At 37.8% G+C, this 72,089-nt stretch overlaps 1 protein-coding gene and 1 long non-coding RNA gene across 3 annotated transcripts in view; one reads left to right on the forward strand and one right to left on the reverse strand.

Moving 5' to 3' along the window:
- The window catches only part of LOC139766841 (uncharacterized), a 19,082-nt gene extending 15,180 nt beyond the window's left edge, over positions 1-3,902 (forward strand). The window contains exon 3 of the long non-coding RNA XR_011716956.1: positions 8-3,902. This is a non-coding gene — a long non-coding RNA (uncharacterized lncRNA). The remainder of the gene's footprint in view (positions 1-7) is intronic.
- Positions 3,903-23,978: 20,076 nt separating this feature from the next.
- On the reverse strand, positions 23,979-57,163 carry LOC139766842 (uncharacterized). 2 transcript variants are annotated; one of them, XM_071695790.1, is made up of 9 exons: positions 57,008-57,163; positions 52,412-52,560; positions 51,336-51,495; positions 43,055-43,203; positions 38,830-39,015; positions 36,968-37,087; positions 29,539-29,625; positions 27,815-27,950; positions 23,979-24,465 (listed from the first exon to the last, which is right to left on the reverse strand). In XM_071695790.1, exons 2-9 carry the CDS (start codon positions 52,553-52,555, stop codon positions 24,413-24,415), a joined length of 1,035 nt encoding a protein of 344 aa, XP_071551891.1. In that variant the 5' UTR covers positions 52,556-52,560; positions 57,008-57,163; the 3' UTR covers positions 23,979-24,412. The 2 variants fall into 2 exon arrangements, with proteins under 2 accessions (XP_071551891.1, XP_071551893.1); XM_071695792.1 differs by lacking the exon at positions 38,830-39,015 and having other exon boundaries at positions 24,266-24,465; positions 57,008-57,143.
- Between the last annotated feature and the right edge of the window lie 14,926 nt (positions 57,164-72,089).

Consider the following 72,089-nt stretch of genomic DNA (forward strand, 5'->3'; position numbering starts at 1 on the left):
TTTGCAGCTTCTGTTAGTGGCTGGAGGACTCCTATCTGCTGGTACTAGCCTCAGCATGTGGGAGTTGCCAGGGGACTTCTCTTGGCTTCTAGTAGTTGCTGCGGCCCTCTCTCAGTATGGAAAACATCAGAAATTGTACTTTTTCCAAAGAATCAGTGTTATAATCATTAAGTGACTTGAGGCTTTATGTGATTTTTAATGGAATGTGTAAAAAAGTTTTTATGATCATGTTAAATACCAGATGGATGTCTAATGATTTGCATATAGAGAAAAATGTGTTGAAGATGCTACACTGTCCATTATTGATTTTGAACTTAAGCTTCAGGAAAAGATCAACTCTAGATTTGTTGACACTGCATAGATTTTATTTGTCAACCTTTCAATTGCTTTTAACACAATCCATCCTCATATACTGATGCAAAAACTTATTTCTGTGAACGTCAACTCATTTAGTGGATTCATGATTTTTTGTTGTGGGGACCTCAGTTTGTGAAATTTATAGGTATATATTTGGATTTGTTAATAACAGACACAGGTGCCTCCGTAGGTTGTGTTTTTATACCACTATTGTTCACTCTTTATACAAGTGATTACAGATGTGTACATGATTCATGTAGGCTTATTGAATATGCAGGTAATACTGCCTTAGTCTCACTTTGTAAAAGTGTTGATTTTGTGTACAGACAAGAAGTAGTCAGTTTCACTAAAAGCTTTAATGATAACTGTAGATCTCAGTGTCAGCATAGGTATAGAGATGATTATTGGTATCAGTACAACAGTTGTAGTAGAGCACCCCTTGGGTATAAACTCAGTATTTGTTGAAAATGTTAGAAAATATAAATACTTGGGTACCATTATTGATAAAAACTACTTTTTCTGCTCATATTGAATCTGTTTATAATGAAGCAAACTGAACTGTTTTTTGTCAGGAAACTTATTAAATTGAAAGTAGATAGTAAAATCATTAAATTGTTTCATATGAGCATTTTTCAGTCATTATTGTCACCTTATGCTGTTGGTATGGAAACAGTATTATGGAATCTAATAGTAAACTGAAGAATAAGAATGTGAAATCATTACTAGGTGTGAACAAAAAAAATTTACTAAAAGATGCATTATACAGATGATTCTGACCACCAATTATATCCATGATATGAAATGATGCCATCTTGTAAAAGATTATGACCAGTAACAAGTTGAACAGCACCTTACAGTAGATCTTTTGTTCCATCCAGTGTCAGAATAATTAATAGTACATGAATGAAGCTTGTACCATTGGGAACCCTCATCTGTTATTATGATATTTTTGGTTGATTTTACCTGTGTTTGCTTGTATTTGTATTATGAATGTTTGGTATCAGACATGACACTTTTTGTATATAATTGTGAATACTCTTATATGTATTGTGTATTCTTGTGTAATTTTTTATCTTATACATACCTATACATGATTGGGAATACCTGGTTTAAAAAGAGAGATATACATAAGTATATGTATGTAAGTAGGAGAGATGGCCAGAGAGCCTTATTGGACTACAAATTAATTGATAGGCACGTGAAAGAGAGACTTGAATGTTAATGTGCTGAGAGGGGCAACTGGAGGGATGTCTGATTATTATCTTTTGGAGACGAAGGTGAAGATTTGTAGAGGTTTTCAAAGAAGAGAGAATGTTGGGGTGAAGAAAATGGCGAGAGTAAGTGAGCTTGGAAAGGAGACTTGTGTGAGGAAGTACCAGGAGAGATTGAGTGCAGAATGGAAAAAGGTGAGAGCAAATGACGTAAGGGGAGTGGGGGAGGAATGGGAAGCAGTGATGGCTTGCCCAAAAGCTACTTGTGGCATGAGAAAGGTGAGAGGTGGGCAGATTAGGAAGGGTAGAGAGTGGTGGGATGAAGATGTAAGATTGTTAGTGAAAGAGAAGAGAGAGGTGTTTGGGTGATTTTTGCAGGGAAATAGTGCAAATCACTGGGAGATGTATAAAAGAAAGAGGCAAGAGGTCAAGAGAAAGATAAAGAGGTGAAAAAGAGGGCAAATGAGAGTTGGGGTGACAGAGTATCATTAAATTTTAGGGAGGATAAAAAGATGTTTTGGAAGGAGGTAAATAAAGTGCGTATGACGAGAACAAATGGGAACATCCGTGAAGGGGGCAAATGGGGAGGTAACAATAACAAGTAATGGTGAAGTGAGAAGGAGATTGAGTGAGTATTTTGAAGGTTTGTTGAATGCCTTTGATGATAGAGTGGCAGATATACTAACTCTTTCGTGTGAGTTTTGAATGCAGGGACCATATATGTGTCGGCCAAAGAGAACCCAATTTTCCAGAGACCACATACATACCAGCCAAAGTGAGTGGCTCAAAGCACCATCTTGTCTTTCATGTGTAGTATCATATGATGGAGTATTTTCACTGGTATCACATAAAAGATATATTGTGGGAAAATAAAAAGCAATCAAGTTGGGAATGGTTGTAAATGAAGTATTCAATATATACAGTTAATATCTTGAAGAAATGTCTTATTGGAAAGTGAATGTATTTCTTACACAGCACCAAGAGATACAACCAGTCAAAGTAATTTACTCACCCATTGGATACTATGAAAACATTATAACACTAATTTGTATATCACAAAAGAGAGCTTTATTACATATTTATAACCAGTCAGAGTTCCACTGCTGTATCGCATGATGTACCTTCACTAAGCTAATTGGCATCTAAAACTAGAAAATATAATTTAGAATTCTGAGATTACCCATAAAACATGTACACTCAAGCTCTAGAATGTATACTGTAACTTTTTAATAAAATCCTGCTCGCAGGTATAGTCGAAGAAACTAAACAGATCTCATGTCATCATTTAAATCATACGAAAATTAAGTAAACTAATTGAAAAGTTTAATTCAATTTAAATAAAAAAAATGTGTTTCTACCTGCCTAAAGTTCCTTTTAATTTCAGTTAAGCTTTTGTTGAATTAATGCCAAAGCAATGCCAGCATTTTGAAAATACTTTCCAATTTGGTTTGGTGAAGAGAAGAGGTGATAAAAGCCTTAATTTGGATGAAACATGGCACAGCAGCTGGAGTGGATGGTCTTGCTATTGAATTTATTAAGAAAGGGGGGTGACTGTGTTGTTGATTAGTTAGTTAGGATTTCCACTATATATATATATATATATGGATCATGGTGAGGTGCCCGAGGATTAGCTGAATGCATATATAGTGCCATTGTATAAAGGGGGGGGAGGAGAATAAAGGTGAGTGTTCAAACTACAGAGGTATAAGTTTGGTGAGTATACCTGCTAAGTTGTATAGGAGGGTATGGATTGTGAGGGTGAAGGCATGCTCAGAGCATCAGACTGTGAAAGAGCAGTGTGGTTTCAGAAATAGTAGAGGATGTTTGGATCAAGTGTTTGTTATGAAGAATGTTTGAGAAATATAGAAATGGATAGATTTGTATGTGGCATTTATGGTTCTGCAGAAGGCATATGATTGGGTTGATAGCTGGGCTTTGTGGAAAGCATTAAGAATATACCGTGTTGGAGGAAAGCTGGTAGATGCATATAAGTTTTTATCAAGGGTGCAAGATATGTGTACAAGTTGGAAGAGAGTGAATAGTTCCAAGTGAAGGTTGGTCTATGGTAGGGGTTTGTGATTTCACTATGGTTGTTTATGTTTTTTAAGTGCATGACCAGTCTTACTGTTTCCTTAACATGCAAATTTCAAAATTCATTATTTTTTAGATATACAGAATATGCTAAACATACATGCTTAATGTATTTATAAACTGAATTATTCATGTTTTCCTTTATACTACATGGAAATACATCATTGTTCTTTTAATATTTAGTCTTAGATATAGTTGTTAAGCTAATAAAATGAATAAGCAGACTGCTGCACTTGCAATTATCGTCTACACTTTTTTTTTTCTTCCCTACAAGATTAAGAGTTCAAATAATGAGAGAAAATCTGAATATTCCTAATCACAGGACTCTGTTCTGGAATATAAGAAGCTCTGCAAAACATAAAATCATAAAATATATATTTTTTTTTTTCATACTATTCGCCATTTCCCGCGATAGCGAGGTAGCGTTAAGAACAGAGGACTGGGCCTTTGAGGGAATATCCTCACCTGGCCCCCTTCTCTGTTTCTTCTTTTGGAAAAAGTAATATTAGAGAACAAATTATTTTATAAGCACCAGAGAGGACAACACAGATCAGTGATGGATAAAGCAAACTTCACACAGCCCATTTACATGAACAACAAGAAGCAATGGTATAACATTAATTCATCTATGGCCTAAATACAGAAAAGCCCTTCTTATACAAGTCGGGAGCAACTCAATACTATAGTTTTTAAAACCAATTCAACAACAAAAAAATTCGATATCTTCCCGAGAGAAAAGTGGTCATATCTGATACTCACCCACAAAGTTATTATAGTAGTTTTATAGGCCTACATAGTAAAGGAAAAGACATTGTGCTGTCAGTAATGCTGTGCGTTTGTTTGAGACTTGCATGCGGTTCTTGACATCAGACAATATCATTATAGTGTCTATGAAGCTGGTATGCTGTGGTAAATGAACTATACTCAATAAAAATCTAGATCTTGGTGTCAGTTAGCCCTCATATGTATGGAAATTACTCCCTTGTATCTAAGTGATTCCATGAAGGCCAGCTCTGTTCTGTGGATTGACAGTAACAGTAACAGGAAGAAGCATTTTAACATTACAAAATTCTAAGTTCAAATCCTATGAGCAGATTCTAGGAACTAATATTCTGGTACGTCTAATTTTACAATAATGACCATGTAATCTTCATTTTCAGTAATTACACACAACTGCCACATTACATCCTCATTAAGTACACAATTTCTTCATTTTTCTAGATTAAAAAGTAACATGAATACAAGCAATTTTCTATAACAAAGACTTTACAGAGAGATGCAGCTGTGATATACATGAATGTAATAGCTGATCTCATGTATGTTACCATTCGTTAAAAAATCCTTAATTTTTCACAACTTGTGTATGTCAATTCCAGTTTTTTGAAGATAGTACAAAATTTGAGTACAACATTTGAGAACTAATCTCCTGGCCATAAATTTTTTTATGAGAAATTTACATACAGTAAATCTTCAATGTAACAGATTAATAGGGGGGAAGGGGTGTCCCTTAATGCTGAAAGTCCATTATGTCGAATGTAACCAAGTCATAATGTTGTTGAAAAGTTTTTAGTGAAAAAGAAAGAAGGGGCATTTGGGTGGTACTTTTATGGAAGGAGTACAAATGATTGGGAGATTTATAGGAGAAAGCAGCAGGAAATCAAGAGAAAGGTGCAGGAGTTCAAAAGGAGGGCAAATGAGAGTTAAATCCAGTCCATAAAATCCAAAATCTCTTATATCGGGGTCTGTTACTTTGAGGGTTTACTTTATTTAGGAGGAGGACTTGTATACTGGCACCCGTAAACAGTGCTAACATAAGTTATTTATTTACAGTGCAAGTTTGGCTGTTTAAAGCTGTTAGATTACATACAATCTCATTTTAATATCCTCTGGAGCCATGCTTCAAAATACATCTTAAAAAGTTGTCAGAAATGAGAAAAACTGTCAGTTAAGAATCCATTCAGTGGTGGGATGCCATCACTACAAAAGAATGTTACCTATATTGTGCAAGGTAAAAAACTGCTTTTGCATTTTCATATTCTATGCTGTATCCTCTAAGGCTGTGATTCACATTAGATATTATTACACTGTATGAAAAGAGAAATAAAATATTACCATTTGACTGCTTTCAGCCAGTTAAGGGACAGGTTTAGATGGAAATGCTTTCTGGTAGGTATGGTGTGACATATATATGGCATGGGAGGTAAGCTGCTAGAAGCAATGAAAAGTTTTTGTGATGAAAGTGAGACATTTTTGTGGACAAGAAGGGAGAGTGAGTGGTTCCAGGTGGAGGTGGGTGTACAGCAGTATTGTGTGATGCCACTGTGGCTGTTTAATTTGTTCGTGGAAGTAGTGGTGAGGGAGGTGAATGCATGGGTCTTTTGAGGAGAGGGCCAGGTCTGTGGTCTTTCATGGGTGGAGAGGCCTAGAAGATTCAAGTGAGAAACTGAATTAGTTGGTGTCTGAGTTTTGGGAGGTGTGTGAAGGGAGAAAGTTGAGGGTAAATGTGATTAAAAGCAAGAATGTTAAGTTTAGCAGTGGAGAGAGATAGGTTATTGGAGTGCAAGTCTGAATGGAAAACCTAGATGAAGTGGGATGTTTTAGGAAGATACCTGGTAGTTGACATAGCAAAGAATGGAAAAGTTGAACCTGAAATAAGACATAGGGTGTGTGAGGGGATTACTTTGTGCATTGAAAGAGAGGTCAGTGTCTGTTAGGGTAAAGATGTGTTTACTTGACGGTATAGTAACTCATGTTATATGGATGCAAGGCTGGGCCTTGGATAAACAAGCAAGAATGAGGGTGTGTTGAAAATGAAGTGTCTGAGGACAAAATTTGGTGTGAGGAGGGTTGACTGAATAAGAAATGATAAGGTAAGTGAGCGGAGTGGTAGTAGAGGGAACAGAAAATGTGCTGAAATGGTGTGAACATATGGTGAGGATAAGTGAGGGAAGGGATGACTAAAAGGGTATACACGTTGGAAGTGGAGGGAACAAGGAAAAGAAGGTGGAAGATTGGAGTGAAAGAAGCTTTGAGTGTTTGGGGACTGAACATACATGAAGGTGCCAAGGTATGCACGGGACACAGCAAATTGGAGTGATATGGTATACAAGGGTCAACATGCTGCCAATGGGCTGAACCAGGGTATATGAAGTGGAAAGGTGAGTGGGCATAGTTCTGGACAGGGGGCTCTAGTTTTAGTGAATTATACATGGCAACTAGAATGAGAAAGTAAGAAAATGAGGCCTTTTCTTCCTCTGTTCCTGGTGTTACTTTGCTATCACTGGAAATGGCAAACAAGTATGAAAAAAGATTAGTGTCACTGTTTTTCTTCAATCTATTTCACTGAGTTTTGTTTCAAAACTATATTGTATAACTATGAAATTTTAGTAATTTCAAAGTGTGAAAAGTCTATTTTAAAAGCATTTGGGCATGTCACATCTACTGTGGGAATAAAACTGCAACCAGCCAAAATTAAAGCCAATGATTGAGCTATCATACCTTTCATTAATATGAAAGTAAAAGTAACAGTGGTAATAATTATAAAAAATCAATGATAAGTACATGGTAATAAACAAAAAAGATGCTGAAGGTAATACTGCAAACAAGAGGTAAGAAGAAAATGTTTTACCAAAAGAAATTTGACTCGCTGATGCTACTGACTAGGCATTGGTTATTGTAGATGAATCAGAGAGACAGTGGATTGAGGTTTTACCCTTAAGAAAGAATCTAGACTACAGAAGACTAAACAAATCTATGGAGCTTAAGCTACCTCTCCTTAACCTTCTGAAGGCACAGTATAGCTTTCAAGTAATGTAACTGGTATTCTGGTATGCAGAGTGTTAGCCTAAGATGAGGAGCTTCGTCCACCAAAGGCATGGGATAGCAATACCATTTTTGATTGGTGAATATTTTTCACGCTTTAACATAAGTTATTACTCTGTCATGAAGTACAAGTTGACCCCCTAATTTTTGCCCTAATATTTGGTTTTAAGAACTGACTTACACAAGTACATATGATATTAAGACATATGCTGGGTAAGATTGTCTCACTAAATGCTGAGTAAGGACATACATGAAAAAAATCTGAAATCATATCTTTCACCCACCTAAGATCTACTAACAGGAACTATAGTATTCTAACAAGAGTTGTGCTAATTACTCCAAGAGTAACAGATTGAACTGATTGCTTAGAGACTGCTTAAAAGTCAATATCCAAAACACATTTTACAACACAAAAATCTAGGTCTGCATGCAGTTGTTTTGAAAAGTAAGCACAATCTTTTCTGAGTTTCTAAACTATACTGTATGCTTAGGTGTTCTCTATGGGATTAACCTAATGATTAAAATGGGAGGTTTGTTTCACTACAAAACACTGGTTAAAGGTGTGCTTCAAAATATACCCACAAAAATTACTATTGCAGTCTTATGAAATTAACTTCACATGTTGCTTCAAAAACAAATATGTTTAGCAATCTGTGATAAAATATACAAAATGTAGAGGTAGTTTTTCTTACAACTCTGACTCCTAAAATAATAATAATAATAATAAAAACTTAGCAGCATGAAAAATTTAAGACATTACAAAAGAATATTTCAGAGTACTGTATTTGGTTTCAGAGTATGAAATGAAAAGTCATTTCTCAATTAATACTGAAGAGAGAGAACTTGTCCAAACATGACTGCAAAGCAAATGCAATTAATTCACAATACAACTGTCACACTTACAGTTCAGTGATCATCATTACAATTTTTCTGCTACAAGATTACAAAACGAGTTCAACTCATGGGTGATTGGGAGCAATATCAGAATATTTCCTAATAAGAGTAATCTATACATTTCCACAACCTCCATAAAACTTATGAACAAATTCATTGCAAGATGAAGAGTTTATAAGCACTAACAAGGACGAGACCAAATATCATTGTTGGAAAATGCAACCTTTTGAAAGTCATTGTAAACTAATACAACATCCCTCCAATTATATAAACTGTACAATGTAATCTTACAATACAGCGTTAACTTATCCATATCCTAATTCCATTATGCCTCTTCTTATACAAATCAGGACATCCCATTATCATAGTAAAAAAAAAAATTATAAAGGCACAGTTTCAAACTTTTTACTGAGATAGAAAAGTAGTTATGTATGAAATATTTACAAAAGAATTCATTATAATATTCTTACAAAGCCTTACCAAAAGAATATATATTATGCTTTCAGCAATGCAGTGTATTTGTTTGTCAAAAACCCAAATTCAGTCTGGAATCAGCCAATATCATTCTTTACTGTATCTTTGGACCTGTTATGCTGTGGTTTGTGATAATATTATATTTACAATAAATAAAATCTAAGTGTCACATGCCCTTATATGTAAGGAAATGACTTCCATGTATCAACCTATATCCATGAGTACTTTATGGAAACATTTTTAATGAGACCCAACTACTTGTAAAAGAAGTGTCTACCATTAGAGTATTCCAAAACAGTAAATTGCTATCTCACGTTATATCTGTTGAGCCTAAAACCGACAAGCAGAATCTGGCAACTTATACTTATTCACATGACATGACCAATATTATAAAATGCTCTAAGTTTGCAATGATGAAAATATAATCTAGGAATAAATGCCTTGCTTTGTGGTATGATTTATGAAGTATACAAACCAAATTTTTTATTTTCAATTATCGTAAACTGGTTAGTTGATTATTTGGACCTACTGACTGCCACAGACAGTAAGGGGTTCAAGATAATTCTATGGCCATATACGCTCTCATAGTATGTATAGCCTTCACACACAATCAACACATTACATGCTTAAGATACAAAAAGGCTATCTATTTGATATTATGTAAAACTATTTCTTCATACTTGTTCTAAAGTACAAACCTGGATAAAATAGTGATCTGAATGCAAGCAATTTCCTGTTTCAAAGGACCGCATTAAGAGAAGGTGTTGTTGTATATGATAACATATGCTGAACAAGAATATATCACTAAAGCTGAGTAAGTGATGCATTATAAAATCTAAAATCACGTCTTTTACCCATCTAGGATAGACAAACAGGAAGTAATTTAACATGAATTGGATCAATTTCACTCCATGAGTAACACAGTGATTAGAAAGTCTGTATGCTAAACACTTTGCATCACAGTAGTGTTGGTGTGTAGGCACATAATTTTGGAATGTTTGCACAATATAGGGCTTAACTCTAAACACGACATGCTTTGGTATGCTCCATCTAACAACTTTAATGGTTAGTGTAGGAGCATCTTAACTTTGTATAACTCCTTAAGGACACTGGAAACAAGACAGACCATGGTTTTGTCACCAATAACAAATGATTTGCAACACAATGTAAATAGTTTCAAAATTTAAGGTTACATCAGTACTGCTATCCTTTCAAAAATTAACTTCATACTTTATCTCAAAAATCATACTGGTATATGTTTCGTAATCAATGAAAATATATACAAAATGCAGAGGCAGCTTTTTCATAAAATTATGACTCCTGAAATAAAATCAATATTACTAAACTTAGGGGTAGGGGGAAATTACTGAAATACTGGTTTTAAAGTACATAAAATAATTTCTCTATTTGAGGAATAGCAGTTTGAGCACAGAAATTACTTGCTCATATCAAAAGGTGAAAGTATCTTATAGAACAGGATATACTAGAATTTCACCTCTTCTGATCATGGAAATATTCATGTTGGCAAATTCTTGTTCATGTAGGCCCAAAAATCATTCTGCAACCAATCAGGTCTAAGGCATCATTGGCATGGTGGTACAGTTCCATCCCCCTGGCCACAAACCCGCCTCACTACCTGGCAAAATCTCTGCATTGCACCTCCTACAGTCAGGGATCAAGAAATTCTACTTCAAAAGGGAAGGGATGGGAAAATAACTGTTACTCACATTGTTATGCCTGATGTAGAACTATAGAACTATGGTTTTCACACTTCAAAACCAACATGTCTAACCAAAGAACAAAGTCCCAAGAGCATTAATGACAGCACACTGAAAGAAACACACAGAGAAAACCTAAAGGACAAATTTCATCCTTAGTGACAATTTGGCTTTCAATCTGGATCATAACAGAGACAGAATGGAGGCCAACTGGATCCAAGGAGTTTAATTTAACATTGGTGTTTGTCTAATATTATATCTTCCAACTCATACTATAAAAGTACTTCCTCAAATCATCTTTTTTAACAATTTTCTTGTTTGGGCTCTGGTTGTTCCATCCTTACATCTCATCTCTCAAAGAACTGTTCACAGTTACATCATTCATTTCAAAAACTTCAGGTCGAGGCCAAGTCACCCCTCAAAAGTTTCTCTTCTATGGTAGGCAAATTTAAATAGTTTACCCTTTCCCTGTCACTCAGTTCTCTTAATACTGGTACCATCTTTGATGCTCTTCTCTGGACTTTCTCTATGAGCACATTGTGCTTCTTTAGATGCAGTGACCACACTTGAGAAGCATGTGTTTTGGCCTTATGTTTGATGTGAATAGCTTGCTACAGCATTCTTTATCCATGAACTTAAATGTTAGGGACAAAGTCAACTCCAAAGCTTTTCTCACACAGATTCCTGTGGTATGTTTCCAGTTGGATGTCATGGGCTCTAGCTGTCTGATTTAGCTGTGAAAGGAGCATGGACTCCTTTATTGAACATAAAATCTTAATAAATTGCAAAGGCTTAAAAGAGCCAAGATGGGCAAAAATTCTCTAAGCTTTCCAAAAGAATACTAAAATTTTTAAATGTCTCAACCTCTCTCCCCCCCCCCCCCAAAAAAAAAAAAAAAAATTCCAAAGATCATATTTTTCAAGATTGTTTAAAAATAAGCTTGATGCTAAATCTAACCAATTCGAATGAAGTACCCTGGGTACTGCATACTACATGCAACTAAAAACCCATTAAAATTCTATTCTAGAGCAACTTATTCTAAGATCTGTTACACTTGGTCAGCTAGGTATGGGAGTTAAGGTTCTGCATATTACAATGAACTTCTGTTTCTTCATGACTCATTCAACTGGGAAACCAAAAACAATTTTTCCCTATAAGGATAAAATCCCCAAACAAAGTCATCTTCCAATTCTTGAACAGAAGAAATGAAACCAGCACTGTTCATTCCCTTAATTATGCGTACAGAGGATGCACAACTTTATGTGATTCATAAAACTGATAAAAAACTAATGAAGCTATTCTTCCTACAAAATCCTGTTACAGGATAGCACTAGAATGATGTTCCTTTTCTCTCCCTCCAGAGATGTTTTAACATAACTAATTGAGGATACATACTCTAACCTTACCCATTTTTCTCACTAATGAATGCATTACAAATACATTATTATCACATAAACCACTTAACTGCTGGAATTATGGTAACACAAAAAGTATGTTTTCATTCATTATATCTACAATGCCCTATCACTGGTGATAGGGGAGAAAGAATACTTCCCACACATTCCCCGCATGTCGTAGAAGGCGACTAAAGGGGAAGGGAGCGGGAGGCTAGAAACGCTCCCCTCCTTGTATTTTAACTTTCTAAAAGGGGAAACAGAAGGAATTATGAGGGGAGTGCTCATCCTCCTCGAAGGCTCTGATTAGGGTGTCTAAATGTGTGTGGATGTAACCAGGATGAGAAAAAAGGAAAGATAGGTAGTATGTTTGAGGAAAGGAACCTGGACGTTTTGGCTCTGAGTGAAATGAAGCTCAAGGGTAAAGGGGAGGAGTGGTTTTGGAATGCCTTGGGAGTAAAGTCAGGGGTTGGTGAGAGGACAAGAGCAAAGGAAGGATTAGCACTACTTCTGAAGCAGGAGTTGTGGGAGTATGTGATAGAGTGTAAGAAAGTAAACTCTAGATTGATATGGGTAAAACTGAAAGTGGATGGATGGGTTACTATTGGTGCCTATGCACCTGGTCATGAGAAGAAAGATCATGAGAGGATCATCATGATACATATATATATATATATATATATATATATATATATATATATATATATATATATATATATATATATATATATACATATATATATATATATATATATACATATATATATATATATATATATATACATATATATGTCCTTGAGGAAGACTTTTGAAAGCTTGTGTGAAGTTCGTATCCAGTCCACGCTTCTCAGGAGGAAAGAGATATGATCTTCCTACCCATTCTTTGTATGGAGCAAGGACATGGTCACACCCATCGACAACGGTAACCTCCAGAAGACCGATTTCGACGATGAAGGCCTGCACTGTGGCTGAGAGATTGACTTGGGGAGGCAGAAGTGATATTGTGACAGTGATTGTGTCAGTGTCGCGTCGCCTCGCCGCAGTGTATCGAGGCAGACTTCCCCAGAACTTTTAAAGGGGAAGTAAATGTTTATAGTTGTGTTAATGGAGTGATAGTTTTCATGCATGGTGTTTTTGACAAGAAAATAGTGAAGTTGGAGAAAAATGTAGCTTAGACATTGAAGCTTATTGATACAGTGGTGAAATTGATGAGAACTGCTATTGACGTTTGTGTGAATAAATTGTACATTTCCTTTTCCATAGCCAGAGGTTGAACCATTATGTGACATTCCTTTTTTTCATTCATTTCAATCTAAAAGTTTGTTTTCTAAATTGTTTCTTACATTTTTCATATGTATATATATGTATGTGTGTGTGTGTGTGTGTGTGTGTGTGTGTGTGTATATGTATATATATATGTATATTATCCCTGGGGATAGGGGTGAAAGAATACTTCCCACGTATTCCTCGCGTGTCGTAGAAAGCGACTAGAGGGGACGGGAGCGGGGGGCCGGAAATCCTCCCCTCCTTGTATTAACTTTCTAAAATGGGAAACAGAAGAAGGAGTCGCGCGGGGAGTGATCATCCTCCTCGAAGGCTCAGAGTGGGGTGCCTAAATGTGTGTGGATGTAACCAAGATGTGAAAAAAGGAGAGATAGGTAGTATGTTTGAGGAAAGGAACCTGGATGTTTTTGCTCTGAGTGAAACGAAGCTCAAGGGTAAAGGGGAAGAGTGGTTTGGAAATGTCTGGGGAGTGAAGTCAGGGGTTAGTGAGAGGACAAGAGCAAGGGAAGGAGTAGCAATACTCCTGAAACAGGAGTTGTGGGAGTATGTGATAGAATGTAAGAAAGTAAATTCTCGATTAATATGGGTAAAATTGAAAGTTGATGGAGAGAGGTGGGTGATTATTGGTGCATATGCACCTGGGCATGAGAAGAAAGATCATGAGAGGCAAGTGTTTTGGGAGCAGCTGAATGAGTGTGTTAGCGGTTTTGATGCACGAGACCGGGTTATAGTGATGGGTGATTTGAATGCAAAGGTGAGTAATGTGGCAGTTGAGGGAATAATTGGTATGCATGGGGTGTTCAGTGTTGTAAATGGAAATGGTGAAGAGCTTGTAGATTTATGTGCTGAAAAAGGACTGATGATTGGGAATACCTGGTTTAAAAAGCGAGATATACATAAGTATACTTATGTAAGTAGGAGAGATGGCCAGAGAGCGTTATTGGATTACGTGTTAATTGACAGGCGTGCGAAAGAGAGACTTTTGGATGTTAATGTGCTGAGAGGTGCAACTGGAGGGATGTCTGATCACTATCTTGTGGAGGCTAAGGTGAAAATTAGTATGGGTTTTCAGAAAAGAGGAGTGAATGTTGGGGTGAAGAAGGTGGTGAGAGTGAGTGAGCTTGGGAAGGAGACCTGTGTGGGGAAGTACCAGGAGAGACTGTGTACAGAATGGAAAAAGGTGAGAACAATGGAAGTAAGGGGAGTGGGGGAGGAATGGGATGTATTTAGGGAATCAGTGATGGATTGCGCAAAAGATGCTTGTGGCATGAGAAGAGTGGGAGGTGGGCTGTTTAGAAAGGGTAGTGAGTGGTGGGATGAAGAAGTAAGAGTATTAGTGAAAGAGAAGAGAGAGGCATTTGGACGATTTTTGCAGGGAAAAAATGCAATTGAGTGGGAGAAGTATAAAAGAAAGAGACAGGAGGTCAAGAGAAAGGTGCAAGAGGTGAAAAAAAGGGCAAATGAGAGTTGGGGTGAGAGACTATCAGTAAATTTTAGGGAGAATAAAAAGATGTTCTGGAAGGAGGTAAATAGGGTGCGTAAGACAAGGGAGCAAATGGGAACTTCAGTGAGGGCGTAAATGGGGAGGTGATAACAAGTAGCGGTGATGTGAGAAGGAGATGGAATGAGTATTTTGAAGGTTTGTTGAATGTGTCTGATGACAGAGTGGCAGATATAGGGTGTTTTGGTCGAGGTGGTGTGCAAAGTGAGAGGGTTAGGGAAAATGATTTGGTAAACAGAGAAGAGGTAGTAAAAGCTTTGCGGAAGATGAAAGCCGGCAAGGCAGCAGGTTTGGATGGTATTGCAGTGGAATTTATTAAAAAGGGGGGTGACTGTATTGTTGACTGGTTGGTAAGGTTATTTAATGTATGTATGACTCATGGTGAGGTGCCTGAGGATTGGCGGAATGCGTGCATAGTGCCATTGTACAAAGGCAAAGGGGATAAGAGTGAGTGCTCAAATTACAGAGGTATAAGTTTGTTGAGTATTCCTGGTAAGTTATATGGGAGGGTATTGATTGAGAGGGTGAAGGCATGTACAGAGCATCAGATTGGGGAAGAGCAGTGCGGTTTCAGAAGTGGTAGAGGATGTGTGGATCAGGTGTTTGCTTTGAAGAATGTATGTGAGAAATACTTAGAAAAGCAAATGGATTTGTATGTAGCATTTATGGATCTGGAGAAGGCATATGATAGAGTTGATAGAGATGCTCTGTGGAAGGTATTAAGAATATATGGTGTGGGAGGCAAGTTGTTAGAAGCAGTGAAAAGTTTTTATCGAGGATGTAAGGCATGTGTACGTGTAGGAAGAGAGGAAAGTGATTGGTTCTCAGTGAATGTAGGTTTGCGGCAGGGGTGTGTGGTGTCTCCATGGTTGTTTAATTTGTTTATGGATGGGGTTGTTAGGGAGGTAAATGCAAGAGTCCTGGAAAGAGGGGCAAGTATGAAGTCTGTTGGGGATGAGAGAGCTTGGGAAGTGAGTCAGTTGTTGTTCGCTGATGATACAGCGCTGTTGGCTGATTCATGTGAGAAACTGCAGAAGCTGGTGACTGAGTTTGGTAAAGTGTGTGGAAGAAGAAAGTTAAGAGTAAATGTGAATAAGAGCAAGGTTATTAGGTACAGTAGGGGTGAGGGTCAAGTCAATTGGGAGGTGAGTTTGAATGGAGAAAAACTGGAGGAAGTGAAGTGTTTTAGATATCTGGGAGTGGATCTGTCAGCGGATGGAACCATGGAAGCGGAAGTGGATCATAGGGTGGGGGAGGGGGCGAAAATTTTGGGAGCCTTGAAAAATGTGTGGAAGTCGAGAACATTATCTCGGAAAGCAAAAATGGGTATGTTTGAAGGAATAGTGGTTCCAACAATGTTGTATGGTTGCGAGGCGTGGGCTATGGATAGAGATGTGCGCAGGAGGATGGATGTGCTGGAAATGAGATGTTTGAGGACAATGTGTGGTGTGAGGTGGTTTGATCGAGTAAGTAACTTAAGGGTAAGAGAGATGTGTGGAAATAAAAAGAGCGTGGTTGAGAGAGCAGAAGAGGGTGTTTTGAAATGGTTTGGGCACATGGAGAGAATGAGTGAGGAAAGATTGACCAAGAGGATATATGTGTCGGAGGTGGAGGGAACGAGGAGAAGAGGGAGACCAAATTGGAGGTGGAAAGATGGAGTGAAAAAGATTTTGTGTGATCGGGGCCTGAACATGCAGGAGGGTGAAAGGAGGGCAAGGAATAGAGTGAATTGGAGCGATGTGGTATACAGGGGTTGACGTGCTGTCAGTGGATTGAATCAAGGCATGTGAAGCGTCTGGGGTAAACCATGGAAGGCTGTGTAGGTATGTATATTTGCGTGTGTGGACGTATGTACATGTGTATGGGGGGGGGGGGTCGGGCCATTTCTTTCGTCTGTTTCCTTGCGCTACCTCGCAAACGCGGGAGACAGCGACAGAGTATGAAAAAAAAAAAAATATACATATTTATTATTATCATTATATTTTGCTTTGTCGCTGTCTCCCGCGTTAGCGAGGTAGCGCAAGGAAACAGACGAAAGAAATGGCCCAACCCACCCACATACACATGTATATACATACACGTCCACCAATGCAAATATACATACCTAAACATCTCAATGTACACATATATATACACACACAGACATATACATATATACACAGGTACATAATTCATACTGTCTGCCTTTATTTATTCCCATCGCCACCTCGCCACACATGGAATAACAACCCCCCCCCCCTCATGTGTGCGAGGTAGCGCTAGGGAAAGACAACAAAGGCCCCATTCGTTCACACTCAGTCTCTAGCTGTCATGTAATAATGCACCGAAACCACAGCTCCCTTTCCACATCCAGGCCCCACACAACTTTCCATGGTTTACCCCAGACGCTTCACATGCCCTGGTTCAATCCACTGACAGCACGTCGACCCCGGTATACCACATCGTTCCAATTCACTCTATTCCTTGCACGCCTTTCACCCTCCTGCATGTTCAGGCCCTGATCACTCAAAATCTTTTTCACTCCATCTTTCCACCTCCAATTTGGTCTCCCACTTCTCCTCGTTCCCTCCACCTCTGACACATATATCCTCTTGGTCAATCTTTCCTCACTCATTCTCTCCATGTGACCAAACCATTTCAAAACACCCTCTTCTGCTCTCTCAACCATACTCTTTTTATTTCCACACATCTCTCTTACCCTTACATTACTTACTAGATCAAACCACCTCACACCACATATTGTCCTCAAACATCTCATTTCCAGCACATCCACCCTCCTGCACACAACTCTATCCATAGCCCATGCCTCGTAACCATACAACATTGTTGGAACCACTATTCCTTCAAACATACCCATTTTTGCTTTCGACTTCTCGACTTCCAAACATTCTTCAAGGCTCCCAAAATTTTCGCCCCCTCCCCCACCCTATGAGTTACTTCCATTTCCATGGTTCCATCCGCTGCCAGATCCACTCCCAGATATCTAAAACACTTTACTTCCTCCAGTTTTTCTTCATTCAAACTTACCTCCCAATTGACTTGACCCTCAACCCTACTGTACCTAATAACCTTGCTCTTATTCACATTTACACTTAACTTTCTTCTTTCACACACTTTACCAAACTCAGTCACCAGCTTCTGCAGTTTCTCACATGAATCAGCCACCAGCGCTGTATCATCAGCGAACAACAACTGACTCACTTTTTCATTATACTTTGTCACTGTCTCCCGCGTTAGCGAGGAAGCGCAAGAAAACAGACGAAAGAATGGCCCAACCCACTCACATACACATGTATATACATACACGTCCACACACGCACATATACATACCTTTACATCTCAATGTATACATGTATACACACACACGGTCTCTAGCTGTCATGTGTAAAGCACATTATATTTTGTCATATAATATTCAATGTAGTCGAGTAACACAAACAACAGCATAATGTCCTGTCCTTAAATACTGAGTCTAATGAAAAAGTGTTTTCTACTGTAAACACACCAAAATGCTCATCTTCAAATTACATACAAGAGCAAATACTGTAGTTTTCACATACACTTTGACTGTCCATGCATCTGGATTCAACATATACAAAGAACATATTGCATCAATGCTCCCATGTAATGCTCCTCCTGTTTTAAAAGTAATGAATATGGGAAGTGGAAAAAGGGAGATCCAAACTCTTTTGCATGAAATATATATAAAAAACTCACCTTGTAGTTATGAACATGGGGCAGCTTATACTCAAGTAAATAGGGTAAATTTGTGTTATGGCGTGACACCAATTCACAAATCAGAATCAAGAGAAAGTATTCTTGGGACGTGAAATAGTAATTCTTCACTTGCATCTAATGCATGAGATGCTGTTATTCTACACAACAAGCAGGCAGATGCAGAAACCCAATCACCTGATAGAGTTCACCCTTCTACTTGATTAAGTGCATATCTATTCAATGAGCTCTAACGTTACTGGATTGCAAAGCATGAATTCAAGATGTCAACCAAAGGAACTTGACCAAGTGAATTACTAGCAGTCTGTGTGTTGACCTGTAATGCCCTTACATGAAAAACTATAATTTCTTTTAATGCAAACTGATGTTTTACTGGCATTAGACAGCAAGAAAACCATGGGTTTCTCTGTAGACACATCCTTTGACATTAGAAAAATATTTCCAGATCTGTCTGCTCTGGAACATATCTAGATAAGGCATACATGTATTAAGTCTTGGCACCTTAGGCTGAGAGAAGCCACAAAGGACTTGCTATGTAAGAAATTCTCTATCGACAACAATCACAGGTGAGCACTTAGTTTCAAGATATTACTTAAAAATAAGGAAAGGGTCTAGTGTGCACAGGCTTACTACATAAACCCTATATTGAAAAAATTCTAAATGAATAACAAAAAACAGCTATAATATAATTCAGTTTAAAATAAATAAATAAACACTTCCTTGTGTTCTGACAATATAAGGTGCTTTTAACTGAATACCCACATGTAGGGTAGGGAAACTAGGTAAAGTGCCAACAAAATCTGAATTCTAAAATCCTAAAAATATATTTGAATAATCAATATTCTTTTGTACAATCCCTTATACCCTCTCTAGAAAGCAAACTTGACAGCTTACAACTGTTTTACATAATCTTTCAGAGAAAAATCTAAACTTCAGTATAGACACAACAGAACCAAAACACAAGGTCCACAGTTCTGCAAATGAAAGTAATGAATTATCTTCTTGTACTACCACACTCAAAATCTGAGATTAAGAAATCTGTATTTTTTCTTGGCTCTCTGAAATACAAATAGTAACAGAAACTTGGAACCAGAGGACAAGAGAGGAACTATTAAAACCCCCTTGCCTTTACAACTGAAAAGGATGTCTACCTACAAGGTCAGCAGAGTAAATGAGACAGCACCCAATGCCAATCCTGGGGCATCACAGACAAACAGAAGTGGTTGAAATTGTCCTTGGTTACAAGCAGCTCTGCTTGAAATGGACTCTATCACACTTAAAGAGAAAGAAAAGGTTGAGACTAGGTATCTATTCTGTAACAAAGAATAAGATTTGCTGATCTGTAATTGCTCACAAGCTGAACATTTAAGGGTGAGGAGATCAATGAGTTTGGTAGTTCTAACTACCCATTTTATGGGATCCAAGCAACCTGCTGCCTAGACACATTCTCTGTAGTATGTTTTAAAACAACAAAATATAATGTTAGGATAAAAACTGACAAAAACTCCTCAGCCATAAGGTATACAATGTTAAAGATGTTTCAGATACACCTTTAAGGGATTAAACAGATCAAAGGTGCTCTTGGTATTTTCTTAGGTAATTTCTTTGGATAGCAGCCTGACCTAACATCCAAAAACTGTTTTGAAATTCAAGTTCGATCCAACATAAATGCTTTCAACCAGTGTTGCTCAAACTGTGGGGCAAACTACCCCCAGTGGACAATGTAAGCTTTCAGTGGGACCCAATATATTCGGGGTTGTTTTTAAACCTTTAGATAAGGCATACTTGATTGTGAATTCTGCTTCTAGCATGGCAACAGATGTTAGAAAATTATATAAAAAATGTGTAACCCTTGAAAATTATACATCATTATTTGAAATACATAAAAAAAATCAAGAATATGCAATTGCATTCACTAAAGTACGTTCTCAGAATATCAAAATACTGTCAGATATACTATTTATGGTCTCATTTAATTACTGTTATTCAAAAGTGTTCATCAAAAATTTTAAGCAATATCACTTGGTTAGGGGGAAAGGGGCCATGGGATGGAAAACTTTGAGAATCTCCGCACTAAGTTTTACTTTTAGGAATATTCCAAGGTTTGTTCCAGATGTGAATTAATTTTTGGTCATTCTAGATATTTTTGATAGCTTTCATAGGGACAGTGGACGAACTAGATGGGTGTTCCATGGAACACTTGTGTTGCCTGCTTTGCAGCATGATCACTGAGAATGAAATAAAAATGGGTTGAAATATTCTTCGAAATATCACATATATATATATGCATTAAGTAAAATGGCCATGGGCGGAATTTTCCTCCAATTATGAGCCACATTTAATTTCAAGTTAAACCATTTTATGAGGGGCATACCTCAAGCAAAATCCATACAGGTCATGGGTCTTATATAAGCCAATCAATTCTTTATATGCTAGAAAACCACCAAATGAGATTTCATTAGCATCTGATTTAGATTCTTCAAGTAAAGACCCATGTTAAGTGGCTGGATGAAGTGTGAATCCCAATGACAGATGGACAACATACAAACATATACAGACTTCAGAAAGATTGACGTCAGTCAGATAACAAACAGATACCCAAAGGATGGAAAACAGATGGACAACAATGACAAAGAAAACAGATGGACAACAATGACAAAGACAAAGCAATCTTTTAAGTGCCTGCTGTGCTAAGCAGGGAATACAAAAACTGATTTTTTTGTATCACTTACTATATTTCCTCATATTTTCACTCTTTGTTAGAGTATCTAAAATATTCTTAAAGAGTTTTTGCATATATGAATGAAAAGGCCCTAAGGAAATTGGAAACAAATTCAACATGTCACTGTATTTTCATCATTCAATTAGATTTGTCAAATTCTGGAATATGAATTTAACTGATATATCAATAAAATGTGTGGCGAGGTGGCGATGGGAATGAATAAAGGCAGACAGTATGAATTATGTACATGTGTATATATGTATATGTCTGTGTGTGTATATATATGTATACATTGAGATGTATAGGTATGTATATTTGTGTGTGTGGACGTGTATATATGTATGTGTATGTGGGTGGGTTGGGCCATTCTTTCGTCTGTTTCCTTTCGCTACCTCGCTAACGCGGGAGACAGCAACAAAGCAAAATAAATAAAAAATAAAAATAAATAAATCAATAAAACATACCAAAAACAAATTATCCTAATAAAGGGTAATTATCAATCAAATAGATGAGTCCATGTCATAAAGGATGAAAACAGCACCTTAACATGAATCTGGGGTTTTGGTCATTATGGTATCTAGAGAGGTTTTGAGGTTAGCGCGAGGATGACATACCTGAAAAAGAACAATATAGTATTTAGTATACTCTTTTTATGTGCTCCATCCATTACAACCTGAGCCCTTGTACTAATATCAGCTGTACTTGCTAACAACATCTAGTCAGATGAATAAAAACTTACACAACAATGACATGCATTATCATAAAAGTGAATAACTACATCTATAATTTACTCATACATATCTTACATACAGCATTCTAAATTTCAGTCATATGGGTATCATGAGACTTCTAACAGCATTATCAACAAGGGAACTTGTTATATGAAGTAGTTTCCATATTCCTAACCCAACAAAATAACATATGACATCTTAATGAAATTTTTTTGGGGATTCCAGTCTGTTTCATTCCAGTCTCTGCTTCAATTTCATGTTGCAAAAACATTTGCACATTACATATCAGTCTTATATCATCTTTGGGTATAAGGTTCAAAAGCATCTTAGCATCATTAACTGCTTATGGTTACAAAGCAATATCCACAACATGCCTTGTCTTAGTGTCTCAAGTCTGACTGATGCCTCCCATTACAATCCACTTCCATTATCCCTCTCAGAATCACTCACTGTCTAACACATAACAAACATGGACACTGAAAAAAAAAATAATTATACAAAAGGCACACATATAAAGAAACACACACAAAAAAGACAGACATACTGACAAACATACATGAATACAAAAATTAATAAGGCTGCTGACATCAGTCTCCTAGTGATTCTGATTCCATTCTTTCATATTACTGAATCACTTCTCTGACTGGATAAAGTGCTCAGACACTCTACAAAGCCTCCAACCAGCCTTTTTTTTTTCTTTTTTTCACTGAGCATATCACATATAAAATTATCATGATCCACTGCATGAAACAGTAAAGCCGATTCTCTGACATCCAATGAGTACCCTTATGGTAAAATCATACATACCTTCTTTTCCATTCTCCCATATAAAGTATGGTACATTCATAAATGATAATGATGAATACAACTAGTTTAGTATTCATGAGCAGAAAATGTTTTGTACATTAAGTCTAGGGCAAAAAATATGGCTTAATTCTAATCTTTTTAAGTAAACACTTACATCTAAGTCTAATTTTGAAATCTAAGAGTAATACTGAAATGAATGTGAAATATGAAAAATTTATAAAAAAAATAATATTCCATAAAAAATAAATTTGAGTATTATAAATATTCACCTCATAAGAACGTAATAACTGACTTTAATCCTTTCATTCCTAACTGCATTCTGTGCACCACTTATTGTAATTCTTTTCACCAACATTGGAAACAATGTTCCTGTATTCACCATGGGTATATTCATGTGCCTAATGTAAACAACAACTTTGACTAGCTTTTAGAAACACATGAGGTTCAGTTAGCCACAGAAATTTTGCGAAAGGAAGCAGTGTGTACCTCTACCCAGGGCCCACTACCTTACTATGCAGTGGAAAAAAAAATGGTTTTGTGGGATCAGGTATCAAAAGATGATAATAGCCAATTATCATATTTGGACTTTTCAAAAGGGCATGAGAGTAATTTTGAACAGAATATTTGAGGAAAACTTAATCTCCAAGTACAGTATATGAAACTAAAAAAAAAAAAGGATGATGCAATGGTTTGTTACATATTGGATTGGAATGGCTGTGATATTCCTATGATTTAAATGCCTTAGCATCATGCCAAGGTTTAAATGTCTATTATGCATTTGATTTAAATGGTTCTGGGTGTTTAGATAGCTCATAAAAGTTTTCACCAACATTCCAAACATTGCTAATATTTGTCAAGCTAGGGCAAACAACTTTTTCAACACAGTTAAGAGTGAGAGGATTAATTCACAATATGATAAAAACCTATATTATGATATAGCTACGGATAAAAAACAACTAATAGTTTGTGTAAAACTGTAACAAAAATATGTAGATATCATCACATTCACATCAGCCTGGATAATCACAACTAAAAGGATATCAATAACTAATACCTTGAAACACTGTACATCTCAACTGGCCTATAAGTCACAGTAAAGATGCTTAAAATCTAATCATCACATTTTCATTCCAATAAAATTTACCTCTTCTTTATCGATATAAGTATTAGCCCTTCCGAAAATACATACCTAGAGCACCAACATACACAACACCTGAACCCTGCACAGCGGGGAACCAATATATAAAATGAATTTCTTTTCTGTACTCATACGATATTACAGTTCTAAATGGCAGTTATAGCTTACCAAAATTTCAACATCCATAATGTCTAAAATAACTTTATATTATCTAGTTACAAGATACACCTAAGCCAACAAAGATGACCTGTAAAATTGTTTTGGATTATGTCAAATATGTTGCAGAGCATTAAAAACATTATTATAAAACCTACACTTATCACAAATGAGATGGAATCTATTTAAGATGGACTGCCACCATCTAAATAATTCTTTACTCAGTCCCTTCTAAAAGAAGCCACAATCTACAACTTTGGTCAGCTTTGGCTTCATTCCCCAACAAATTTTTTCCTACATAATTATAATACAATGTTTCATACATAAGACTAGTTCACTGGTGTGCTAGTTTCCCTTTACCATGACATTTATGTATGCTACTGCACCAAACTGTTTTGTGTTGTACTGCCACTGGACTGTCTTGGGTATACTGAAAAAGAAAAAATAAATAAAAAATTAGCAGACCTTAAGAAATGAAAAATGGCTGGATATGTAAATGAAGTCATCACACAACTTTTTCTAAGAAGCCAAAGATTCCTCATATGAAACCCTTAATATGACAAAAACTGCAATGACTATTTTCTAAACATTATTTTTTCCCTAATAAAATTTAGTTTACGGGGTGGAAGAAAAAATAAAAGCCTTTAATACGAACGGTAAGAGAAAAGAGAAGAGAGAACTAACAAAAAGACATCATGGAGAAGGAGAAAAGCATGGGAGTATGGAAGGTGTGGGAGGGATTGAAAGGGGAAGTTGTGTGGTCAGGACTGCATGAGGGTATAAAGGAAGACTTGGAGAGGAGTGGCATCAAAGGTGTAGAACAGTGTATGGTATGAATGGGTAATATCTAGAAATGTCAAGGTGACAATGAGACTAAGGAGGGTAAATATAGCTTCATATGCACAGATGCCCCTAAAAGCTGGGAAATATGCATAAGCAAAGCAAAAATGAAGATTTCTAGGAGCAATCAGATTTATGTATAAAGAATTTTGAGGTAAGGAGCAAAACAATTAAGCTGATAAGGTAGAAGGCATTGTAGGAGAATTAAAAGCACAAGGCATGTTTGTAAATTGTGAGTTTTTAGTAGACTTGCAAACCAAGAAAGGGTATATTCCAGAAAATATCTTTTTTTTCTTTTTTTTTGTGCTTTGTCGCTGTCTCCCGCGTTTGCGAGGTAGCGCAAGGAAACAGATGAAAGAAATGGCCCAACCCACCCCCATACACATGTATATACATACGTCCACACACGCAAATATACATACCTACACAGCTTTCCATGGTTTACCCCAGACGCTTCACATGCCTTGATTCAATCCACTGACAGCACGTCAACCCTGGTATACTACATCGCTCCAATTCACTCTATTCCTTGCCCTCCTTTCACCCTCCTGCATGTTCAGGCCCCGATCACACAAAATCTTTTTCACTCCATCTTTCCACCTCCAATTTGGTCTCCCTCTTCTTCTCGTTCCCTCCACCTCCGACACATATATCCTCTTGGTCAATCTTTCCTCACTCATTCTCTCCATGTGCCCGAACCATTTCAAAACACCCTCTTCTGCTCTCTCAACCATGCTCTTTTTATTTCCACACATCTCTCTTACCCTTACGTTACTTACTCGATCAAAGCACCTCACACCACACATTGTCCTCAAACATTTCATTTCCAGCACATCAATCCTCCTGCACACAACTCTATCCATAGCCCACGCCTCGCAACCATACAACATTGTTGGAACCACTATTCCTTCAAACATACCCATTTTTGCTTTCCGAGATAATGTTCTCGACTTCCACACATTCTTCAAGGCTCCCAGAATTTTCGCCCCCTCCCCCACCCTATGATCCACTTCCGCTTCCATGGTTCCATCCGCTGCCAGATCCACTCCCAGATATCTAAAACACTTCACTTCCTCCAGTTTTTCTCCATTCAAACTCACCTCCCAATTGACTTGACCCTCAACCCTACTGTACCTAATAACCTTGCTCTTATTCACATTTACTCTTAACTTTCTTCTTTCACACACTTTACCAAACTCAGTCACCAGCTTCTGCAGTTTCTCACATGAATCAGCCACCAGCGCTGTATCATCAGCGAACAGCAACTGACTCACTTCCCAAGCTCTCTCATCCCCAACAGACTTCATACTTGCCCCTCTTTCCAAAACTCTTGCATTCACCTCCCTAACAACCCCATCCATAAACAAATTAAACAACCATGGAGACATCACACACCCCTGCCGCAAACCTACATTCACTGAGAACCAATCACTTTCCTCTCTTCCTACACATACACATGCCTTACATCCTCGATAAAAACTTTTCACTGCTTCTAACAACTTGCCTCCCACACCATATATTCTTAATACCTTCCACAGAGCATCTCTATCAACTCTACCATATGCCTTCTCCAGATCCATAAATGCTACATACAAATCCATTTGCTTTTCTAAGTATTTCTCACATACATTCTTCAAAGCAAACACCTGATCCACACATCCTCTACCACTTCTGAAACCACATTGCTCTTCCCCAATCTGATGCTCTGAAAATATCTATTTTATATATAATTTACAAAGGAGGATACAAGTATACAGCATTATAGACTTTGTGGTAACAGATGAAAATGTAAGTGGAAACTGAAAGAGCAGGAAACGTAACAGAAATATCAGAAAAAGGGATACGAAAAAATTACTGTGAGCTGATGATCTGAAATATGTAAGACAGCAGAGACTGTGAGTGGCAAGAGAGTGAAAAGAGATGAAAAAACAGCTGGTTGTAAGTGTCAAAATTAAGGGGTAAAGAGGTCAATAAATATAAATTAAAATTCTGCACTCAGTCTCTCCTGGTACTTCCTCACACAAGTCTCCTTCTGAAGCTCACTTACTCTCACCACTCTCTTCACCCCAACATTTTCTCTTCTTTTCTGAAAACCTCTACAAATCTTCAACTCTGTCTCCACAAGATAATGATGAGACATCCCTCTAGCTGCAACTCTCAGCACATTAACATCCAAAAGTGTCTCTTTCACGCGCCTATCAATTAACACGTAATCCAATAATAATGTTATTCCATGTGTGGCGGGGTGGCGATGGGAATGGGTGAAGGTGGACGGTGTGGATTGTGTACATGTGTGTGTATGTATATGTCTGTGTGTGTATATGTGTGTGTACGTTGGGGTGTATAGGTGTGTATGTTTGCGTGTGTGGACATGTATGTATATACATGTGTATGGGGGTGGGTTGGGCCATTTCTTTCGTCTGTTTCCTTGCGCTACCTTGCAAACATGGGAGACAGCGACAAAGCAAATTAAAAAAAAAATAATAATAATAATACACGTCAACCTTTTGGAGACTCTGAGGAACATGATGCCAAGTAAATGACAGATAATGATTATGTAAAATGTTCAAAATGTTCAACTTTGCAGGTAGGGTTTTCACACTGTCATACTTATATAATTTTCAGATGCATCCCTCATTTGTTATGTTCTGTTTACATAAGTTTCAAACATATACATCATTCACAGTTTTATACAGTCTTGTTATTCCATGCACAATAACCTAAGCCATCTCCATACAAGCCTACCATCACTTGTTCTAAAATGATTCTGACCCCTGAGGACCAAGAGATCTCTCAGCTCATTGGACAGACCTACCCTGGTGAAAAATATGCAGTTTAATGTAGATATAGCTCCAATATCTTCTATCTGGTTCACAGTATGCATATAATTATGGGTGAGGAAAGATTAAAAAAATCATGCAACAGTAATATATTCTTACCTTTTTCTTTAAGTCCTTGTCCAAAGTTTCGGTAACATCTGACCATCGAGGCAATTAAGATTATGTGCACCAACAGACTACCTGCACTGGCTGCATACCGGCACTGAGCAATGCTTGTCTCCTGGTTCATAGCTGTCTATAAATCAAAAAGATAATGATAAAAATGAAGTAAGGGAAATGAAAAGCTGCATAAAAAGTTTAATACAGCAAGGTCATGATACAGAATGAGGTATGCACCAAGTGGTGAAGTGGTGGATCATGCTACATCATTACATCCATTTCCATATAAATAAGGGGTTAGGACTATGGGCCAAAATAAAACAAAAAACACAAAATATACTCATTATGTTAGGAAAATAATGAAAATAATGTACCAAATAATGCTCAAAACATCATCCAAGCAAGGAAAATACATATGTCACATCCACATTTCTACATATAACACATACAAAAAATGAAAGGTATCTGCCTAATTGTCACATCCACATTTCTTAAACTCTGGGATAAACTAGTTAAAGTCTTGTTGTATATTCTTTCTGTAGATAAAATTAAAACCTACTGAAGAGATTCATACAGAAAAATACCTGTAGGGTTTAAAGGAAATATAATTCACTGTATCATACAAGAAACAGTATTATTCTCTTAACACATGCAATCACTAGCCTTTGATTGCCTTCCTGAATTGCATATGTTCTACCGTACGATCGCATTTGCATTATTTTTCTTAATCATGAATGTACTAAAATGAAATGAGTGGAAAAGTATATAAAAGATACAATTTACATTACCACTTACCTAGTAAAATATATATTTTACTAGGATTGGGGGGGGGGGGGGGTGTCACTTCATGTGGAGCGGTGGCTGTGGAAATGGATAAAGGCAGCATGTATGAATATGTACATGTGTATATATGTATATGTCTGTGTATGTATATGTATGTATACGTTGAAATGTACAGGTAGGTATATGTGCGTGTGTGGGCATTTATGTATATATATGTGTATGTGGGCATTTATGTATATATATGTGTATGTGGGTGGGTTGGGCCATTCTTTTGTCTGTTTCCTTGCGCTACCTTGCTAACGTGGGAGACAGCGTCAATGTATAATAAGAATATATAAATAAATATATATGTGTTTGTATATGAGTGGATGGGCCATTCTTTGTTTGTTTTGTGGCACTATCTCGCTGACTCCAGAAACAGCAATTAAGTAAAATAAATAAATAAATAATAATGATAATAATAATAATAATAATAATAATAATAACAAAAATATCAAAGATTCCAGTTTAATAATCAAGAAGATAATGGACACAAAGACAAAACACATTCTGCACAGACTACTTTACCCAAAGCAAATAATCATTACAAGATGAATGTGTGTGCAAATATAAACCTGAGATGCTTTTCAGTTTAATACTTTCATATCTCTAGTGATCCACAAGGCTACTGAAACAAAAATGAAAACTTTATTTCTTTCTATTTTAAGTAGGTAGTTAGGAAATTTTTTGAATACCTGTATACAGGAATATTACATACATCAACCTTTAACCCCTAAACCCATTCCATGATATGACACTTTCTTCATTTCAAAAGGAATCTTAAGTTCAGTTTTTTGAGAGTGAATGGGTATGACAGCACAAACAGTGACAAAAATCATGTGTTCATAAACAATTCCAATAGATGCTGAAATGAGTTCAATCATATGCCCCAAAACACTAACCTTTATGATAGCTAGCACGACAAATCCTATATGACATGGACTCAACATCATCGCACAGCTGAAGATATAACGACTCTCCAGCCGAAGCTGTAGAGGAAAATAACTCACTTTTATCATGGAGAATATATACATACATAACATACATTTTTTTATGGAATTTATTAAAAAAGGGGGTGACTGTATTGTTGACTGGTTGGTAAGGTTATTTAATGTATGTATGACTCATGGTGAGGTGCCTGAGGATTGGCGGAATGCGTGCATAGTGCCATTGTACAAAGGCAAAGGGGATAAGAGTGAGTGCTCAAATTACAGAGGTATAAGTTTGTTGAGTATTCCTGGTAAATTATATGGGAGGGTATTGATTGAGAGGGTGAAGGCATGTACAGAGCATCAGATTGGGGAAGAGCAGTGTGGTTTCAGAAGTGGTAGAGGATGTGTGGATCAGGTGTTTGCTTTGAAGAATGTATGTGAGAAATACTTAGAAAAGCAAATGGATTTGTATGTAGCATTTATGGATCTGGAGAAGGCATATGATAGAGTTGATAGAGATGCTCTGTGGAAGGTATTAAGAATATATGGTGTGGGAGGAAAGTTGTTAGAAGCAGTGAAAAGCTTTTATCGAGGATGTAAGGCATGTGTACGTGTAGGAAGAGAGGAAAGTGATTGGTTCTCAGTGAATGTAGGTTTGCGGCAGGGGTGTGTGATGTCTCCATGGTTGTTTAATTTGTTTATGGATGGGGTTGTTAGGGAGGTAAATGCAAGAGTTTTGGAAAGAGGGGCAAGTATGAAGTCTGTTGGGGATGAGAGAGCTTGGGAAGTGAGTCAGTTGTTGTTCGCTGATGATACAGCGCTGGTGGCTGATTCATGTGAGAAACTGCAGAAGCTGGTGACTGAGTTTGGTAAAGTGTGTGGAAGAAGAAAGTTAAGAGTAAATGTGAATAAGAGCAAGGTTATTAGGTACAGTAGGGTTGAGGGTCAAGTCAATTGGGAGGTGAGTTTGAATGGAGAAAAACTGGAGGAAGTGAAGTGTTTTAGATATCTGGGAGTGGATCTGTCAGCGGATGGAACCATGGAAGCGGAAGTGGATCATAGGGTGGGGGAGGGGGCGAAAATTCTGGGGGCCTTGAAGAATGTGTGGAAGTCGAGAACATTATCTCGGAAAGCAAAAATGGGTATGTATGAAGGAATAGTGGTTCCAACAATGTTGTATGGTTGCGAGGCGTGGGCTATGGATAGAGTTGTGCGCAGGAGGATGGATGTGCTGGAAATGAGATGTTTGAGGACAATGTGTGGTGTGAGGTGGTTTGATCGAGTGAGTAACGTAAGGGTAAGAGAGATGTGTGGAAATAAAAAGAGCGTGGTTGAGAGAGCAGAAGAGGGTGTTTTGAAGTGGTTTGGGCACATGGAGAGGATGAGTGAGGAAAGATTGACCAAGAGGATATATGTGTCGGAGGTGGAGGGAACAAGGAGAAGAGGGAGACCAAATTGGATGTGGAAAGATGGAGTGAAAAAGATTTTGTGTGATCGGGGCCTGAACATGCAGGAGGGTGAAAGGAGGGCAAGGAATAGAGTGAATTGGAGCGATGTGGTATACCGGGGTTGACGTGCTGTCAGTGGATTGAATCAAGGCATGTGAAGCGTCTGGGGTAAGCCATGGAAAGCTGTGTAGGTATGTATATTTGCGTGTGTGGACGTATGTATATACATGTGTATGGGGGGGGTTGGGCCATTTCTTTCGTCTGTTTCCTTGCGCTACCTCGCAAACGCGGGAGACAGCGACAAAGTATAATAAAATAATAAATAAATATAATAACATACATAATTTTCTACAACTCTGAAAGAAATTATACTAAGCTTACACAAGATGAGATGAAGACATAAGTGCTTGTAAATACCTCTATAAACTGTGGCAGAACAAAATATCACATAGATAATGTAATGATAGTGACCCCACCTATCTATTTATTCATCTATACCTCTGATGCCTGTCCCAGCTGCAATTTCCTTAAAGGGGTGGCCATAGCAACAGAGTCTCCATAACTAAATAATTCCAGTGCCACTTTTTAGCCTTTAGTGCCTCACCCTTAACAGGCCACTGGCAGAGGGCAACTCTAGCGCAGTGTTTGAAGATGCTCCTACTTACTGTTCCTCCTGACTACTTCTATCTAATGCTCCTACCTATTACTTTTACCTAATGTTTTTCCTAATGCTGTCTAAATGTCCCTATCTACCACTTCTATCTACTGCTCTCACCATTTTGCCAAAAGGCAGGGCTAGTGCATAGTGCTAAATATTACATATCAACATAAACTCTTAATGTACAGAAAAATCATCGCTCTGCTGAATCAGTGGCAGATTCCCATTTCTACTGCCTTGTCTGTACTGAGGCAAGGGAAGAGTGAGACAGTAAGCATACCCTTGGTTTCTCTTTCATGGCCATGAAAAGTCTTTCAAAACTCAAACCCTGATAATCAATGAAGGAAATCAAAATTTCCAATTAGTCAAAAGGCATACAATGATGGAGAAAGCCACTTATATGGATTATTGGCTAAGCTAACAGTCTCACTGGAGTTCACTATTTATGGAGACTCTATTGCCATGGCCACCCCCTTGAGGGAATTTCAGTTGGGAAAAGGCATCAGAGATATAGATAGATCGCCTAAAAGTCTTCAGTATATATGAGGATAACCTATTCATTTCACTGATTGCTATCAAAAATTATGAAAATTACTGATAAATGCCTCTCCCTTGATAAGACAATAAAAACAATTCAAGATAATTAATGGACAATGGTTTTGGTACCATCTTTTTTCATATTTGTTCTCTGTTTCCCATATTAGCGAGGTAGCACCAGGAAGAGATGAAAAAAGGTCACATTTGCTTACATCCATTCTCCAGTTGTCATGTGAAATGCACTGAAATACAGACCCCTATCCACAACCAGGCCCTACAGACCTTTCCATGGTTTCCCCTAGCAGCTTCACAGCAAGTCATCCACTGTATAACACATCATTCTAACTCACTCTATTCTGTACGCACCACTCACCCGATCACTCGAAATCTTTTAAAATGTATATCCTGATTTATCGGAGTCAGCTAACACTATCCAAATATTTAGAACTAGAGCATGAGAATTAACTTTACACAATACTGACTTCACTAATCTAAAGAAAAGGCATGATGTATCCTTCCTACACTTGATAGGCAAGGTCACATAGTCTAACATAAAACACCCCTTATATCTGGATACATCAATTTCCTCCAATATCTAAGGTGTAATCTTCAAGCAGGCCATTATTGGTCTTAAAAGTCCCAGAGGAAAATCCTTATGCCTTGGGTTGAAAATGCAAATCAATCTACAATCAAGAAACTAGAATTGTTCATAATAAGCATTTCACTATCTGTAGATCAACTTTCATTTAACTCCCATTAGCACAGCAGCAAAAGAGTGTAATCCTTTACATATATGACAAAAAGATATTTTTGGTATGTGTCCAGTAACATCTGCCATTATCACTATTGTGTCTGCTCAAGCTTTAGTTAAAAAAGCTGTAGTTTTAGGGTTTCTATCAACCCCATACACAGTATCTAGGCTATCATTCATAGCAGGTAGATTATCTTAAATCCTTACTGAGAAAAGCAGAGCTCTACAAGACATAAAAGAACTTGTTTACATTTTTCTGACATAAAACTATCAATCATATATAAAAGTCTTATCAAATAGTCAGTCCCATCTCATGTTTTTCTGGCACTAAGCATATCTAAGGGACACAACGTGGTACAGTATACAATATGAAAAAATTACAAAGGAAATGGATTGAAATGACAAATTCTATTTCACTTCATCTCAAAGCTTACAAATGATAATGCAGTCACAGCATCTGTGTAATCAAGGCTTCAACCTCATGACGACAAAGAGAGAACCCATTAAGTATAAGACTCTATTCCCATCCATGTGAGGAATTGGAAATGAAAAGAACTGGCCTGATGATGATATGGCCAACATTCTGAAAAATCTCCATGAATGATGTCATAGTATGGAGCATCTTCTTTGAAGGTGACCACCAAACATTTTTGGAGATTAGCCAATACAATTGCTTCTGGAGAAGTACGTTTTGAAAAAAAAAAAAACTAATGGAGCTCTGTATAAATCAAAAGGCACCACTTTGAAATACCATGTCACTGTATTAATCTTTTTTCTTTCTTTTTCTCTTTCATACTCATGTGCCATTTCTCACATTAGCTAGGTTGTGCCAGGAACAAAGAAAGGTGGCATTCACTCACATCTATTCTCTACCTGACTTGTGCACCAAAACCACAACCAGGCCACCTTATATTTTTCCATGGTTTCCCTTGGCCACTTCACATACCCTGGTTTAGTCCAATGACAACATGTTGCCCCCAGTAAACCACATCATTCTAATTCACTCTACCTCAAACACACCCTTCATACTCCTGCATATTTAGTCAAAATATTCATCATTCCATCCTTCTGTCTCTAGTTTCGTCTTCCCTTTCTCCTTTTCCCCTCCACTTCTGACACATATACCTTTAAACATATTCATATGTGCCTTTCCACATAACAACCTCTCAACCCACATATTCCTGAATGCTCCAAGAACCTTCACCCCCTCACTCATCCTATAAATCCCTTCGACGGTTCCATTCACTGCCACACTCACTCTCAGGTATCTAAAACATTCCACTTCTTCCAAGATTTCTCCAAACTTGTACCCCATCTAACCTGTCTGTCTGCCCTGTTAAACCTAGCAACTTCACTTTTATTCACCTTTACTCCCAAACTTTCTTTCACACTCTCTCCTAACCTCAATCACCAACTTGTAGTTTCTCACTTGAATCTGTCATCAGTTCTGTGTCATCAGCAAACAACAAATGACTCTTCCCTAGTCTGTACAGTACTGTGTCATCAGCAAACAATAAATGACACTTCCAAGGTCCCATCACTCCCTACAAACTGCATACTCATTCCTCACTCCAATATCCCTGCATCTATCTCCTTCGTCATCCCATACATATGCAGATTAAACAGCTATGGTAACATACACCCCTGCCACAGACTAAACTTCACTTGGAACCAATCACTCTCTTCTCTTTCTACAATCCTGATGAAAAACTTCTCACTGCTTCTCATAGCTTTCCCCAACTTCATATACATATTCATAAAACCTTCCTCAAGGTATCTCTATCAACCCAATCAATATGCTTTCTCCAAATCCATAAATGCTACATACTAGTCCTTCTTTTTCTAAATGTATTTCTGACAAAGCAAGCACCTAATTCACATATCCTCTCCCACATTGTTCCTCCACAATCTGATGTTCTGTACATGCCTTCCCCATCTCAATCACTACTCTCCCATACACCTTACCAAGTGCACTTGACAAACTTATACCTCTTTAATTCAAACATTCACCTCTGTCCCCTTTGCCTTTATACAATGGCACTATACATGCATTCCACTAATACTTGAGGTACCTCACCATGATCCATACATACACTGAAAATCCAAACTAACTGATCAACAACATAATCACCCCTTCTTAAGAACTTTAACCACAATACCATCCACCCCTGCTGCCTTGCCACCACTTCTCTCTTCACCAAGCACACCTCAACCCAAATATACTATATCTGCCACTTATCATCAAATGCATTCAACAATCCTTCAAAATGCTCATTCCATCTCCTCCTTAACTCATCAATACCTGTCACCACTTACCTATGTGTCCCTTTCACTTTTAATTTTTTCTTTTTTTCTAACAGTGTCTTCACAAAATATATCTCAATCACATCCCCAGTTTTATTTGGCTTTCCTGATTCCTACTATCTTATGTGTTTTCCACAACACCCAACAAACAATCCCTCTAAATTCAAACACTCACATTTATTCCCTTTGCCATTATATAATGGCACATATGACCTTAACATACACAGACTGCACTACACAGCAGTGCAGTAATATGGCGATCTTTAACATCCCGCTGCTTCATCAGCTTCCTAGACTGTATCTACTGCAACCTAGAGAGAGATGCAAGACCTCCATAATCATACCAAGGAACTGTGCATAGAAAGATTCATAAATGACTGCAAGTTCAAGGTATAAATTTTGCATGTACATCCAGCCCTAAAGGGATGAATGGCTCTAATCACCATGCTCAATTTGATAGAATTTCTCTTCCCATCTTCAAATAAAGTGCTTCTAAATTTGCTATCACTGAAGTCCCTATGCTAATGGAACCAGCAAATCATCATAAAATTATTCCTTAACATATCACTGCGAAGGCTAACTTTGCATTCATCTATTTCAGCAGACCTGTAGTATGAGAGGATTTCTCAAGTTTTTTTTATGAAGCTCACTGAATTTTGTCAAAAGCACCTATTAGAGTTCCACATACTACTATTGACCAAACCATGCCACAAAATGGGACTGGGTGCCAACTGTTTCATTCACTTTGATGAATGACTGTGAAAGTGATTCATCATTCTCATCATAATGCAAAGAGCCATCGTTACCACTTAGCTCGAGAACCCTACATATCTACAGTTATGTCACAGCCATTTGGCTCTCACAACAACTGCCTTGTAAATATCAAATCTTCTCATTACAACAAAATAAATGGCACTACAAAACCAATAAGTTTATGAAATTTCTTGTTTATCCTCTGTTCTTTCTACAGTATACAAAAACAGCTTACCAGATGTTAACTCATCTCAACTGCAAGCACAAATGAATTCACTTTGAATGTAAATATCAGAATTAACATAGGTAGTCTGTTGCTTCACAAGCATCAGAAATGGGATTGGTTAACCACATCTAGTGACAGACAGGTAATATGACAGAGCTTTTTGTAAATCAGGGGTAAACAGCTAACTTCCAATATATGGTCAAAAGTATTAGTACAATCACTAAAATAATTAGTTCTATGGAAGATTCTCTGAACATCCTTTAGTCCATCCAAAATCTGGATATGAGCCAATGAGTTCTAGGATCCTGGACTCTTCTGTCAAGCTCAGAAATAAAGGAAATGAAAAATCTGCACTTAAACCCAAAGCAAGCAAAATATATACAATCCTTAATCATTAATTCAAGCACTACTCACTACTTCTGAACCCACAAGTCCTTATACCTGTTATACTACTTTACATGGTCCACAATCAATATGAAGTGCAGTGAATTAATTCAAATCATATCAGAGTATTCAAAAATTAAAGAATCATAGCAAAAGGAAGTGTACTGACTTCCTCACTTCAAAAGAAAGGTTCAGGCCTAGAAACAGACATCTGCAAAATAGCTGTAAACTATCAGCCTAATCTACAGCTAATTTCTTACAAAACAGCAAATGCTTCCTTTGTTTACTTATAAATGTAAATACCTCCATGACGTACAGTGAATTAAGTAAGGTCTTACCGCAAGATATGCAATGGTCGCCCACGACAAGAGCATAAGGGTGCCAACACTGAGGGTCAGCAACTCCTCAAGATCAAGGCTCGCAATTCCGTGGTGAATGGCCATGATTATAACACTCCCCTAAAGTAAGAGGCAATACTGTGAGAAAATTAAATCCATTTGAATAATCTACATTTATGACTGAAAATATCTCAGTTTTTGGCAAGTTAGGGATGATGACAGGTTCTCTTCTTATTGGCAACATGCTATGTAGACATTGTACAATGAAGACTGGTGGTGAAGTTATAATCATGAACATGCTGTAATACAATGAAGTACTTGACCATACAAAATGGCTCAGAGATACCAAAATATTCCCTCACATATACTTTATTCTTATTTCTATATGTATGAATTACTTATATGAGGCGGCATCAGGTAAAAACAAACAGTAACTTCAATTGCAAACATCCACTCTTTAGCTGTCATGTATAATAAAATGAAACTGGTACATCAATTCACATACTGTCTCTTTATGTTTGGTGAAGTTGTCATGGGCATGGGAGGTGAAGCAGTTCCAGTTTGAAGATAATATGGCTTAGTTGGCAGACTGCAAACAGAAACTCTAGAAGCTAGCGAGAGTTTGTGAAAAGGAAAAAGTTAAGAGCAAATGTGGGTAAAAGTAAGGTGATGAGGTGAAGCTGAAGAGTGAAACAGTATGATCTGAATGTAAGTTTGAATGGGGATGACCTGGAGGAAGCACAGTACTCTAGATACCTGGGAGCGGAAGTGACGGGTTAAAATCATGGGGTCTAAAGTGAGTCAAAGGATGGAAGGGGCTAAGCCCCTGATGCATTTAAGAGCAAGTGGAAAGAGAGATGCATGACTGTAATGATAAAGATGGGTATGTCTGAAGGTACAATAGTCCCAACAGCACTGCATGAATATACCTCTTAGGACTTGCATGCAAAATAAAGGAAGATGGTAGGAGTACTAGTAATTAATTGCCTGAGGAAAATATGAGGTGTGAAGCAGGTTTATTTTGTAAGGAATAAGAATGTCAGAGAGGGGTGTGGGAAAAAGCACAGTATGACTAAAAGAGCCAACCAGGGAGTCCAGAAATGGTTAGAACATATGGAGAACAAGACTGAAGAAAGTGGATCTAAGAGAATCTGTGTTAGAAAAGCAGGGGGCAAAAGAAAAGGTGAAAGAGGATATGGCAAGAAAGCAGAAGGATGGAGTGAAGTTGACTCTGGGGAGGAGGATAAGGCCTGAACATTCATGAAGAGGAAAATGAAAAGAAATGATAGGATTGATGTGGTACATGGGGATGATATGTAGTAAGTTGGCAGTATATGGTATCTGGCTGAGGATGGTAGGTTCTTGCTTTGGTATATTATACATGATAGTCAGAGTGGGTATGTACAAATGAGGAACCGTTTATCTGTTACAAATGGAACTTTGTTGAAGTGAGAGAGGCAATTAGGTATTGAAATAAACTCAATTCAATTACTGAATGAACACCATTTACATTTCTTGTAGTCGTGGTCGACATTTGAACAGACCACGTGAAACAGCTTAAGTGATGCATAGAGCCTGAGTGAAATAAAAGGCAAGTCACTGTTCTTCACTAAAGCTACTAAATGTACCAATGCCTGGAAGATGGGGATTTTTGGTAAGAAATCTAAATTACAGTTAGGAATTACAGTCCACATTACTCACCATGGTGAAGCTCATGGACAATCTCAAGAATGACCTTCTATTCAAAGAAAGTGTACTTAACCATGAGATCAAATGCCTCTTAAGAATCTCCATATTCTAGTGCAATATTACATTAATTTTCTTACATTAAGATCTTTAGATGAAAACTACTGTAAACTTACCACTATCTGAGTGTCAAATAAAATTAGAGTGATGGTGGTAAACAGCGCTCTACACATGGCTTGGATAGAGCTGTCGGCACCAACAGTTCTGAAAATGAGGTTCTCAGATTGCCAATAATTGTATCCGAGGATCAAACCAACTCCCCCCATACTAGTGCCGAAGACAAGAGTCAAGACGAGACGAACCTATAAAGCAAAGAAAAGTCTTGCCTACTATGGCACTTCTTATCTGTTAATATGTATTCTTATTTCCTAAATCTCAAGCACCAACAAACTTATTTACACTTGTGTGAGTCAGACCAACAAACAATTTCTTGAAATATGTTGTGAAAACTGTAGCTGAAACTTTCACTTGTGAGGGGTCAACAGTTATATGAACCATAGTACTAGCAACAGAATCTGCATGCATAACAACACAAACCATATAACCTGTTAATGAAAGGATATCCCTTGACTGCAAGCTTATATTCAAGATTCTAAAAGGTCCATATCTCACCTGGCCTATTATGTACAAATATAGGGGTGGGGGGAGACTCTAAAGGGGCTCATGAATGATATACCTTTAGGATATCAACTCGACTATGCTAAATCATTGGGTTTTAGTAAAAGATGGAAGAGGGAAGATCTCAGGTTTCAAATCAAATGCCCAATTTTGCCAACCTCAGTTTGAAAAGATTTTGAAACACCATACATTTAAGTTATATCCAGGCAATAAACACTGAGAGGCTGACATGGAAAGAATGTGTATGAATTCATACAAAGAAAAGTAACCGTGAGTAAATATCAGATGGTAAACTATTCACAACTAAACGGAACACTGACAGTTGATTATTCAATACAGTCCCTGGATAGACCCTATTTGTAAGTCAACAAGCTATATCACTGTCAGGTATGGAACCAGATATGGGGAAATATCATGACCAGGCAATTATAACTCGATCTACAAGAAGAAAGCAAGGGTGAAACAAAGCATGAAACATCAAATATCAGTAGTTTAGAGATGGTGTGTGAAATAATTAACACAATAAGAAGTGGATTTACAGAAACTAAGGAATCAAGTTAAAGATCACAAAAGGTATCATGAGATAACAAAGGAACTTACAGATCTGAAAACTATAGACAACATGTATTGACAAAGACTTAATTCAGTTGAGGGGATTCAGATTCAGTTCATGTAAGAGATGACAACAACAAATACAGAAACTACTAATAATAATGGACAGGGAGGAGCAAATGGAGCAATAATGGCAACAGATCAACTGATGCAATGCATGAAGAATGATGTAGTGGAACATGGATTTGATGGCATGGAAACAGAGGTACACAGGTAATTAAATGAAGTTTTACAAAGAATAATATGCACTGTTGATGATAGAGGGACCAATGAAGTTTATGGCCTACTTCATAAAAGGTTTAGATTTAGAAAAGTGAAGATAATACAGAAGCAGTGCTTTTTGTTAGTGTAAAGGGAGGTTGCAGAGAAAGTCAGAAACACAAAGGCTGACAATTCAGCACTAAAAAAATCTAGCTGAAAAGTAGGTGGTATAAGAATTTAATGAGTGGCACTAGAACTTAAAAGATTAGGAAAGTAGGACTGATGCTATAGCACTAACAACAGTAAGATGGGATGATAAAGATGTTTTAGAAAGCACTGAGATATCCAAAAAAAAAGACATTAACGGAATACTAGTATGTCTTATCCATACAAGGCTCTTGATCCAGATGAAACTTTACCATTTGTTCTCAAGACGTATGCAGGTACATTGGACAGATCTCTTGAAATACTAGTCAAGATGTCACCAAAGAAAGGCAAAGTGCCAGGGATTGCAAAAGGACAAAAGTCATCAACTGGTCTCCCTAACTAGTATGGGCTTTGAGGTTCAGTAAACAATAATCAGAGAGCAAATGGAAGACTTTCTACAGAAAAGAAATTACCTAAATGAGAAAACATGGTTTTTGGAAAGGTCATGTGAGCTCTGTCTGACATAAAGGGTAAGAGTGGAAGGACTGTTTGTATCTGGAATGCTAGAAAGAACTTGATACTGAAGCACATGAGATGATGGTTAAGAAACTGGATCACCAGGCAAGAATAAGGGGAAGACTCCAACAGATAGATTATCTTCATAGAAAGGAACAAAGGATGGATGTAAGAAGAGCCATCTTGAATGGGTGGAGGTCACCACTGCAGTGTCATATGGTTCTGTTCTGGGACCTACAACATGCAAGGAATATGGAGGTAGAATTCTCCTCTCCTATCCTAGGAGTATGTTTTATACATTAAATAGTTACACAGTAAAAATCTTCATGCATAAACGTGGCATATACTGTGTTAAAACATATTCTAAGCACAATCTATGGCATATATTTCTAAAATCCATATAAATCTAAAACCAAACTTTGCTTGGTCCCAAGGATTATAAGGCCGGATGCACACCATGGCTCCACTCATGGGACACTCTTGCTCCACTCACAGTCATGGATAATGCACACTTACCACTCCACTCGCGGTACGTTCACACTCAGCAACAGTCATCCTAATCCACTCATGTTGCAGGCTGTCTAGTATCAGTGCATCAGGCAGTGGAAGAAGATGGATCTTTCTTCATCTGAGTTGGCTATGATTGCCATAGCTCTGGACAAAGAGGAAGAAGAAACAAGCAAACAAAATAGAAAGGGTAAACTTAGATGCCTTCACCCAATGTTGGAGGAGAGGAAAACTAAGGGGGAATTTCACACCCTCTATCCTCATCTGATTGATGATGAGAGCCAATTCTTTCATAATCCCACATAGTTGATTTCTTGGGGCTCATAAGGAAGGATGGAGAAACAGACTCCCACCTCACTGATGACCTGGCCAAGACTGGAGAGAGACTGTTGGGTAATGCATGCTGTTACTCTCACTCCAGTCACAGTCCATACCCACTCTGCTTAGAATATATTTTGGATGACTGTTGCTTGTGCTAGATTGGAGCGAGAGCGAACCATGAGTGATAGTGTGCAAGTCCCCATTGAAATACATGTAATAATATTCAACTGGAGTGAAAGCAAACCATGAGCAGACCAAGAGCAGAACTATAGTGTGTATCAGGCCTAATTCTTCAATTTTCTCCTTATGTCGTAAATGTATTCAGAACAACTGTTTTGAGCACGACTTTATACAACTTCATTCACTTGACTTTATGATGTAAACCATTGAGGCATTATGCCCAAAAAAATGTGCAACTGAAAAGAATAATTTGCAATTAAAGAGATGTGTTTAAATCAGCATTACGTATGGAAGCAAAAATGAATTCCCTGTGTGACATCACAGCCAAGGTGTGATATGATTTTAAGGCATTACAAGAAAAAATGAATAAAATTGTGAAATTTCCAAATTTTAAACTGATTTCTGAAAAGATGACGGACATGATCTTTGACACCAAAATGTAGATCTGAACAAACAAGGACATAAGCTTTTGTTTCCCTTTGAGGTTAATGATTCAACACTTGATTCAAACGACTGATTTCCTTCCATGGTTGATACCAGTCACCTTGGTCATTTAAAGATATCAATGCATGTGATCTTAGTGGCTTTGTACCACTGAAGGCATATTTCAAACCTTGCCCTTGTCTACCACAGGATAATCCATGGGCCTATAAGCTCTAGGTGAGACATTTCAAACTTAGAGTAGCAAGAGCATAATCTTATATATCAAACCTGTGTTAATTTCAGAAAAAGAGCTACCCCCATAGAACTAAGTATTCTCAATCTTCTGCTAACCTGCAAGGTTTTCCTAGGATCCTAGTTATGCAAAACTGATTCTAACAAAAAGTTTATGCATGCACCTGATTCTTTTTTAATGTTAGCTGAGACAACATGCCTAAGGAATAAATGAAGCTTGGGGAGTGGGTTAGGAATGGGAGGTAATTAGGGAAGCAGTGCTGTCATGCATGAGAAATGCATGTGGCATGCGTAAGTTGGAAGGTGGGCCAATAACAAAAGATAGGCCAATGAAGTAAAGTGCTTGTGAAAGAGAAAAGAGTACATAAAATCAATAACAAAAAGATAACTACATGTATAGATTACAAAGGCCTCACACACAGGGTTATGAGACATAAAATCAATCATCTATGTTAGCCTCTATAATTTTTCCCTTATGTTAATAATAAATGTAGACAAAGTTTAAACCAAATGTTAATTCAAAAAGTCATGAAAAATTTATGAAACAATGAAATGTGTAAATACCAATTTGAATACATCTGACGTTGAGGTGGACCCTTTGACAAAGTTTATCACAACATAGACAATCAGGATCACACATGATGCCACGAATGCGAGCACCTCAAAAACTTGTTCCCGGAACACACCATCTAAGATGTATATTATGCAGAAGGCTGCAAATGATAAAATCATAAAATTAATGCTATATTCTTCTTTGAAAATGAAAATAGTCCAGGGCAATGTGTTAAAGACAGATAAGTAAAGAAAACAATTTTATAAACTGGGAAATCTAATTGAATATGGAAAAACAAGTGCCTCACAAGAGTAGCACAAGAGCAGAGTATGAGGAATAAATCATGTACACAGATATCATGCATTTTGGAATAGTCCAAAGATGCTTTCTTAGATACAAAGATAATGAAAAGATGCACAGAAGCAGGTAATTTCTTGAGAATACAGAGGAATTAAGGAAGTTGTGCATGAGATAAGTTCAGTGGGTATTCCTCCCAGCTATGAAGCAGGACAGCCCGTACAGAATCTTCCAGAAACAACTTAATCACACATTTAAGTTCAAAAGCATGGCACAAGATGGCGAAAGCCTTGAATATTTAAGTAACTTGGTGCTAAGCTGGGAGAACACCTTTAGTATATGAAATAATCTTAAAACAGGAAGTTAATAATAGCAACACAGGAACCTCTTGATTTACAAGACAGTTATGTTCTTGAAAATGGCTATGTAAATCCAATAATGTTAGTAATTGAGATTAGGGGGCCTTGTTATTAATAAGATAGTACCAAATATTTTTTTTTTTTTTTTTTTTTTATACTTTGTCGCTGTCTCCCGCGTTTGCGAGGTAGCGCAAGGAAACAGACGAAAGAAATGGCCCCCCCCCCCATACACATGTATATATATACGTCCACACACGCAAATATACACACCTACACAGCTGTGTAGTACCAAATATTATACCAATGAAAAACTACAGTATAAACATACCAGGATTTATATAAATACAGGTACACCACCAATTTTCCGGCACTCTTGGTTCCAAGGCCTTACCGGATTAACCATTTTGCTGGACCAACTGTGGTCATGTAATAATAATTCATCAACACTCCTCTAACCTACTAATTATTCATCTCTCATGTGTCTCAAGTATACCATGGACTGCTAAAAATTCAAATTAAACATATTAAATGTTTGAACACTCTAAGATGGTAAGTCTGTCCTTAGATTGTTTGAATCCTGTGGGGTCTTCTTTGTCTTCTGTTGTTAGTGTTTTCATAGATATGCATCGCCAGAGTAATGCAGTTTCATCTGCATTATACACCTGCTCAGGACTGAAGTGCTCGTCAACTAAGAGTTTTACCAATTCGTCCACATACTCGGCAGCTCCTTCATGGTTTGCAGACCGCTTTTCTCCACATACTTTATTCATGGGAATTCCATGACACTTCTTGAATCTTTGAAGCCATTTTTCACTATAGTCACGCTCATGTTGTAATTCAATTTCTTTATGGAACAACTTGGCCTGGTTCATTATCATGCTACCTGACATGTCCACCCCATCATTCTGATGCTGTCAATACCATTCCATCATCACTTGATCGTGTTCAGTACTCTTAACATCTTTCATGGTTTTTCTAATTGTCATTTGCTTCTTGGAATCGCTGTCTGCACAGAATTTCAATATTTTCTCCCTTTGCTTCTTTATATCATAAACATTTGATGAACCAATACTGTAGATGTCACACAGCTTAGGCACCAAAACACCACGGTCCATTTTTTCAACAGTTCTACTTTATCTTGGATCGATAAGGACTGGTGTTTACGTTTGACACCACGACTGACACTCTCATATGTCTTAGAAGCCATAGCTAGGGTCAAATTTAAGTAACATAAGCTAAGAATCTCACACAATTGTGGTATCCCCACCAAGTGCAGTGTAAAGAATGTAAATAAGTGCGTCCTACACACAACGCCATCTATGGCCACCCAGTAAACTAGTACAATGAATTCTATTTAGTGCAAGTGAAAATAACAAATTTAATTCCTGCACTTATATTTTACTGCTGTTCCTGAATAGCTTACTGGTGCTGATAAAAGAAGGAGGAGGTAAGTAGAGGAGCTACTGGGAAAAGGGTTCATCTGGATCAGATGATGTAGTTGTGGAAGTGGAGGTGATGGGTGAGTAAGTTTAGCTATTACATCACTAAATGTCGATGGCTGGTCCTCCTTACAAATGACTTTTTTCTTCAAAAAGAAATCTAATGCTGTCTGTTTAGCCTTCATTATCTTCCCACGGTGGATTTCTTAAGAGCACCTAATGTCGGCTTGAACATTTCGTGCCATCTTTATACTTCATTTTGTGTTTGGGTTATCCTCATCAAATATGGTGAGAGCAAGGACAGTGTGGTGAAATGCTTCAGTTAGCCTCTTGCTACTGAGAAAACACACTTGTTTGATCTCCCCTTCTTCTGCTACTACCTACAGGAGTTCCTTCTCCAAATGAAGATCTTCATTTAAAAACTCTTCCTTACACAATTATAGCAACTTCCCCACATTATTTTCCTAAACCTTATCAAAGCCATCATTTATTGCCATTTCTACAATGTGTGCATGTTTTCTTGACACTTCGATGTGACATCTATTCCCTGGAATCCATGAACAAACTGGATTCTATTCATACAAACACTAGTGATTTCCTTCCAGGCCTTACCAATGATCATGATTACATCCCTTATATCAAAGGACTTCTAAAATTCCTTCAAGTCATCTGGTCATTCTCTGTACCCTTCATGAGAAGATGAATCAGGAAAAATACAAGGAAGAGTATGAAAAGAAGGTAAATGAAAGCTTAGATGGTGGTGCATGAAAGCTTAGAAGAAAGTGCAGTGAACGTAAGAGTGCAGTCATGTGTGAGTGAGATGTTATAATGCTTAGAGAAATACTAGTAAAGGTTGTAGAATCAGTAGCTGGATACAACATAATGAAGGCTGTAGAATCAATAGTTGGATACAAGGTAGTGAGATACAGGAATGAAAAGGGCAATGCACGGTGGACAAAACAGATTAGAAATGCTCTGGAAGAGAAGAAAAAGCATATGGTAGATAAGAGTGATATGGGGATAAGAGTGAGTGCTCAAATTACACAGGTATAAGTTTGTTGAGTATTCCTGGTAAATTATATGGGAGGGTATTGATTGAGAGGGTGAAGGCATGTACAGAGCATCAGATTGGGGAAGAGCAGTGTGGTTTCAGAAGTGGTAGAGGATGTGTGGATCAGGTATTTGCTTTGAAGAATGTATGTGAGAAATACTTAGAAAAGCAAATGGATTTGTATGTAGCATTTATGGATCTGGAGAAGGCATATGATAGAGTTGATAGAGATGCTCTGTGGAAGGTATTAAGAATATATGGTGTGGGAGGCAAGTTGTTATCGAGGATGTAAGGCATGTGTACGTGTAGGAAGAGAGGAAAGTGATTGGTTCTCAGTGAATGTAGGTTTGCGGCAGGGGTGTGTGATGTCTCCATGGTTGTTTAATTTGTTTATGGATGGGGTTGTTAGGGAGGTGAATGTAAGAGTTTTGGAAAGAGGGGCAAGTATGAAGTCTGTTGGGGATGAGAGAGCTTGGGAAGTGAGTCAGTTGTTGTTCGCTGATGATACGGCGCTGGTGGCTGATTCATGTGAGAAACTGCAGAAGCTGGTGACTGAGTTTGGTAAAGTGTGTGAAAGAAGAAAGTTAAGAGTAAATGTGAATAAGAGCAAGGTTATTAGGTACAGTAGGGTTGAGGGTCAAGTCAATTGGGAGGTGAGTTTGAATGGAGAAAAACTGGAGGAAGTGAAGTGTTTTAGGTATCTGGGAGTGGATCTGGCAGCGGATGGAACCATGGAAGCGGAAGTGGATCATAGGGTGGGGGAGGGGGCGAAAATTCTGGGAGCCTTGAAGAATGTGTGGAAGTCGAGAACATTATCTCGGAAAGCAAAAATGGGTATGTTTGAAGGAATAGTGGTTCCAACAATGTTGTATGGTTGCGAGGCGTGGGCTATGGATAGAGTTGTGCGCAGGAGGATGGATGTGCTGGAAATGAGATGTTTGAGGACAATGTGTGGTGTGAGGTGGTTTGATCGAGTAAGTAACGTAAGGGTAAGAGAGATGTGTGGAAATAAAAAGAGCGTGGTTGAGAGAGCAGAAGAGGGTGTTTTGAAATGGTTTGGGCACATGGAGAGAATGAGTGAGGAAAGATTGACCAAGAGGATATATGTGTCGGAAGTGGAGGGAACGAGGAGAAGAGGGAGACCAAATTGGAGGTGGAAAGATGGAGTGAAAAAGATTTTGTGTGATCGGGGCCTGAACATGCAGGAGGGTGAAAGGAGGGCAAGGAATAGAGTGAATTGGAGCGATGTAGTATACTGGGGTTGACGTGCTGTCAGTGGATTGAATCAGGGCATGTGAAGCGTCTGGGGTAAACCATGGAAAGCTGTGTAGGTATGTATATTTGCGTGTGTGGACGTATGTATATACATGTGTATGGGGGTGGGTTGGGCCATTTCTTTTGTCTGTTTCCTTGCGCTACCTCGCAAATGCGGGAGACAGCGAAAAAAAAAAAAAAAAAGATTGTTTAATGGAAATATACCAGTGAAAGTTCAGCAAAAGAGGAACAAAGAATACAAATTATGGAAGTGGAATGTTAAGAAGCTGATAGAGGAAATCAAAGAAAGAGTAGATGAAGATAAGGGAGGAAAGTAAAGTGAAAAGTTTTGGGATAATAAGAAACTACACTGGAAGGAGGTGAAAAAGGAAAGAGGTGGATGGAAGAGTGGAAATGGTGATGTGAGAAGTAAGGAAGGGGAGTTGTTGAATCAAAAGGAGGAAGTGAAAGGAAGATGGAAAGTGTATTTTGGAGAACTGATGAATATGGGAGAAAGGGAGGTTGCAGTTGTTACATGCATGGGTATGGAGGAAGGAGGGAAGAGGATACAATTGCAGAGACCTATAGCAAAGAGGGAGGTAAGAAGGGCACTAATGAGGCTGATGGTAGGAAAGGCACCTGGAATAGATGAAATGCTGAAGTATGGAGGAGAAAGTGTGATAGAGTGAATGCATCTTACGTGTACTTCAGCATGAAAACAGAGGGTTGTGCCTGAGGAGTGGGTGAAAGCTATTATTGTCCCTTTATCCAAAGGAAAAGGTGCAAAGAATGTATGTATCACTTATATGGAATCAGTATATTTAGTTTTTTTATTTTAATTATTTTGCTTTGTTGCTGTCTCCCGCATTTGCGAGGTAGCGCAAGGACACAGACGAAAGATATGGCCCAACCCACCCACATACACATGTATATACATACACGTCCACCCACGCAAATATACATACCTATACATCTCAATGTACACATATATATACACACACAGACATATACATATATACACATGTACATAATTCATACTGTCTGCCTTTATTCATTCCCATCGCCACCTCGCCACACATGGAATAACAACCCCTCTCCCCCTCATGTGTGCGAGGTAGCGCTAGGAAAAGACAACAAAGGCCCCATTTGTTCACACTCAGACCCTAGCTGTCATGTAATAATGCATCGAAACCACAGCTCTCTTTCCACATCCAGGCCCCACAGAACTTTCCATGGTTTACCCCAGACGCTTCACATGCCCTGGTTCAATCCATTGACAGCACGTCGACGCCGGTATACCACATCATTCCAATTCACTCTATTCCTTGCACGTCTTTCACCCTCCTGCATGTTCAGGCCCTGATCACTCAAAATCTTTTTCACTCCATCTTTCCACCTCCAATTTGGTCTCCCACTTCTCCTCGTTCCCTCCACCTCTGACACATATATCCTCTTGGTCAATCTTTCCTCACTCACTCTCTCCATGTGACCAAACCACTTCAAAACACCCTCTTCTGCTCTCTCAACCATACTCTTTTTATTTCCACGTGAAATAACAACCCCCTCCCCCCTCACGTATGCGAGGTAGCGCTAGGAAAAGACAACAAAGGCCCCATTCATTCACACTCAGTCTCTAGCTGTCATGTAATAATGCATCGAAACCACAGCTCCCTTTCCAAATCCAGGCCCCACAGAACTTTCCATGGTTTACCCCAGACGCTTCACATGCCCTGGTTCAATCCATTGACAGCACGTCGACCCGGTATACCACATCATTCCAATTCACTCTATTCCTTGCACGACTTTCATCCTCCTGCATGTTCAGGCCCCAATCACTCAAAATCTTTTTCACTCCATCTTTCCACCTCCAATTTGGTCTCCCACTTCTCGTTCCCTTCACCTCTGACACATATATCCTCTTTGTCAATCTTTCCTCACTCATTCTCTCCATGTGACCAAACCATATCAAAACACCCTCTTCTGCTCTCTCAACCACACTCTTTTTATTACCATATATATATATATATATTTTTTTTTTATTATACTTTGTCGCTGTCTCCCGCGTTTGCGAGGTAGCGCAAGGAAACAGATGAAAGAAATGGCCCAACCCCCCCCATACACATGTATATATATATGCTTTGAAGAATGTATGTGAGAAATACTTAGAAAAGCAAATGGATTTGTATGTAGCATTTATGGATCTGGAGAAGGCATATGATAGAGTTGATAGAGATGCTCTGTGGAAGGTATTAAGAATATACGGTGTGGGAGGCAAGTTGTTAGAAGCAGTGAAAAGTTTTTATCAAGGATGTAAGGCATGTGTACGTGTAGGAAGAGAGGAAAGTGATTGGTTCTCAGTGAATGTAGGTTTGCGGCAGGGGTGTGTGATGTCTCCATGGTTGTTTAATTTGTTTATGGATGGGGTTGTCAGGGAGGTGAATGCAAGAGTTTTGGAAAGAGGGGCAAGTATGAAGTCTGTTGGGGATGAGAGAGCTTGGGAAGTGAGTCAGTTGCTGTTCGCTGATGATACAGCGCTGGTGGCTGATTCATGTGAGAAACTGCAGAAGCTGGTGACTGAGTTTGGTAAAGTGTGTGAAAGAAGAAAGTTAAGAGTAAATGTGAATAAGAGCAAGGTTATTAGGTACAGTAGGGTTGAGGGTCAAGTAAATTGGGAGGTGAGTTTGAATGGAGAAAAACTGGAGGAAGTGAAGTGTTTTAGATATCTGGGAGTGGATCTGGCAGCGGATGGAACCATGGAAGCGGAAGTGGATCATAGGGTGGGGGAGGGGGCGAAAATTCTGGGGGCCTTGAAGAATGTGTGGAAGTCGAGAACATTATCTCGGAAAGCAAAAATGGGTATGTTTGAAGGAATAGTGGTTCCAACAATGTTGTATGGTTGCGAGGCGTGGGCTATGGATAGAGTTGTGCGCAGGAGGATGGATGTGCTGGAAATGAGATGTTTGAGGACAATGTGTGGTGTGAGGTGGTTTGATCGAGTGAGTAACGTAAGGGTAAGAGAGATGTGTGGAAATAAAAAGAGCGTGGTTGAGAGAGCAGAAGAGGGTGTTTTGAAGTGGTTTGGGCACATGGAGAGAATGAGTGAGGAAAGATTGACCAAGAGGATATATGTGTCGGAGGTGGAGGGAACGAGGAGAAGAGGGAGACCAAATTGGAGGTGGAAAGATGGAGTGAAAAAGATTTTGTGTGATCGGGGCCTGAACATGCAGGAGGGTGAAAGGAGGGCAAGGAATAGAGTGAATTGGAGCGATGTGGTATACCGGGGTTGACGTGCTGTCAGTGGATTGAATCAAGGCATGTGAAGCGTCTGGGGTAAATTATGGAAAGTTGTGTAGGTATGTATATTTGCGTGTGTGGACGTATGTATATACATGTGTATGGGGAGGGGTTGGGCCATATATATATATATATATATATATATATGAGGATAGGGGAGAAAGAATACTTCCCACGTATTCCCTGCGTGTCGTAGAAGGCGTCTAAAAGGGGAGGGAGCGGGGGGCTGGAAATCCTCCCCTCTCGTTTTTTTTTTTTTTTTTTTTTTTTTTTTTTTTTTTTTAATTTTCCAAAAGAAGGAACAGAGAACGAGGCCAGTTGAGGATATTCCCTCAGAGGCCCAGTTCTCTGTTCTTAACGCTACCTTGCTAACGCGGGAAATGGCGAATAGTATGAAAGAAAGAAAGAAAGAATATATATATATATATATATATATATATATATATATATATATATATATATATATTCTACTAATAACTTTGCATACAAATATCTATGAACTTTAATCTGAGCTACTTCAACTAATCTTCAAATCAAAAACATATCAGTAAATACAAAGCTCAGTAATGAAATTAACAAAGAAATTAGTATAACTTACCTGAGTGAAATATAAGCAACATAGCAAACACATAATCAGGTTTTCCTGGAGAGAAGTAGAACAGTCTGTAGACCGCTAAACCAATTGTCATGAATGTTGACACTAAACCTCCAATAAGTAAGATCCACTCTAGGAAACGGAGGCTCTCACAGGTTCGTACCTGAAGATTTCACAAACATTCAATTAGACACAACAATCAAATATACCACACCACTCTCTCATATAACTTACCAGGTATACTCAACAGCCTTACACCTCTGTTATTCAGTTCCATGTCCCTTGCCTTTAAATATTGTCACTATACTGAATTCTGTATGTCCTCAAACAACCTCATCTTAGGCTAGTACTATATATCTATATTATACTTTGTCACTGTCTCCCGCGTTAGCGAGGTAGCACAAGGAAACACACGAAAGAATGGCCCAACCTATCCACATACATATGTATATACATAAACGCCCACACACGCACGTATACACACCTATACATTTCAACTTATACATACAGATACATACACAGACATATACATATATACACATGTACATATTCATACATGCTGCCTTCATCTATTCCTGACGCCATCCCACTTCCGCTTCCATGGTTCCATCCGCTGCCAAATCCACTCCCAGATATCTAAAACACTTCACTTCCTCCAGTTTCTCTCCATTCAAACTTACCTCCCAACTGACTTGTCCCTCAACCCTACTGTACCTAATAACCTTGCTCTTATTCACATTTACTCTTAACTTTCTTCTTTCACACACTTTACCAAACTCAGTCACCAGCTTCTGAAGTTTCTCACCCGAATCAGCTACCAGCACTGTATCATCAGCAAACAACAACTGACTCACTTCCCAAGGTCTCATCCACAACAGACTACATACTTGCCCCTCTTTCCAAGACTTGCATTCACCTCCCTAACAACCCCATCCACAAACAAATTAAACAACCATGGAGACATCATGCACCCCTGCTGCAAACCAACATTCACTGAGAACCAATCACTTTCCTCTCTTCCTACCCATACATATATTCACAGAGTACTAAAACTGATAAAAAAGTAATGGTATACATACATTGCCAAAAACTGTAGCACGTACTGCCTGAGATCTTGGTATTCCAAGGTCTTCAAAGGTAATTGGACGATCTCTTCCCCACTCTGGTTGTTGCTCCTGACCATCAGCAGAAGATAGATAATTGCCACCCTGGCTATCCATCATAACACCTAAGGCAGAAAAATAACCTGTATAGTTATTCATTCCTAAACTTCATAATGAATTATTAAGGACATATATACATGATCTGGCCAATGATACTACACAATCAAAAACTACATTATCCCTTTCCTTCTGCCTTTTTATTATTTTCTGTATGGAGTCAACAAAATAAGTATCATTACACTTGTTATGCTTAACAATTTGAAACACAAGACTAAGAGTTTTGACATACAGTATTCTTCCAGGTGTCTTTATGCACTGGCATGAACTGCTCCACTTACCTTTTAATTACACTGTAAAAATAGGAAAGTATAAGTTCCATTGGTGGGGTAAGGGAACTTGATAATTCCTTCATGACCAAATAACAATGTCCTGATACAGTAAATAGTATATATATATTTTTTGTGTATCCATTCAAATGTTTCATTCAGCAAAAACTATCAAATTTTTGGGCATGACTTTCAAATTCTCCAATGATGTTAATAAAACCATTCATTTTCTTACAATTTTCTCTCATTACATAATATTTGGTAAATGGCAACTCATACCTTCAGCTCTCTAAAATACTTCACATTCATTTTTTCCAAGGAAGTGTATGTCCTATTTCAATAAACATATGATTCTTGACATAATTTCAAAGAGTTAAGTCAAAGTATATGGCATAAAGCAAAGATTTTATTATGTATAATAAATTCAACAGATAATCAAAATTACCATCTGTAATGAAACAACTAGAGTAAAGCTGCTCAGTTTAAATACCATCAATTCTAAGGAAATCAAAACTTTTCTTGCTGTCTATGTTTCTATTATTTTCTTCTGGAATCATCAAGCATCATTTCTCTCCTCTGTAACTTGTCTGCGAACAAAATTAATCGCACATCATTCTCTCCTGTGGTCTGTTTGCAAACAAAATTAAATACTTTCACGGTGCAGCTTCAGGGTCTGGTCATTACAGCCCAAGTAAGTAGTGTGAAACACAGTCAACCCTTCATGGACCAAACTATGATTAGCAACTGCCATTTGCTCAGTTCAGGCAGCCTAAGCCAATGAACATCTGCCAAAAGCCTGCACCATCAAACAGCCCCTTAGACAGACCAATCTCAACACTGTTATTAGTGTCAACATGTCCATAACATTCCTGTATACAGGCCTGCTGGCCTTTCTAAGATCAATATCTATCCCTTTCCTTTCTCTTGTTCTAGTTTTACAGTAATTTTTTTTTTTTTTTTTTTTTTTATACTTTGTCGCTGTCTCCCGCGTTTGCGAGGTAGCGCAAGGAAACAGACGAAAGAAATGGCCCAAACCCCCCCCCCCCATACACATGTACATACACACGTCCACACACGCAAATATACATACCTACACAGCTTTCCATGGTTTACCCCAGACGCTTCACATGCCTTGATTCAATCCACTGACAGCACGTCAACCCCTGTATACCACATCGCTCCAATTCACTCTATTCCTTGCCCTCCTTTCACCCTCCTGCATGTTCAGGCCCCGATCACACAAAATCTTTTTCACTCCATCTTTCCACCTCCAATTTGGTCTCCCTCTTCTCCTCGTTCCCTCCACCTCCGACACATATATCCTCTTGGTCAATCTTTCCTCACTCATTCTCTCCATGTGCCCAAACCATTTCAAAACACCCTCTTCTGCTCTCTCAACCACGCTCTTTTTATTTCCACACATCTCTCTTACCCTTACGTTACTTACTCGATCAAACCACCTCACACCACACATTGTCCTCAAACATCTCATTTCCAGCACATCCATCCTCCTGCGCACAACTCTATCCATAGCCCACGCCTCGCAACCATACAACATTGTTGGAACCACTATTCCTTCAAACATACCCATTTTTGCTTTCCGAGATAATGTTCTCGACTTCCACACATTTTTCAAGGCTCCCAAAATTTTCGCCCCCTCCCCCACCCTATGATCCACTTCCGCTTCCATGGTTCCATCCGCTGACAGATCCACTCCCAGATATCTAAAACACTTCACTTCCTCCAGTTTTTCTCCATTCAAACTCACCTCCCAATTGACTTGACCCTCAACCCTACTGTACCTAATAACCTTGCTCTTATTCACATTTACTCTTAACTTTCTTCTTCCACACACTTTACCAAACTCCGTCACCAGCTTCTGCAGTTTCTCACATGAATCAGCCACCAGCGCTGTATCATCAGCGAACAACAACTGACTCACTTCCCAAGCTCTCTCATCCCCAACAGACTTCATACTTGCCCCTCTTTCCAGGACTCTTGCATTTACCTCCCTAACAACCCCATCCATAAACAAATTAAACAACCATGGAGACATCACACACCCCTGCCGCAAACCTACATTCACTGAGAACCAATCACTTTCCTCTCTTCCTACACGTACACATGCCTTACATCCTCGATAAAAACTTTTCACTGCTTCTAACAACTTGCCTCCCACACCATATATTCTTAATACCTTCCACAGAGCATCTCTATCAACTCTATCATATGCCTTCTCCAGATCCATAAATGCTACATACAAATCCATTTGCTTTTCTAAGTATTTCTCACATACATTCTTCAAGGCAAACACCTGATCCACACATCCTCTACCACTTCTGAAACCGCACTGCTCTTCCCCAATCTGATGCTCTGTACATGCCTTCACCCTCTCAATCAATACCCTCCCATATAATTTACCAGGAATACTCAACAAACTTATACCTCTGTAATTTGAGCACTCACTCTTATCCCCTTTGCCTTTGTACAATGGCACTATGCACGCATTCCGCCAGTAATGCGTATCATTAAATCATCTTTAGCTGGTAAATATATTCAAGATTTATGGGTGAAAGCTAAGGTTAGACTGCTCGTTTCAGTGAACTACCAGCTGTGCCTTTCATCCCACAAAGTCATATCCCAGTGAGACTTCTATAGTTTGAATATTTCTCACTTACCCATGTGCTGGTGTGTGTTTTTTTTAAGTGGAAGAAATTTTGTTTCTGAAGTTTGAGGTTTTCATATAATTGTTTTTATAAAGGCTCATTCTTTGTAACTCTAGATTTTCGTGTGGAGCACCAGGTGCTAACCTAGCATTTTAGCAAGATGGCTTTACAGTAATAGGTTTCATTAAATCATCGTTAGCTGATAAGTATGTTAAAGAATTGTGGGTAAAAGCTAAGGTTAGACTGCTCGTTTTAGTGAACTAGTGATTACCAGCTGTGCCTTTCATTCCACTAAGTCATATTCCAATGAGATTTCTATAGTTTGAATATTTCTCACTTAGCCATGTGCTGGTGTGTGCTTTTTTGAGTGGAAGAAATTTTGTTTCTGAAGTTTGAGGTTTCCATATAATTGTTTTTATAAAGGCTCATTCTCTGTAACTACATTTTCCTGCGGTGAGCACTATGAGCTAACCTAACCTTTTGGCAAGAAGGCAGGAGCAGTAAGTAGGAACATTTAGGTACCATTATTGGGTAGAAGCAGTAGATAGGAGAATTAGATAGAAGTACTCATTAGGAACATTAGGATGAAGCCTCTGCAGACAATACGCCAGACTTGCCCTCTGCCAGTGGCCTGTTAAGGGTGAGGTATAAAGGCTAAGAAGCGACACTAGAATTCTTTAATTATGGAGACTCTGTGGCCACCCCTTTGAGGGAGTTCAAACTGGAACAGGCATCAGAGATATAGACAGATAGATAGACAGATAGATAGATAGGGATACTAGTTAACAAATACCAACATTACATCATCACCTGCTGGGGACCGCACTGTATTGCGTTTATTTACATTCTGGGCCAAGTTGGTGGTGCATTCACATGAGCATGACTCGTTTACTATACCTTAAAACTTAAAAGAAATCTGGATCATTTTTCAGACGTTCTGTTGATTTTCTACAATTGTATTTTCAACTTTTATTCTAAAGAACCCAATATTTTAATGAATATACTACTGTTGCTTTATGAGACATCGTTTAATATGATGAAATATTTTAAGTCATACTCCTACGTGTACCAATAATCACAAAACATAACATAAAACCCGAGTAACAATACCCTAAAGCTAGTTCTGATCATTAGCTTAACTAGCACTACACTAGTAAAGCAGAAGACAATTGGTCAATGCTATTATCCCCTGACCTCTACCACATATGATGCTCTAACTAACACTCCATCACTCACATCCTGTTATCTTCCACATCATACCGCAATTATACATGAAATTCAACGCCATTAGCGCCGTGACACAGGTAATTCTTGACCTTCGTGAGAACACAATCACCTAATTAGATCAAGTATGTAAAATTTAGAGGCAATTACATGCATTAACTTGAAATGATGAACTGGTTCGTTACAGGAAAGGTTACGACAATAATTCAAACCATTTTCCTACCGATATAGTTTCCTGTTACATGAGCATAACAACCTACCTCCCAGTTATCTATCTCTATAACATAATAACTTACCTTCAAGTTATTTATCTATTTCTATATCGAGAAAATCTGAATATCTTCGAAAAATAGTCGTGATCTGTCAGTATACAGTAACAAGCACGGGAGAATAGACTTGAAAAGACTAGACTCGTGACACCAGACAAATATCTCTTGTTCGAAGATGGGTGTGTTTATTTTGTCAGCGTTCGTGAGACCGACCAACTTAAGACGGATTTACCAAGATTATGCCTTTAGTATATTCAAAATTACAGTATTTAAAATTGAAAATGTTATACAAAATTAAACACTTAACACTTATTACCCTTTTAGTTACATGGACTTTAAGATGATTTGACCCTCAAGATGTGCCATAATATATTTCTATTGCTATTCTTCGGTGTAGCGTCCATGATCAAAAGGAATTTATCATTTTTTCACATCTGTATATATGTAATTGCTTTTCACAGATAATGATGATAACTGGTAGTTAAACACACACACACACACACTGAATCAACAGAAAATTAGATTACACACTTGTACTTCGCTTGCTGGTAACCAACTTCAATCGGTATATCCTCCATTCCACATCACATTATCGGTCATATTTTTGGTACTAGATAAGATTCTGTGGTCGAAATATTGTTAGGCTCATTAGATCATCTAAGCAATGTTTCCAACGAGTACCTGTTTAAAATATTTCATAATTAGTCGTTGTCTATCAGCCTAGGAAAGTTTGCAGAATATTTCACATCATTATTACAAGTATAGAATCCTTACATTGTGTCATAGTCCAATGTTGAAACAAAAAGTTTTTTGGCTTAAGAAACTGTAGTATTGACTCCATTCTTTATCATTTTCCTATAAAAGAAAATGGATTTGCTCTAAAACCTGTGTACGTCATTAATGTTCTACGATTAAGATTTGAAATGATTAAATGTTTGGCATATTTAATGAAATTTTCGTTTCATCCATTATCTCTGTCGTCCCAACAAAACAGCATGAAATATCTTACAATATCACATCTAATATTGGAGTCTTTCATTATGTTATATTCTAATTTTGAAACAAAAAATTATGGCCTGAAGAGGAATAGAGACTGGATGTTAAGAATGGATGATATGAATGCAACAGTGAATAATGCGGTAAATGAAGATAAAACTGGGGAATATGGAGTACTCACCTTGTGGAGTTGTGTGCTAAAAAGGATTGATGATTAAGAATACATAAATATATATGGCTGAGTAGGAAAGGTGATATTGGATTACATGCTAATTAACTGGCATGTAAATGAGAGGCTTAGATGTGAATGTGTTGAGTGGGAAAGCTGGCTGGATGTCTCACATTACCTGGTGAAGATTCATTGGGGTTTCAGGAAAAGAGGAAATGACATGAGTGAGAAAAGCATGGCAAAATAAAGTGAGCTAAAAAAAAAAATGTCTTCTATTTCATACTTGTATCTCCTGATGATGTGATCATCACATGAAAGTTCATTTGAGAACTTATTGTGTTTCACTTTCCTTGTGGTTATATGCAATACTAGACAAGTAGCAGCAGGGGTTACACTGTGGTGCGGATTGTCATTATGGGCTTAATCGAACCATTGTTTTCTGACAGAACTGTAACTGGTGCTGTATATTTGAACTTGTTGCAGAACAATCATTTTCATCAAGATGGGACACCTTACCATTGCCATTGTGTTGTAAGGGCCTATCTTGATGAAAATCTGCCAAACAGATGGATTGGGCAAAGAGGTAGCATTGAAGAACACCCTCGTTCACCAGACCTCATGCCAATGGAGTTTTCATATGGGGACACATAAATGATAATGTTTATCGTCAAAAACTGACAACAATCGATGAAATAAAAGCAGCCATTGAATGTGCCCAAATCCCAAATGAACTGCTCAATGCTTTTTGCAACTGTATGGAACTGCATTGTCATCATTGTCTGGGCCTTTCACCCTCCTGCATGTTCAGGCCCCGATCGTTCAAAATCTTTTTCACTCCATTTTTCCACCTCCAATTTGGTCTCACATTCTCCTCGATCCCTCCACCTTTGACACATATATCCTCTTGGTCAATCTTTCCTCACTCATTCTCTCCATGTGACCAAACCATTTCAATGCACCCTCTTCTGCTCTCTCAACCATACTCTTTTTATTACCACAAACCTTTCACCCTTTTGTTACTTACTTGATCAAACCACCTTACACCACATATTGTCCTCAAACATCTCATTTCCAACACATCCACCCTCCTCCGCACAACCCTAGCTATATCCCATGCCTCGCAACCATATAACATTGTTGGAACCACTATTCTTTCAAATGTACCCATTTTTGCTCTCTGAGATAACGTTCTCGCCTTCCACACATTCTTCAACACTCCCAGAACCTTTGTCACCCCACCATCCTGTGACTCACTTCCACTTCCATGGTTTCATTCGCTGCTAAATCCACTCCCGGATATCCAAAACACTTCACTAACTCCAGTTTTTTTCCATTCAAACTTACCTCCCAATTAACTTGTTCCTACTGAACCTAATTACCTAGCTCTTATTCACATTTACTCTCAGCTTTCTTCTTTCACTCTCTTTACCAAATTCAGTCACCAACCTCTGCAGTTTCTCACCCAAATCAGCTACCAGCGCTGTATCATCAGTGAACAACACCTGACTCACTTCCCAAGCCCTCTAATCCACAACAACTTGCCCCTCTTTTCAAAACTCTTGCATTCACCTCCCTAACAGTCCCATCCATAAACAAATTCAACAACCATGGAGACATCACACACCCCTGCCGCAAATCGACTTTCACTGGGAAACAATCGCTTTCTTCTCTTACTACTCGTACACATGCCTTACATCCTCGATAAAAACTTTTCACTGCTTCTAGCAATGTACCTCCCACACCATATACTCTTAATACCTTCCACAGAGCATCTCTATCAACTCTATCATATGCCTTCTCCAGATCCATAAATGCTACATACAAATCCATCTGTTTTTCTAAGTATTTCTCACATACATTCTTCTAAGCAAAGGCCTGATTCACACATCATCTACCACTTCTGAAACCACACTGCTCTTCCCCAATCTGATGCTCTCTACATGCCTTCACCCTCTCAATCAATACACTCCCATATAATTTCCTAGGAATAATCAACAAACTTATACCTCTGTAATTTGAACACTCATCTTTATCCCCTTTGCCTTTGTACAATGGCACTATGCATGCATTCCGCCAATCCTCAGGCACTTCACCATGAACCATACATACAATGAATATCTTCACCAACCAGTGAACAACACAGTCACCCCCTTTTTTAATAAATTCCACAGCAGTACCATCTAAACCCATTGCCTTGCCAGCTTTCATCTTCTGCAAAGCTTTCACTACCTCCTCTCTGTTCACCAAACCATTCTCCCTGACCCTCTCACTTCGCACACCACCTCGACCAAAACACCCTATATCTGCCACTCTATCATCAAACACATTCAACAAACCTTCAAAATACTCAATCCATCTCCTCACTTCACTACAACTATTTCATTCTATACTGTTCCTATTAAAAAAATGCTCTAAAACTCAGTACAGGTCATATATTTCATGCTCTATTAAAATATTGTTTTTGGGCAATTAAGTGCTGTATGGAAAATTTGCAATGATTATATATTTAAAACATTTCATCTTATTCACTTTATAGCTGTTAGCCATATGTCAGCCCAAGGATGCTTTATACCTTTTATTTCAAGTAAACAGGTCTTTGATTACATAATAGTCTAGTTTTAAAATATAGAATTTTGGTTTAAAAGAAACCATGAACTTAAAGCTTCTACTCTTTAAAGTTTACTTTCTTAAAAACCTAAGTATGAGTCATACTTTTCATTTTGAATAAAATTCTGGAGTTGATATATTGTTTTGAGACCACTAAATCCTGTAATCAAGCTTTGAAATGATAACTTGCTTAATATATTTCATGATTATTCACTTCCTAATTAATTGCTGTTTCTCACTCCAAAGGAAGCATTATACAATATTGTTCATTATGTTTATATATAGAAAACTTTCATTACGTTATACATTCCCTTTAGAATCTCAGATTGTCATATTTTTCTATCAGTCTATCTAAATCTCTGATGTCCATTCTCTCTGGGAACTCCCATTAAGGGGTAGTCACGGCAAAAGAGTCTCCACTTATCCGTTACATGCCTCCCTTGCATACACCATTCCACACGTTCTTCCACTACTTCTCTCTCTACAGCATTCTTCGACCCAATTTGCCTGCATCACAGTTGGTCTACCTCTCACACCAACACTTTTAATTGTACTAACATACACTCTCCTTATAAGCTCCCATTCTTGTACTCTTTCCACTTGCCAAAACCACCTCAAAGTATCAGTTTCAACCACTCCACAATTCATTCCCTTTGCATTCCCTCCCATACATCCCTTCATTTCTTTCTTTATTCCATTTAGTCATCCACATGCTCTCCTCAAATAGTTCATTTCCATAGCCTGGATTCTAGATCTATGTGAATCATTCCATATCCATGTTTTGGCTGCATAGGTCAGGATTGGGAGTATACTGTCCTTTAATCCTTGCTTCACTTCCATACTTACACCTGTACCCTTCATTTTCCTGTTATGGAACCTAATGACTCTTCTACCCAGTACTGTTTTCTCCCTTATATCTCCTTCCATATCACTAAACTTACCGAAGACAGCTCATAAATATTCTTACCTCTTCCTGCTCCCTATCCACATCCAGGCCCCACAGACCTTTCCATGGTTTACCCCAGATGCTTCACATGCCCTGGTTCAGTCCATTGATAGCATATATATTCAATGAAATTTTGCTTCATAAACACAGCATCTGTTAGCCTAAGGAAGTTCAAAAAATATTTTACATTAGTATTGCCATGACAAGCTTTTCATCATGTTTGTTCCAAATTGGAAACCATTTTTTTTTTTTTTTTGAAAATGGAAAAAAATCTCAGTCATATTTTTTATGCTGAATAAGAATCTGAGGTCGAGATGTTTAGGATCTATCCATTAAGGGGGTGGCTGTGGCAAAAGTCTCCACTTACCCCTGTCCTCACATCACTTTTCCATGCATTCCTCCATCACTTCTCTCCCTTCTGTACTTTTCCACTCTGTTTCTTTATGTCACATGTGGTCTTCCTCTCACACCAACCCCTTTAATTGTAACATTCTAGTTAAGAGATCTTTCGCAAAATGTCTTTCTGCCCATTCATATCCAACTATCTTTGATATTCTTTCAGTTGTGTAATTCACCCTTGCAAATTTCTCTAACAGCTGAAACTTTATTTGAAATTAATTTTACTTAGTTTTATTAGTAGGTAAGCAGCCACTAACCAGTGAAGTATATCATCAGTACTACCCACCTTGGTACTGGGAGGTTTAGTGAAGGCTGTGTAGTGAGCCAGCACTTCAGTGTTTGTCAAGTTGCCCTCCTCTGACTCAGGTAGCTGTCTTTTCTTTCTGCCTCATCCACATGTGGACTACTTGCATTCTCTCCAGAAACATACAGTTTCTCCTTTCACATATAACACTTAACTATCTATCTATATCTCTGATGCCTGTTCCATCTGGGAATTCCCTCAAAGAGGTGGCCATGGCAAAAGAGTCTCCATAACTGGTGAACTCCATTGTTGCTTCTTAGCCTTTATACCTCACTCTTAATAGTCCACTGGCAGAGTGCAACTTCAGTACAATGTTTTCAGAGGCTCCAACACTTAACTCGCACAAATCATTCAACACGAGATTTTCCTATGGTAAATGCTATACACTAGCCTTGCCTTTTGGCAAAATAATAGGAAAAATAGATAGCAGTAAGATAGGAACATAAGGCTGGAGCATAAAGTAGAAACATTAGGTTGAAGTAGTAGGTAGGAACATTAGGTAGAAGCACTAGGTTGGAACTATAGGCAGGAACATTATAGGTAGACACATTAGGGTAGTAGTCAGTAAGAAAAATAGGTAGGATTCTCTGGAAACAGTGCACTAGAGTTGCTCTCTGCCAGTGGCCTGTTAAGGGTGAGGCAATAGAGGCTAAGAAGTGGTAGTGAAGTTTATCAGTTATGGACACTAATTAGCCATAGCCACCCTCTTGACAACGTTCCTAGGAGGAATAGGCATCAGATTTTTTTTTTTTTTTTTTTTTTTGCCGCTGTCTCCCGCGTTTGCGAGGTAGCACAAGGAAACAGACGAAAGAAATGGCCCAACCCACCCCCATACACATGTATATACATACGTCCACACACGCAAATATACATACCTACACAGCTTTCCATGGTTTGCCCCAGACGCTTCACATGCCCTGATTCAATCCACTGACAGCACGTCAACCCCGGTGTACCACATCGATCCAATTCACTCTATTCCTTGCCCTCCTTTCACCCTCCGGCATGTTCAGGCCCCGATCACACAAAATCTTTTTCACTCCATCTTTCCACCTCCAATTTGGTCTCCCACTTCTCCTCGTTCCCTCCACCTCCGACACATATATCCTCTTGGTCAATCTTTCCTCACTCATTCTCTCCATGTGCCCAAACCATTTCAAAACACCCTCTTCTGCTCTCTCAACCACGCTTTTTTTATTTCCACACATCTCTCTTACCCTTACGTTACTTACTCGATTAAACCACCTCACACCACACATTGTCCTCAAACATCTCATTTCCAGCACATCCATCCTCCTGCGCACAACTCTATCCATAGCCCACGCCTCGCAACCATACAACATTGTTGGAACTACTATTCCTTCAAACACCCATTTTTGCTTTCCGAGATAATGTTCTCGACTTCCACACATTCTTCAAGGCTCCCAGGATTTTCGCCCCCTCCCCCACCCTATGATTCACTTCCGCTTCCATGGTTCCATCCACTGCCAGATCCACTCCCAGATATCTAAAACACTTTACTTCCTCCAGTTTTTCTCCATTCAAACTTACCTCCCAATTGACTTGACCCTCAACCCTACTGTACCTAATAACCTTGCTCTTATTCACATTTACTCTTAACTTTCTTCTTTCACACACTTTACCAAACTCAGTCACCAGCTTCTGCACTTTCTCACACGAATCAGCCACCAGCGCTGTATCATCAGCGAACAACAACTGACTCACTTCCCAAGCTCTCTCATCCACAACAGACTTCATACTTGCCCCTCTTTCCAAAACTCTTGCATTCACCTCCCTAACAACCCCATCCATAAACAGAGATATAGATAGATATAAAGATGTAATACCAAGCTTTAAAAGTTTGTTTGATCAAAATTTTCAAGAAAGTACTCTTCATCACTCAAGTGATGAAAGGTTTATGATACAAATTTTACAGTAACAAAATAATATTTATTATATTTCTATAAAATGCTGCCAAGCTCGTGTTAACATTTGATACATCTAATGATGTCCTTGCACCCTTGTGCCCCCACTGAGATGCCAAGTTTGCATTATGTGACCCAATGTCTTAACCTTAATCCATGTAATCATCATTATTATTTCAGTGAGCTTCAACATATATGTTTTGAAGGACTAACACTTTTATTTGGAAAATATATCTTAAATATGTTGGAAAATAACTATAAGGCTTTCAAACAAAAGAAATATGAATATATCATATGGAAAAAAGCCATAAGGCTTTGAAACAAAAGAAATATGAATACAGCATATGGAAAATAACTATAAGGCTTTTCAACAAAAGAAATATGAATACAATACATGGAAAATAACTATAAGGTTTTTAAACAAAAGAAATATGATTACAGCATATGGAAAATAACTATAAGGCTTTTAAACAAAAGAAATATCAATGCATAAGAAACATATCTTTTTTGCTACAATTAATAAAGACAGCTCTTTTACTCTCACACACAATATTCATACCTTTATCACAATTCAAGAACAATATGACATAAGACTTAATCAAAACAACTTATACTATTTAATATCATGTCTAAAAGAGCTTTTAAAATACACAGCACTTGGAGGCTGACAGGATGTATTCATACCCTTCTCTGTCTCAGTATGTAACTTTATAATTCTCAGCATAATTTGAAGTTGTTAGAAAGTATCTTTTTCAGTTTAGGCATGATTTCTAGTCCTCAGATTGTATCTTTTTCAGTCTCACCATAATCTTAAGTTGTCAGAATGTATCTTTTTCAGTCTCAACATAACATGAAGTACAATATAAAGCTTAACAACTATATCAAAATGCAATAAACTAAAGCAACAGACCTATCAGATGTTTTTAATGAAGCAATGGAGAGAGTATGTATTGTAAATCTTCAATGAAATTTAAGTGTATGGCAAAATGTCCGAAAAAAAAATCTCCAAGCATGTACTTCTGTGTTTACAGTACCCATGCTCCTTTTGTTAACCAACTAATAAATGTTTAAAATATGTTTCTAAAGCTAATGTAAAAATTCTCGTGCAACGTCTTTACATATTACAGTTATACATAGTCTCTCAAAATATCTATCTCTTCCAGCATTCAATAATCATGTTCAATTCTAATGACACTCAACCTAAACAACTCAGCGCAACACTTGTTATAAACAATACATAAAAAAAATTATCGTAATATATCTTAATAACCAATGACTCATGTTTGTTGACAAGGGTCTGAATTTACATGAAACCATCACCACCACTTAAATCAATGTATATTGAGTTTGAGAATGGCATGGGAAAAAAAAGTGATACTAAAGCAAATGTAAACTCCCAGCTACCTAAAGGTCCACAATATAAAGACAACTACAGGAGAGAAGGAAAAATACATCAAAAGATGAGATCAATTACATAATGCAATGCATTTAACCTTGCAAACTTTCTGCAATGTGTTCTCTGATATTACCCACAGCAAGACATTCAATGCACAAATAAGATTCAAGATAGTTATGTTAATGGCTAAGATGATGGTTTAAAAATAAAGTAATCATGACAAGGATAATGGTTTTACAAGTTGAATATGAAAAAAGAAACCTTATAAATAATTAGGCACACTGTATTGATGTCCAATGAACAAGAATTAATTAATGAGTCTCATAAACATAAAATTCAAGACTGATAAAATACTGAGTGATGACTGCCTAATTAATTTTCATAATACTCTATCATGCTTATAAAAATAAAAATAAATTTGTATAAAAAGTATAACCGCCACATAAAGCTAAAAAATGTACACAGTAAAATATTCAATTAGAAAGATGGGCTATAAATAGAAACAATACCTGTACTACTGCAGGATGAAAAGAAATGCTTGTGTTCTATTATTTTTCACTTGGGTGATATAATGTTCTCTGTTAATAACCCCTCAATGACCACCATGTGATGGGTGCAAGGTCAAAACAGATGTTGATCACAACATCTCCGCAATGCATATCTATACACTCAAGATGAATCACATTGGATAAACTCATGAAAAATTCATTACGAAATAGTTCCATTATTAAAATGTAGTTAAATCATAAATTAAAGAATTCTAAAGTTACAATGAATAATGAATCTGAAAGCACATAACAGCTTTAAGCTTTCATTAAACAAAATTATCCATTATAGCCCTTCATTTCTCATAAAGCATCAATATAAAAGCATTACAAAAAAGAAATACTATCCTTTGGTATAATCTTAAGATAATTGGTAACATAAAAGTAACATATCACTGTAATAAATGTATGAAATGAAATAGCTGAATCAAATTCCTGTCAAAAAGCCCAAAAATAGGCTATCATAATCAACAAATCTGCATTTGAGTCACTCATTATCTAAAAGCCTTAGATTATTTGCCAAAGGTATAACATATATTTCAGAGAAAAAAATATCTCAAATAATCATCTGATGAAACTTTCAATATTGTATTTTGCATAAAAAAAAAATTAATGTCATTGTCAAATATGGTCCTGAACACTATCTACTAAGTGATTGTTAGAAATATCTGAATGCAATGTCGAGAATAAATCTGGTTTCACAATCTAATCACATAGCTGTTTAGCAGCATGGGTTCCCTAACACATGTATGCATACAACTAAGGGCAACTGCCAGAAGAAATGACACAAAACATGCAAAAACTGAAAGCCAGTTGATGATAAATTTATTGTATGTCATAAAATATATACATGGAAGATGAAGATATTATCTCTTAGTCTCCTAAAATATATTTACAAATACATGCATAGAGATGCCAGACCAGACTGATATAAAAATCAACTTTAAGAAGGGGTATCTTATGTCTGGGTAGATTGAGTTTGGAAATATAACAGAATAACACATAACTACAATGGACATTTTATCCATAAGACACCTTCACCACTAAATCATATCCCAGCTATACATTAAAAAATTCATGAAAGTAACCACACATATTCATCAGAGACAGAAATATAAAAAAAACTAACTGAAAACATTACTCTGTACATTCAGATAGCAACAGAAAAACAATCATCAAATCAAAAGACAGCAAAACAAAGCTGTGAAAACAAAATCTAACTACAAAAAAGAATAACTAAAAAAAAAAAGTACAACACAAGCTTTACAGTAATTGGTCAACACTCCCCTCTCATTGCTTTAGTTGCAGTTGATGAAGGAAGAACTGCAGACCACCATAAACATCAAGTGTCCCTTTTAATCCAATTGTGTGAGTGGTTTGCAAAAATCTTAATCATAGCTACTGGAGACATTCCAAAAGCTACTAGAAGAAACCTGACTTCCTGCCTGTTAAATGATGATGCAAATTTCTTATATATGTATGATAAGTTGTGAATTGTAAGCAGAATCAATTATGAACACTTCGTTGATTTTCACATTTCATCAAAAATATGAGATAAAAATCTCATAAAATAAGGTGATGAACCAACTCTAGTCAAAACTGAAAACAATGAAAGGAAATTGCAATGCAAGACATTTTCTCTTCTTTTTGCCACATTATAATACAGATGCACTTACTGATCTGCAACACATTTTCAAGCCAAGACTAGTTTTAGTTATTATTTTCAGTATCTTTGCTTTCAAGCACACACACTTATCCTAATACATCCAAGTTACCTAATTTGCTCTAAGAAGAATAAATTTTTCCAAGCTTATAATAATTTCTTGTAGTATGTGAAGAGGCACCTACTTGACCTATGAGACCATCAAACCATAAGCAGATTTCTATGGTAAATGTTTCAAGATTTTCCATTGGGTCCTTGACCACATAAACTGCATACTAAAAATGCATAGTACCTACAATTGGTAAAGAACAAACCACAAATAACACATTATTCTAAATAAGAGGAATGGCTACCTGGTTTGGAGAAAAATGGAGAGAATTACACAGTAAAATACATCCGATTTTCATGTACATTCTTTCTTAAACACATTCAACAAAATATTCAAAAATTTATCAGTGGGCTGACCTATGGAATAATCTACTTTTTAAGTACTGTATGAAAATAAAAGGCAAAATTAAATGTTTATCAAGTGGCACCTAGCACAAAGAGACAGGCATCCATCATCCAGGATTAAGTGGCACCTTGCACGAAGTGATAGGCAAGCACCATCCAGGATTAAGTTGCACCGAGCATGAAGTGACAGGCATCCACCATCCAGGATTAGGTGGCACCTAGCATGGAGTGACAGGCATCCACCATCCAGAGAAATACTGCCTGGGTATTGAAAAGGTTAGCAATAGTGATGCTATTCTTTATTTTCCTACCCTAACCCTAGTTCATATTTTTTTGCTCGATTTAACTGAACCCAATACAACGGATTTCAGATTTAATGGACAAATAATAATATGGTACATTGATAATAATTTCAAAATCAAAAAATCTCAAACACTGCACAGTATGCATTTCATATTGAACTTTTTTGGTAGCATGAGGTAGACTCGCTTTGCTTTGGTCTCAGTCTGCCTCAAGCTATCTTGCAATCAAGTTACATACAGAGTGTTTCTATTATTTCAGAATTGTGACTATTTATCAAATAATTTTGTAATCCTTACAATTCAAAGTGGCATCATGTGACTGTATGAAAGCAGGTAGTCCGTTCTAACTTTATTATAAAGTATCATTTCGCAAGAGAGTCTGAATCCTGCTTTCAATTGCCCGATAAGTGTTTCCATGCTGCCGGGCACCTGCCGCCTAACTGTCATACCATACATTACAGTGATAGAGGAGTTAAAAGAAAGCATGTGAACCTAAATGTGGCACAGGAATAGGTTATTTGATTTAATGAACTTTCGTCATTAACAGTCACTCCTTCCCCCTATCAGTCCATTAAATCAAGGGTTTAATGTACACACCTTTCACTTTCCTCTCTGGTTTTTTGTTTCTTTCTGTACAAATAAAAAAAATCAGAATGTTCAAATTTATCTAGTGCTGAATCAGAATGGCACCACTGCTTGAGGTGGGCTAGTTGGGTTGCAGGGCTCCTTTGGCTGACCTGGCTCTTGTTCCATTCATTTCAGCAACATTCACAGTCTCAATTCTAGCCTTCCCTTACCAGACCACCATCTCTTCGTGTCTTCCTATGATCTCTCAAAAATACAACCCTCCAAGTTGCTTCCCCACTACAGTAACAAATCTCTGACTTCAATCCCAAACTTCAATACAAAAACTTCAACTGCTTGCCAAGTGGATCTTTTCTCCTAACTCTGGTGCCATCTGGCACAAAATTGCCTTCTATAAGTCTGCTATTATGTTTTGAATATTTTCCTCCCAATTCCTCAGACTATGATAAACTCCCCAACTATTTGGCTTCCTGCCATAAAGCATTGTTATCTTCATATCCACTTGTTGAAAGCCTTCAATTGCAAGGAATTTCAGTGAACACCACAAGGACTGGCTAAAGTTTAACTGGGAAGATCCTGGTGGAGCCAGACCTTTTTTCCCCACCTTAACAAACTGAACCAGATAATCAAACTTCCCACACGAGTACCTTAACATAAAGATCACTCTTCCAACACACTCGAGCTCTTTTTTTGCTTCTGAACCAACTCACTAGTTCATTATTTCTACTCCTATGGGGTCCTTCAACCAGAATCATATTTGTATCATTTCTAATTAAGGAAGTCCATCCTCTAAACACCAACTTTGGTACTTTGGGAGAGCTTAGCATTCATCCCTGCAAGGCTTCTTTACTGATTTTTCTGTGTCACCCCTAAATCACAAAACTTTCTGCATATTTGGCTGACGACTGCTGCTCAACACATCTATCAACTGTACTTGACTGATCATTTGGCCTTTATCACCAATGGAAGCACTATCACATGAAAAACAGAGTTTCTTTTCCTACTTCCACTGATATTCGTTGACTGCACTCACACCATAACATAACCTGTTGGACTGCCACTCTTTTTATATTCTCTACACAATTTTCAAAGACTAGTTAGCCTAATTTTCTTCCTTTCTCCCCTTTATATCTGATTAACTTTATCTCATTCTTTGTACGAGGTTACTTAAATTATTTAATACCTAACTTAACATGCAAAACTCCTCAGCAAAAGCTTAAACAGTGGCTGTATTTCTGGTATTCTACAAACCTTACGCTATAAAGTCTTCAAAAACAACTTGCTGCTTCTAAGTGCATCTTCTTTGAGTAATGGTGCATGCCAACGATAATTATGCAACAACCATATACACTTCGTCTTTCATCACCCTTTTCTCATGGCCAGGGGCATAAGCACTAATAATGACCCCCCTCTCATTATTCACTTTCATTTCAACCCACATTAGTTTGGAGCTCATTTTCTTATGCTCTTTCACATATTTTCACAACTGCTTCAGCAGTAAAGCTAACCCTTCCCCAGCTTTGCCTTCATATTAACCCCTGACTTCACTACAAAGATATTGCCATTCTTCCCCTTTACCTTTAAGCTTTGTTTCACTCAGAGGCAGAACAGCCAGGTTCATTTCCTCAAACATCCTATCTATCTCTTCTTTCTCCTCACCTTTGTTATATCCAGACACATTCAGATACCCCAGCCTGAGACTTCAAGGAGAATGAGCACTTTTTCTTTAGCTCACAATTAATTTCTATATTTTCCAAAATGAAAATTTGTGGGGTGCCAACCCCCAACACAGCTCCCTCCATATTCTCAGCATGTCATAGAAGGTGACTAAATTGGTAGGATGGGGGTCTGGAAAACCTTCCCTTCCTGTGCTTTAATTCCTAAAAATGGAACAAAAGAAAGCCAAGTAGGGAGTACTCATCCTCTTTGAGGGCTCATGCTGGGGTGTCTAAATGTGAGTAGATGTAACCAAGATAAGAAGAGAGGAGAGATAGGTCACATGTTTGAGGAAAGAAAACTGAATGTTTTGACTCTGAGTGAAACAAAACTCAAGAGTAAAGAAGAAGAATGATTTGGAAATGTTTTAGGGGTAAACTCAGGGGTTGGTGAAAGGACAGCAAATCTCATCTCTCCTTTCACAGCTCTGAAATTTAACCTCTTATCTCGGTGAACACACTTGGTATTACTAAAACATCCACTCTTTTTTGGAAACCCCATATTATGGAAATAGGTAAGTCTGCTTCTAAAACACTGAGAGTTCCATTCAAATGTTGAAACCTCTTTCTTCTCAGCAGTTGCTCGGTCTATACAAAGGATTCATTTCTCATTGAATGGAGTACTGCTCTCACATCTGGGGTGGTTCTAGCTCTGCATCCTTACTTCCCAGAGTTGACGAAAGCGACTTTTTAACTCCACCAAGCTAACTTCAAAATATGACCTGCTTGCCCTGCAATGCAATATTGGTTGACTTTCCCTCTTCTATAGGTATTATTTTGTTTTTTGCTCCCGAGAGCTGGCTACTTCTGTGCTCCCACTAGGTAGACCACGTGATACTCAGCAATCTGCCATATCACATGATTACCGTGTGGCTGTTGGCATCTAAAGGGTGGGCCATTTTGATAACTGATTCTTTCTCTAGATCTCAAAACTTTGGAACTGTCATCTTATGTTTTTACCAATAACTATGACCAATCACATCTTTAAAGACAAGTTTTTTACTTCCTCCAAAATTTGTAAATACTTTTGTCTCGTTTTTTCCCTTTTCATAATTCCATCTGTATTTCAGACTGGGGGGGGGGGGGGGGGGGGGGGGGGGGGAG

The sequence above is a fragment of the Panulirus ornatus genome, chromosome 58 (genome assembly GCF_036320965.1).
Source record: "Panulirus ornatus isolate Po-2019 chromosome 58, ASM3632096v1, whole genome shotgun sequence".
NCBI classification, from domain to species: Eukaryota; Metazoa; Arthropoda; class Malacostraca; order Decapoda; family Palinuridae; genus Panulirus; species Panulirus ornatus.

Coding starts and splice junctions, on each gene's coding strand:
- LOC139766842 (XM_071695790.1), bottom strand. CDS start 52,555: ATGATGGATAGCCAGGGTGGCAATTATCTATCTTCTGCTGATGGTCAG. Junction 29,626..36,967: donor CGACCATTGCATATCTTGCG/GTAAGACCTTAC, acceptor TTTCCTCTACAG/CTTCGGCTGGAGAGTCGTTA. Junction 24,466..27,814: donor ACAAGGACTTAAAGAAAAAG/GTAAGAATATAT, acceptor TTTCTTTTTCAG/TATACCCAAGACAGTCCAGT.